Below are 72,089 nucleotides of genomic sequence, written 5' to 3'. Positions count from 1 at the left end.
TACAGAAACTCTAATGGAAAGGAAATATCCTCAGTGTAAAAATTAGTGTGGCTTAAGAAGTGATGATATGGAAACCAAACCACTCATATGGAAAAGAAATTCATTTATCTATCTAGATCAATGAAGGGAATACTACATTATACACAGAGCATACGAATGTAAATATATGTATTAATATGGTTGCTAAATATCTTAAATGTAGTGTATCCTTAGGCACCTATGCACATTTACTACCCCTGAAACAACAACGTAACTAGTTAATGCCAAAAAGATGCAGAATATAATGCAATAGATTCATAGCAAATTCACACTCATTGATTATACATACATCTCATAGGCCACCTCACTGTTCACTTATCTAACCAATATATACCTCATCAGTTCGTCAAAGAGGATATTATGAGAGACTGTGTCAAAAGTTTTACTAGAATCAACATAAATAACATATACTGCTCTCTCTTCATCCACCAAGCTACTCAGCTTTCTACAATGAAATATCAGGATTATCAGACGTCATTTACCCCTTGTAAATACATTCTGACTACCCCAAATCACATCTTGTCCTTAATATATTTGGAAATGGCTTCCAGGAAGACTTGCTCCAAAATCTTTTGAGGGATCAAGGTGAGGCTGACTACTCTGTAGTTCCCTGGATCATCCTTCTTGTCCTCTTGAAGATGGGAGTGATATTTGCTTTCTTCCAGTCCTCAGGAACTTCTCCTGATTGCCACAAGCTTTCAAAGACAATCAAGAGCAGCCTTGTAGTGACATCAGCCAGCTCCCTCCACTCTCATGGATGCATCCCATCAGGCCCCATGGATTTATATGTGCCCAGTCTGTTTAAATATTCCCTAACTGGATCCTCCTCTACCAAGAGTAAGTCTTTCTTGTTTCAAACTTTCCCAGTGGTCGCAGGGGCTTGAGATTCCTGAAGGTCAGTCTTACCAGGAAACATCCAAGGCAAAGAAGGCAATGAGTATCTCAGCCTTTTCCATATGCTTTTCATATCCACCAGATCTTCTGCCCCACCTAGCAGTGGGCCCACTTTTTCCTTAGTCTTCCTTCTGCTGACGTACTTGTAGAAGTCCTTGTTTTTCTTCACGTCCCCATCAGATTCAACTCCAGATGGGTTCTGGCTTTCCTAACCTTGCCCCTGCATAATGAGGCAATGCCTGTACATTCCTCCTGGTAGCCCAGTGATGCTTCCAATTTTTGTACACTTCCATTTCATGTTTGAGTTCTGTCAAGATCTTCTTGTCCATCCATGCAGGCCTCCTGCTGCCATTGCTTGATTTCCTGCATGTCAGGGATGAATTGATCTTGAGCTTGGAGGTGGTCATCCTTGAAAATCAACCAACCCTCCTGGATTCCTCTTCTCTCCAGGACCATTTTCCATGAGATTCTTCCAAGCAGATCTCTGAACAGGCCAAAGTCTTCTCTCTTGAAGTCCAGGGCTGTGATCCTGCTTTTTGCCCTTTTCCATCTTCTCAGGATCCTGAACTTCATCATCTCATGATCACGCAGCCAAGGCTTCCCCCAACTTTCACATTGCAACAGGTCCTTTGTGCAGCAGTGTGCACTCCCTCATTGGCAACCCAACTACCTGTTAGGAAGTTACCACTGATGCACTGCAGAAACTTCCTGGATTGCTTGTGCCCTGCTGTGTTGTCTTTCCAGCAGATATAGTGGTTCAAGTTCCCTATGAGGACCAGAGTCCATGACTGCGAGGTTTCTTCCAGTCGTCTAAAGGCAGTCACATTTACTACTTCTTTTTGATCAGGCAGACACCCGCAACAGTGGCACCTACATTGGTCTACCCTCTAATTCTGACCTATAAACTCTCACCTGGCTCATCACCCATCCTTCAGCAGAGCTCCACATTCCTACTGCTGTCACATAAAGAGCAGCTCCATCTCCACGATGTCTCAGTCTGTCCTTGCTAAAAAGCCTGTATCCATTCATGGCAGCACTCCAGCTGTGTGATCTGTCTCACAATGTCTCTGTGATCCCAATGAGATTATACCCCTGCAATCTTCTATAATTTAGTAGATAGAGTAAGTTTTCCCTGCTTATTAAAATATCCTGTACAACTGAGTAGACTCTCTCCACCAATTAATTTTACAGAGGCAGTTACAAGTAAAACCTCCAAAATATGTATTCCGTGTTACTAAATGCCGCTGTTTTTGAACTTCTGCTCAACTACATATTTCTTATTCTTGTTAAGATCTACAGGATTTTTTCTTAAACATGTATTATTCATGGTACAAGAATCCTATATGGTGTATAGGCCATAAACATCTACTAAGGGGGAGACAAGAGACAGAGATCAACAGACAGGCTCATGGACAAATACAGAAGAATAACAACACAATTTTGACCAGTAGGAAGCCCAACACATTAACAGTCTATGGGTGACCAGGATTTTTGGAAGCACCAAAGAAACTAAAATCTAGAAGGCAGTTCTTAAAAGGAAATTATAAGATAACTCTACAAAGAAGCTTACTGTTACTTTCCCCAGGAGCAAATGGCAGTAGAAAATACAAAGGCCTAGATCCACAATGGTACATAGGACTCAATGAAGTGTGTAAATACTCCTGAGGATCTGGGCTACAATCACTTACTTGATCATTTAACAAGTAGGAGTGATGCCTGATATGGAGAGGGGGATACGTATAAACGTATCACAGGCACAGGCACTTAAGATATTTACTTTTGGGTAAAGGCATATCTTTCATAGCCCTCTGCCCATTACAGCACCTGCTGCTGAGAACATACTTTGTACACCCTGCTGTGAAAACGTTGGACAGATTAAAGCACAGATTAAATTAGATAACAAAGCAACAACTTAACTCGAGTTTTTGCAGGTGTAGAAAAAGTGATGAAACTGGGCATTTGTAGGTATGTGAGAGAAATTAAAACCCAAAGTTGACAAATAGTAATAACAACCACAGTAATTATAAAAAATACTGCTTCTTATGTAAAGGGTCTTAAGAAGTCAGAATCATCGCCTTCATTTTACAATTAGACATGCTAATATACAGACAGGCAAAAACAATTCATCTGAGTTCATCAAAAGGTCAGTGGCAGAGCAAGGGACAGACCTCACACAAGTTGAGCCAGTCTCCTACTCAGAAGACCATTTGATAAAGGCAGATCCCCTACTAAGAGCTAATGAAAATGGAAGATATAGGCAGGAAATTCTTTCCAGCTAACTGCGTGGAGACAACAAGGAGAGAAATATTTTCTACTGCAAAGTCAAGTGACAACTTATGTTCATGTATTTAGACTTTGGAAAGATCTCTCATCATGCATCCTTGGAAAATCATCACTCAAAATACTAAAGAAAGAGTAGAATGATACAGACAGGGATGCAACAAGCACTGATTAATGCTTCATGCTTCAGTGACTAAATACAAAGATTTCCTGTCCAGCTCTAATACATCTTAGTCTGAATATCCTTTCACTCTACCAAATATACCCTTGGACTTAAACATCAAGATTTAAAGCCTTCATTTATTTTTTGTTATTGGCATTCACCATCAGCTATAAAATTTTTCAGCTTCTTTGTACCTCCAAATATTGTCGCTTTTATACATACTGTGCCTCAGATTTGCAGAAATGCCTTTCTCTCCCACATCCACCAGTTACAGAGCTGGTAAGTCAATGACATTCCCAACCTCAGAAACTTTCCACTCACTATTGTGCCCCTCTTCCCAGGAGCCACAGAGTTGCCTCATTTTTCTGTTATAAGTGTGAAGGAAAGCAGCAATGCCCACCTAAGAGGCTGGAATGGGTGAGAGGCTGAACTGACCAAAAATCTAAACCATGGGCTGGGAAGCAAAAGGTAACACAAAAGTCAGTATGTATCAGTATTCATCAACTACCATCAAATCCTGATGTTACTACATAGGGATTGACTGAGCAAGCACCTGGCAAAACTGCCATTTTTGGAAAAGGCAAGTTGAGGTTGTTGGATTTTTTATTTATTTATTTTTATTTTTCTAAGTATGGTTGTGAAAACCTTTGCCTCAATGGCTGAAGGAAGACGTGTTTTAGTACCTTGCTGAAAAGTGACCTGGATTTCTTAGAGGGAAAGATCAGGTTATATTTTTCAACACAGGCTCTTCTATGGGGATTCTCTGCAAGCTTTCAAACTCATTTTAACTCTCCTCTGTACCATACTGTATGATTGTATGATCAGAGGGAATCTAATCCATCCTTCCGAAACACAGGAAATCACTCCATGAAACCTGCCTCAAGTGCAGCGCAGTGGTTAAAGCAGAGCGTAGCACCTAGGAAGCTATCGAATCTTGGTATAAAGAATATCCAAGATAACAAAAATGTGCCATATTCATCAAAACATAAGTTCATCCTCATCCAACAGAAATTGGTTGGCTGGTGGTTTGCTCCCACAGTACACTGAGCACTCTGTCAACAGCCCACTGTAAGATGCACCATGTGCTTTGCTTTAAATATAACATGTTCATGTGGCCTGCTGGCTCAAGTATTGACTTCTCAGGATGCACCAGTGCATAACCACCTGGAAAAGGGCAAACAGCCCCACACTAGCTCCTGCTGAACTATAGTTCAGCACCACAAGTAGCAGAAACAAGACTTGGGGTACAGAAGCAGGTGGTCTGTGTGTCTACAATCTGTCTAGGGGCCAGAAGAAATCTAGCCACATCTACACAGCACTGTGGCCCAAAACTTCTACCACCTGCTCCTGCGGACCCAGCCAACCCAATATACATGCTCAGCATTAAATTTCCACCCTTCAAGCAGAGGTGCAAAACACTACTATGCTATAATCATACCATCCTTGCACAGTAGACCTTGTCAAAAGGCCAGTGAGCATGTATTGCTAGATAGTTCCCAATATGGAAAGTGTACACAGCTCTGTTCTGTACTGCTTATGTCTTCAAAGGTTTTGGTGTTTCTGCGTTGTGCATCCTTCCATAATGGAAGCATCTTCCCAATGATCAGCACTAATTCTCATAACAACGCCCTGTCTTGTGTAAGGATGGAGGGAGCACTAACTGCAGATACTACTCAAATACATTGCCATAAAAATAAACACCTACAGTCCACTCTAAGGCTGTCCTTGGTTCCTTCACGGGTCCATTGGAGACTGCAATGTTGAGCGAATGCACAGGAGCCAAGTGCTGAAGGCCTGACCTGGAGATTGCTTTCCTGCAAAATGAAAAGAAAAGACAAACATTAAATGAGTATATATCCATATAATTATCCAATACAATTATCCACCCCATCCTTCACCAGAACTCAGGAGAGCAGCATAGCATCTAATTTCCATTTTGATGAAATGGTGCTTGAGTGCCATCCTCATGCAACCGAAGTTCAGGAAAAGAATAAAATAGTTTGATCACTGAAAATTACTGCTTAATGAAGATCAGTTACTCACCTGGCACTAAGCTGAAATATCAAACCTAGTGCACTACATATGATTTGTTTTGCCGGTTTCAGTGGCAATACCATTCTTTATACTTATTCCTTATAACCTAGAAGGACCCATTGAATCAATTTATGCACAACTTCAAATAGCTTTTATTGGAGCAATGAAGTACGAGTTTCTAAAAAAAAATCTCATTTCCACTTACCAGTGCGGGTAAGATATTGTCATTGAAGGTTTTTTTCAAAGTATTTCACATTTGACTGAAGCCCATTAGAAATGCAAATGAGGCCAAGGGAAAGACCTTCACTAGCTAGCAATGCACCAGGAGAAAACAATTTAGTCAAAAATGCATTTATACTATACGTTAGCACAACCTAATCTATATGTGTTCCCAAAGACCAGATGAAAGTCTTAAAGACAAACCATGAGGAACTACAAAAATGTATTTTTTAAAAAATTGATATTTTCCAGAAGATAGTGTCCAATATTTGACAGTTTCCTTCCATGCTGCTTTTGCTATCAGTTTGGTTATTGGTGCTATCTAAACACCAACATACATTCGTGTGTCTAATTATGTTTATAATATGACAATTGGTTGTGATGGAAATGAAGCTGTACCACATTTTCTGCCATGACAGTGATGAGCCAAATCAGAAGTTGCTTACTCCTGCCCTTATAATAGATGAAGGTGGCTTCCAATTTGTGCAAAGGACGTAAGTAAAGCCAAGAGAATGAAAAAAAAAGTTAGTAATTAATTATTATTATGAAAAATGCTAGTATTTTCAACCAACATTGCTTACTGTTGTCAGATAACATAGCTGATTAAATTGCATACATCTACTAAGCAAATTTAATACAGCAAAGTTTATTATGAATATTGCTAGAAATAAATTTGTTTGACCACTCTGAGGACAAGGCTTCCATCTAGAGGGCAAATTCAGCAGAGACTTAAATGGTAAATATGCCTAATGAATGGCTACAGACATCACAGCATCAAGCCTTGGATATTGTTTCAAGCCAGAATTAGAGATGCGCAAGCCTCCTGGAGCAGAACCTGAGACTCAGCCCATGTTGTCTGAAGAGTGAGCCAAGGCTGATGAGCCTTTCAGGGGAGACTTGGCAGAGTTCTGTGCAAATAGTCGGCCCTTCCTTCGTGTGCCAAGCTGGATTTATGGCTTTGGCTGGAAAGCCCACAAAACACAAGCACAGGAATAATGCTTTTTTCAGGTTTGTTTGGACACAAAAGCCTTAACATGATCTCAGGAATAGCAGGCCCACATTAATCAGCCAGAAGTGACTATTAGGCCCAGGGGCAAACTAAAAATGCTTACTCTTATACAGCTTCTTATCAGAATTTTACCTTGGAACAGAGAGATGAAGTTTCAAAACACACACTGTAAGCTCCGCAGAAGCCTTTTCCACAAAATAAAATTAAAAACAAAAAAAAAGACTAAAGGGCAAACACATGGCCTTCTAATTTAAGTATAAAGCAGCAAAGAGAGAGCAAAATGAGGGAAAGGGAGTGTAGAACAAATCTGATAACTGGGCAGATGCTGAGTAACCAAGTGATTGTATCTCAGATTACTCTAACTAGCAGATTACACTATCTGGCATTTTTCCAATAGAAAGGTACCAACTAGCTTTCTGTTATTTTTCCCAGAAATTTCATCTCTCCTGTGCTGAATGCATGAATGAAAACACAGGCTCTACAGGCAGCAAAGAAGCAAAACTAATCACTATTCACCTGACAAGATACAGCCAGGGAAAGTGAACCTGTGCTGTCACATAATATTCCTTTCTTCAAACAACAAAGTCCACAGCTTTGTTAAAACAGGCACTCCACTCAGCTTGCAAACTCAAAGTGGAAACAGAGGTAGCAACCAGCAACAAGAAAATGTTGCAGGGTAAGTAATAAGCAGTATTTTGCTCATTACTTTTTCAGATCAAATAATCAACAGTTTATAGTAAAGGGTATTATCAGCTCAGCTAATATAGCACCACTGCAGATAACCATGTGCATGCATACATGTGTAGATATCATTAAACATGCTACATACAAAAAATTCTGGTGCTAATTCCATAGTTTATACCAGTAAGAAAATCCTTTAGCAGTGCAGCTGACTGTCTTGGAAATCAAAAGAAATCTGACATTCAAGTTATTCAATTGCTAAAAAACAAAAAGCATTGCACTTCCTTCTCCATTTCACCGAAAAATCAGGCAAGATTCAACCTACTTACTAGATCAAAGGATACATATTTGATTAGAGAGGATTTGAGTTTATATCCTAGGCTTTGGCTTTCCTGAGCCTCTTCCTCCACCTCAGGCATAAAAAAAAAAAAAAAAAAATCCTTCAATGAACTGTTTCGACTGAATAGTTATGCCTGAATCCTCAAGAACTAAAAAAGAAAATTAGTCAATGGTATTAATCTCATTTAGGTGTTAAAAATAGCTATTTAGAAAGAGTAATATATTATGGAACACATTTGATGGACTTGAGAATCATAGTAATTGTCGCTATGATCACTGCCTTATCCAGACTGAGGTTATTACCCTTCTTTGCATAGTGGCATAAGTTATCGTTGGGATAATCTCTCAGTCAGATGGTTGAGAAATTAGAAGAATGCATGGACTAGCTTCCACTGATCCTATAGTTAGAACATCTGCCAGGAGATAGATTTTGGCAGTCTTCTTTCAGTTGGAGTTAAGACATTTACAAAGCAGATGGCAGTTATTTGTATAACAAGGTTTAAGTTACAGTAGCCCTTCTTTCCTTAGCTATCCAATGTACACCCCTTAGGGATACCCTGTGTCTGCAGTCTCCCAGATCTGCCAAGCATGACTGAAAAATTCCTGCACAAGGCCAGAGAGTACCTTCACTCTGTATGAATTTATATGTGCTTGAGTTTGTTTGGAGGTGGTTCTCACTCCTGCAGTTTGGCCCTCATGAAAGTCATGAACAAAATGTACTAGCCAAACTCTTAGCATTGTTTAAGTTTTCCCCACACATCTCCGCTGACAGACTACAGCGCTCCTGCAACCTGCTGTTCTTGGCTTGCCTTCCAGGCATGTAACGTTCTCCTTCACAGCTGACCACAGGGCAGAGTCTAACTCACTGCAATGTTTAAGATTTCTAAAATTTTTGGACTAGATGTAAGAGAAACCATCTTTGGTCAAACCAAAGATCCATCTGGTCCAGTACCCTGTTTCTAACAAAAAGGTTAGTAGAAAGTGTTTACAGAAGCACAGCCACAGATCGGGTGATCCTTCACCTGACATACTCCAGCCCCAGTTTCCAGTAATCAGTAGTTTAAGGACTTCCTGAGCTAGAGGCTGCTTCCAAACCTTCATGCTTAATAGCCTCTAATGGCTCTTTACTCCAGGAATGTGTTAGTCTTTCTCTGAACCCATTTATACTCTTGGTCTCCACAGCAGCCTATGTAATGAGCTCTACAATTTAATTATGGGCACTGTAAAGTACTTCCTTCTGTCTGATTTAAAAATTCTGCTTGATAATTTAATTGTATCATATTGTGAGGAACAATGAGTAATCATTTGCCTCTCTACACCTTCTGTGATTTTATGAGTCTCTATTCTATATCCCTTCATTTGTCTTCCCCCCCCCCCCCCCCAAAGTGGAAGCATCCTAAACTGCTTAGTCTTTTGCTGATGCTGGAGCTGTTCTAGCCCTGTCAAGCTTGATATCCTTTGCTACAAAATTTCTCAATTTTGTATCTGAAGTAGGATTTCGCAAACTGGAAGAACCAGAGGTTTATATGGCAGCACCGCCACACTTTCTATTTTGCTCTCTTTTCCTTGCATTTCAAACCTTCTGCTTACCTTTGTGATCACTGCAAACAGCAAATTAATCTTTCCATAGGAATACTCATAATTATCCACAGATCCCTTTCCTGAGTGCTAATTGCTAATGTGAAGTCCAAACTTCTAAGCTTTCTTTCCCCCACTGTGTACACTATTTTGCCTTCAATCCCACTTTTCAACCGCAATTTGCTGTGGAATCGCTCAGTATCATAAGATTCTTCTGCAAGTTTTCACAGCCAGCCTGTGCCCACCCTGACTAATTTTGCATCAGCTGCAAGCTTCCCCACCTCCCAGTGTGCTCTCTTTCTCAGTCCACTTGCAATGCATTGAAAAGCACTGCTCCCACCACAGATCCCCAGGGGTCCCCCACAGGTAAACTCTCTCCCCAGTGAAAACCACCCACTGATGCTAACCACTCTGTTGGCTGCTATGTTTTAACTGTTGCTTAGCCAGGTGAAGACCATTCCTTCTAGCTTTAGTTTCTGTACCAGCCTTTTGAGAGATCTTGGTGGAAACTTTCTGGAAACCTGCATGCACTCCCTTGGCTAGACAGCCCTCATTCATGGAGCTCATGCCTGTATCAGACATTTCTGTGAGACTCATGAGTCCTGGCTGCCTTGAGAAAAACAAGGCTGACTCTCCTCCAGCATATCACGATCAACTGTTTGTTTACTAACTCTGCATTTTATCTGCAGTTCTACGAGTTCCCCTGACAAGGAGATTAAAACTTGCTGCTGGGTAGCGCCAAGGAGCATTCTGTGGCCCTTACGCGACCACGACCTTCATCAGAGCCTGGGGCTGATTTAAGAGAGAGTTTACACAGCTCTAGTAGCAATTTCTTATTTGAGTTTCTTCAGAACAGTTAGAAAAACCAAATCCTGGAGATTAGCTACTGGCCCTTTTGCCAATGTGGCCACAAGCCTCTTGCATTACCCCTCTCATTTTCCTCAGATTCATCCACACAAAGAGCAGCACAGTCTGGGACACTCCTAGACATCCTCAGTAGCGAATCATTCATTATTCACAATTCATCAAACTCAATTGGCATTGAAGAGAAATTTCTCTCTCAAAACTACTCATGAAACACCTGTTTGTGCACATGCCACTGCCTGCTGCCCAGTAAACCAGGGTACAGGCAAGCAGAGATGTGGGAAAGGACTTCCAGGCCATCAGGCATCCGTGTCTCAGAGACCCCAACAGAGCCTCTCCTGCTGCCTCTCACTCCATCACTGCACAGGCACCAGCCGGACAAATTTGCACAGAAACTGATACACCCGTATGAAATGCTGCAGCTCTGATCAGCTCTCTTCTCAGTCTCAAGCCTGGTCCTCTTCCAGCTGACAGGTAGCTCATGCCCACTAGAGGCAGAGCTGGAGACAATCAAAAAAGTCGACCTAATTAAGCATTTCAAGCAGCAACCCCAAAGGAGTGGGGGAGGTAACTACAGTACATCAGCTCATGAGTGAGCAAGGTCCTTCTGCTAGGATCTTTCAAGTTTCTGTTCTGTGACCATATGCAGCTCATACTGATCAGCTGTCAGACCAAAAAGAGCCATTAGATCTTCTGTCACTATCTTCATGAATAAGTAGTAATTTCAGTATAGTGATAGGAATCCTTTGAGAGAAGATAAGAGGCAAAAAACAAGGAATGTAAGATACCTGCAGAAAGTTTGATCAGGCTGACAAAAGCAAAGAACCTCTAGCAGATGCCCCCCTCCATCCTGATCAACCTGCAGTTCACATCCATTCCCAGGTTCTGTACATGAAGGGATATTTGTTTTTAAGAAAAATGTCTGGTATCCTTGCTCCCCAAACTCCAGGTACAAAAGTGGTAGATTATCTTCCCCATCCCAAAATGACAGAACAGATTTATGAAATCGGTTATGTATTAAACAAGGCATGCACAAATGGCATCCTGATTATGTGTTTGAAGTTTCTTAAATAGAGATATGGAAATCATCACTGCCCTACGGTTATACTTGAAGCTAAGATTACCGTCAAAACAGCACAAATCAATCAGAGCAGTGCAAATACCAGCCAAGAATCTCTTTAACGTGTAAATTTAATTTTTTGTGTTCTCTGTTCAGCTTCACCAGTAGGCATACATGAAGTGCCAGATTTTAACCTTATGGAAAGTAAATTACAGATTCAATTACATCCAGAACTCTGCTAAGTTCCTCAACTGCTTAAATCTGTCTTACATGAAGAGTTTATCTTCTCATAAATCACCAAAAGCACCTACCTTCTTCTTAATCCCTATCAAGGAGACCAATATTAAGGCCTAGATCTATAAACACTTAGGAGTCTACAATGCATTGAAACCAGCACAGCTTAATTCCTACATGCCTTCATCAGTCAGACACTGGATCCAGCAAATTCCCCTGCAACCGCTGTAACACTCGTCGGCTGCAATGTAAAAACTGAAAATGCCCTAGATGTGGGAGTTAGATTCAGGAATTAGATCCTAACTCACAAAGAAAAAAAAAAAAAAAAAAAGAAAAAGAAAAGAAAGAAAGAAAGAAAGGAAAAAAAAAGCCATGTAAGGTTCTTTGTCCTAACAGAGCTCAGATTTCTAGATATCACTTGATATCAATTTATTTGTTTTTCTTCCCTTCAAGTCTTCAAGTTTGGGGTTTTTTTACCCTTTGCTCTTAGTTTATTCTCTAGTTTTCTTTCTGAATAGGATTATACACCTTATGGCAGAAAGCAACATGATTCTAGGTCCAGCAAGGTCCCTGCCAATCTTTTGTTTCACGTCCTATTTCTGAAAAAAATACGTATTCATGTGATGATTCTTCTTCCCACAGAAAGTGACAGTACTTGGAGGACTCCTTGTAGTAACAGAGTTCAAAATAAGTTCGGGTGCAGAGGAAAGGAAAAAGTGATACTAGCGGTGATCCAAAAAAGATGAAGAGTATCTTTTTTTCTCGGCGTTCAACAAGGAGGAGATTAGCAAAGAAGCCTAGGAAAGTGGAAATGAATACAGATGCTTCCTTGAACTAAATTACTTTGATTTATTTTTGCTGCAATCAAAAACAATATGTTTGGTAAGAAATTTTTTTTAGTCTTCAGCTTTCAAAGCTGTGAATGCTAGGATACAGGTCTGGAGAGGACCATTTTAGTACGAGAACCTAGTCTTATCTGTTGCAGGCAAACTTACCATACTACTGTATTCATCAAGATACATCTCAAATCTAGCCCAGTTGTTCACTCTATCTTATTTCTAATGAGAAATTGTCATATTTCCATTCCTCTGATCATTACAATCTTTTTCTAATTTTCATTGTACATATATTCCCTGCTAAATCTTCCTTAAACTACTATCAGGATTTTCACATTTCATCCAGAGTGAAAACTGGATTGAATCTAGAAGTTATGATTTTTATATGATCTTCTCCAGAACACTAGAAAGCCTTGCTTTAGAAATCTTTAAACTTTGGCCAAAAATCATTAGCTGAGATGATGTTAGGACAGAGGTATGAATATGGAATTTGAAGCTCACATTCTAAAGACAGTCTTTCCAAGCAAGCAATAAGGAATGCTGGGGGACTCTGAGCCCAGCTGACTTCCAGCTGCATCACTGACTGGCTATCAGAATTGATTTGTTTTCATTAGTTCCAAAAGCAAAGAAGACTGATGTGAAATATCTTCATGGCACAACATTTGATTCAGACAGAGTTATGACATATTCAAGAACCTGTGTCCTGTACTTCAAGTGCAGACAGCAAACGATGACAGCAAATTGGATAGAGATGAATATGGTATGCTTATAATATTTTCTTCTTTATTGTATACTAAAGTAATATATGTTGATTTTTGAAAGGAGTACAGATATTCCATGATATTGCTCAGCCAGCCAGGAGAAGACATGAAAGGTTTGTCTTTTTCAGAGTACTCCTTGGTTGAATCAAATATTCTTCTTTTGATTTGTAACACAAAGGGAGGAAAAAATCTTCAGCAGTCTGGGAAAGCAAAGGAGAAAAACAAAAAAAAGTGATTTCTGTTTTTATATTTTAACATCGGCATTGAAAACGTTTTCTTTTCTCTTTCAGATGCTGGCACATTGCTTTCAAAAAATAACCCAATGTAAGGTAATTTCTCCATTAGACCAGGATCCTCAACTGGCATAAACTATTTACGTAAGCTGAAATGTCATTATGACTCAAGAACTATATGGCCTTAAACAAACTATATAATGAAGTTATATAAATCAAATGTGTGCTTTGTTGCTTGCACTGTAAGCAATAGGCGTTCCTACAAATATGAATTTTTTGAATCTATTTCCATGCCTCTAAATCATCAAGTGTCATATATACATATATATCTGTGTTTATATATATATATTTATATATATAATAATATATATACACAATATATTTTTATATATAATATTATAGAGAGATAGATTATATATATTGTATATATTTTCCCTGAGGAAGCAAGCTTAGAAACTCAGATATGACAAAGCATTTGTCACCCATCCTTATTCCTCATTCCTGTAGGGATATAAATGCTGATATATACAAAAATTCACCCTTGGTATTTTAATTCACTCTTCATCCAACAAAGATTATGTAATTCAATGGCAAACACTACTTTGCTTGAAAACTTCTATATTTTAAGCACCTGGAACAACAGGCCCTTAATTCCTGGCAAGGCGTGTGGCCAAGAGTATGGGACAAGCACTACCGAACTGCAGCCACCTGCACCTTTACCCCAGAAGTAACATCTTTGCCCTCTTCCTACTTCCTCTGAGTTGATGGGTATGCTTCAGATTAGCTCCAAGGAGCGGGCTCCTGCCCACCGCTCAATTTTGTTTGTGTTTGAAATCAACTGAAAGAGTGTAGCAGAAGGAAGAGAAAAAGGATATACCACAGCAAGGAAAAAAGCAAAATTAGAAGCCAAAAGAAGGTTCCTCAGCAAGTCTCTGTGTTGCAGTCTGTTCCTGAGGGCCCCATCCAAAACTTGTCCAGTTCAATGAACAGGTTTTGATTACTTTTAACAAGTTTCAGGATCAAACAGCAGAGACTTAAGGACAGATCTTTGGATCTTCACACAAAGCAAAAATTTCCTTCTGGTTCATGATTCTTCAACCTAAACAAGGAATGAGGGATCTAGGTAGCAGAAATAATTAATGATAGATCATTACCTTCACCCCATGGCTACTGACTGGCAATTCAGAAATGAGCAAAAAATAAGTACACCTGATGGCCACACCTGAGATGACAATGTTCCCTCCTTCACTTCATGGAAAGTTGAAGAATTATGAAAGAGCTTAAAATAAACTTCTAGAAACTGGAGAAGAAACAGAGAGGAATTAACCTCAGAATACTCAGCATGTTTATAAAATATAAATTCATGCTCATTTAGCCCTGAATAAAATATGAGTTATCTACCCCAAGTACTTACATTCTAAGCACTTTTTTGATAGATTGATTTTTGAATGGTTACACTTAACACTGCAGTTGACTCTGTACTGAACCTTTACATTTCTGCCTGTAGGAACATTTCACATCAAATTAAGAAACCAAAATATTCTGTGTCATCACTGTGTCATATCTCACTGGAATTATATTGAGGGCCTGCTGCCTTCAGCATGCAGTAGTATAGTGCCTTCGTGAGGGTATAAGGCACTAGCAGCCAGAAGGGAGCACAATGGCCCCATCCTAACACCCAGGAATAGCAGGTGGGGACATGGTTGCGTCTGTTTTGACTCTGAATAGGAGAGCTTCCAGCACAACATTGAGACAAGAACACTGCAGCTGTTACATTGGCTGGAGCAAGGATCTTCATGGCTGAGAAGAAAGTGGAAATCTTCAGAACTCATTAGCAGCTCTGCTAGATCTAATTAAAGAGATGCTGTAACTAGAGTCCTTCTTTTTGTTTGTAACTAATTTCAAAAATAGTAATTTTTCTCATGATCTGCCCTTTAAACAGTGTTTTTTTTTCCTTCAGTTAAATTCCTTTAAAATACACATATGGGGGTTTTCTGCTTCCCTGTTGACTCACTAGTTCCATATAAGCAAGCTAAAAAAGGAAATACAAAGTACTGAAAAATGCACATAACAAGCAAACAGCAGGGAGGAGAAGATTTATTTTTCTCTAATCTCTTTTGGCTACAGTAATTCTGGGTGCTGCTTGCATAGTGCCTATACTGTTTCAGGAAAAGATAAAGTAACTTGATGGCATTCCTCCAGCGTCAGATAAATCCTCACATGCTAGGACCCGACAGAGGCCCTCTGCCTTCATTGCACTAGACCAAGGGAAGATCTAGATGTTAATCTCAGAAGGCAAAACAGCAAGTGGTCTTGATGCTAAAAGGCATGTCACACTACTTTGACCTTTTTTTTTAATCTGAAGAAGAGATTTTGAGAGTATGTAAGAGACTTCTAATGACAGGCCCTTAGCTCCTGCATTACTGTATTATTTATTTGCTGAAATCATTTGGAGAGAAATACTAATTTGAAATACAATCACTGAACATGAAGACCATTGGATGAAAGCAAAATATCATCTTCTTTTCATTATGAAAGAGCAACAGCAGTTTCTGAGGCTTATTTTTATCAGTGAACATTAAGTTGTGAAGATAAGTGACAGCACAGGAGATTAAAATGCTCTATCACAAAATTAACAGAACAACAGATATCCACAGTACAAACATTCTGCCCACTTTCACTTTGAAGTGCCTCACGTTCAGTGCTGAAGTAATACCTGTAGCAGTGAGAAAGCAGGTTAGTCTCCAAACCCAATCCATCTTTTATCTTGTCTTCTCCTGGGGTTTTCAACAAGAGTCAAATGCCTTTTTCCTCCTGCATACAATAAAAATATCTATTCCCTAAGATATTTCCCCATTTGGCTGGTGTGGAATGTTGCTTCATTTTACAGCGACATACAACTGGACAGTCATTAAAGGATAGCATTTTCAGCTAGGATTAACTCTTGTTGGATTAAAATCAGTGAGAGAGTGGACTGCTCATCAAATCTTAAGCTGTCACTCTCTCCTCATAAAATATTATTAGAAGAAAATATATATATATATACACACTCCTCTGACTTAACACTAAGTAGCTTTTTTTCTTGAAAAGTAGTTTAATTACACTTGCCACTCAAAGCAGAATAAGGTTCAGAAATAAATATACTGGATCCCACACACAAGTATTTTAATGTTGTATCACCTATTCTTAAAAACACAGAGTCAATTTCTCTAGATAGTAACCATTTGATGAATGAAATCACATCCTGACAACAAAATGACCATTGCTATAAGAGCAATAGGAGCCAAAATGTCCCAAATGCTAGTTGTAGATGACAGATATGGAAGTTGCCAGACCAGACTATCATCCAACAGCTCCATTTCACGTGTATAAATAGTGATTAAATCTGACCTTTTCTTAGTGTGGAAATCCAAATGACTTTAGAACATCTGATTCAGCGAGATTGTAGTATGTGCATAAAATACATTCAACTGCCTGATGACTGTATTAGTTATGGTTAAGTCTTCTTATTTTATTTTCCTAGTACTCAAAAATGCACCGATCTGCAAGGTATTACATCAGTCTTGGAATTAAATATACTTCCAAAAAATAAAAAAGAAATTCTTCCCATCCTGTCAGTCCATTGAATAAATAAAGCTTTCACAAAACAATAATGGACAGTGAAGATGGATGGGGTGTGCAGGGAGAAAATATTTTGAATACGTGACTACTGAGATAGCATTGTTACTCCTGCTAGTGATATTCTGCAACAGATGTAGCATGGCACAGTTCTAACAAACCAGCCTGCAGTGCCTGAAAATCGGACCCATGGCGTATGAGTCACAGGACAGGAAAACGTAAACCAGGCTATGTGCACATACCCCCCAGCACGTTAATGCATCAAGCCATTCCAGCTTCATTCTCATAGCTACCTTTATCATAAAAGAGAATGTGTACGGTGAAGAAGAGGAGACAATATGAACAAATGCTACAGAGCAAAAGATAGATAAATCATGAAAAGTTAAAAGGAGCATGCTTAATTTCTGCTTTAGCTAGGATTAAAGCATCCTTTCTCTTTGTATGGATTTTTGCTGCTTTTGTAGTGAACATAATTAGTCAGTTACTGCTGCTGCTGATAGGAAAGATTCCCACTGAAAAACTTGATGGTTAATACAGGCTGATGAACTATAGACCAGAGCTGTTAAATGGAGAACAGAAGGAAAAGTGTAGTGCTGTGTGTATGGCTGACAAAAATTGAGCATATGCAAGCAGCTACATCAGCAATTGGGAAAGAGACAGGTATTTAAGTTCTTCCCAAAAAATTTTTTTTTATAAAGTATCTAACAAGGAAAGTTAATAAAACTACAAGAACCCTCCTTATTCACTCCCCCTCACAGCAGGTTGTCATGATAGCTCTGCAGGCACTGCTACTTTGCAACAGCAGTGTTCAGGCTTTCAAGCTATGAAATGCTATTGAAAGGTTAAGAAAAGTTCCTACAGAGAAAAGTCCACCAGGGAGGCAATTACAACTACCTGTTAGGATCTTTGCAATTACAAGCAGGTAGCTTCTGTAAAGTAAATACCATGTTAAAGTGCTTGCATGGGTAAAGTACTAGGCAGCAAGAAAGGAAGTCTCCTATGTGGGAAAGAAAAACAACACAATAAAAAAGTAAATAAAGTGAAATACTCTTGCCAGCATTTCACCCCAGATTTTCTTCAATTACCTTCTCCCCTCTTGTTCCACATTCCTCAAGGTGAGTTGAGATGTCCACTTCTCAGTAATATTAGGAGATCAGCAATAACTTGGTCAGAAACAAGGGCCTCAGGTGGCAAATCTGGTATAACCAAGGACTTCCGTGAAGCAATACCACTTTGAGACATCAGCCACAAAGTAGTTGTTCTTAACTGACCAACAATAAATACTAAATCAACTATTTTAAAAGTAACCTCAAGCAAGAACTGAGTAGAATATATTTTAAGTACTATCAGAGATAATTACAACACAAGCAAATCTGTCCATTTCTTATTGCTGTTGGAAAGCACATAAATACACAACAGGAGCTACCAAAACACTGTAAACCGACCAGGAAAAAAAAAAAAAAAAAAAAAAAAAAAAGAACACGGAGAAAGACAAATACTTTGTTTATCTGAGAAAATCTGAGAAAATTGCACTCCTTCAACTTAAATGTGTTTAACTGCTTTAGTTACATTAGTCCAAATCAAAATGTGGAAATTACTTCCTAATAATGCCTTATTGTAATTGTGCTTAAACCTGTGCCCCATGGAGTTAACATAACCTAAAAAAGCTTGTCAGAGAGTATATGTACAGAGAAAGTTGTAGGTGTTCTGAAGTCATTCAATTTACATTGATACATAAGTGCAAACTTTTTGCTTAGGAAAGCTCTTTAAAAATGATACACCAATTTATGTATGATAATAAAAATTGTACAGTTTATCATGCAATGAACACTAAGTCAGAGATTCTCCAGAATGCTCAGCATATTTTGTTATTCTGATTGCTTTCTTTTTTTTTAAAGCATCTAGTTGCAAAGAGAAATGTTGAAAACACAGCCCATCTATAATGCAGAAATGCCTGCCTGAATCTGCAGAGAAACTGATGCAGTAATCTTAGTTATAAAAGGGTCACGATTTAAATGCCAATGACATTACTTCAACACTGTTGACAATGCACTGCTAATCAAAGCATACAAGAAAGATGAGGATGAATACCTACGCAGTCTATTTGAGTGACTACTCATTTTGGGTAGGCTTTTAAAACAACATTGTTGGTAGAGGCAGTACTGTAAGCTTCATTTTCTTGACAGGTCAGGATTCAACTTGGAAAAGTTGAGAAATGCTGCATTAACTGATGAAGACTGTAATTCCATCTGGGGGAATGTGATAAATTTGAGTTTTGTTCCTGTGGTCTATCGAGTCACCAGGAACCTTTCCCAGAGTTACAGATGTACTACATGCAGAAGAGAGTGCATTACTACATTGATAAAATGTTTCATGAGCTTTTCCGGAAGCAACAGAAGAAAAACAAAGAATAATTGAACTTTGAGAGAAACTATTTATTCTGATTTATGAGTTAATTTGTAATGCCAAAACACACTTTTAACTAAAGTAACAGCTTATTTGTAACTTCATTTTAAGTTCATCAGTAACAAAAATATCTTTACAGTACTATAATTTGTGAAATTTCATTTCTGTAACGCCATTTATATTGGTAGATTTCATAATGCATTATAAAGCCATGAGCATTATAAGCCAGTATGATCCAGACGTGAACCAATACAGGTACCATGCCTCAGCAACAATTTGTTCCCAGCTCAGGTGCTAATCAGGTGCTAAGTGTGTGTGTATGTATGTATGTATGTATATATATACATATATATTTATATATATATGTGGAGGTTTTTTAACAGAAATTAAAGGAATTTGCCTTCATATCCTATGTGACGGGCTTCACCCTAGTTTTAGAGCAACACCTTGACCTTCTAATTTATATATGACCTTTTTCTGGGACAACTTTCACTTCAGTGTTTTCACATTTGCTGGCTTCAAATCAAGATGAGAAGGAAAAGCACTAACAATCATTTTCTGAGAAATGTTTTTATGCACTTCTGTGGGGAGAAGAAATTTTTGTTTGATACTCTCACATACATCTACTGTCTCACTAACATTACCTTCTTCCCAAAACACGAAAAATGGACTTCTATTGAGCTAATAATCCCAATCATGCTGCTCACCAACCTCATATCTTCCCACAAATTGGCCTGAAAGAGAGATACTGATAAAAAAAGTGAGGCCAGAGGCTACACAGAAGGAACTAGACTAACTAGAAACTTACAGAGGAAGTAGGTTATGCTGAAGTAAGAGGTCTGTTACAGGTGCTCTGAGCCTCTCCCCGCTTTCCCCACATTTAAGAATTTCCCGGAGTTCCACTGAGGATCTAGTGCTAAGTCTGGTGCTAGTCCCCCCAGATGGAATACTTTTTCCCTGACACCTACACAGCCCTGTCTTTTCATAGTTTAAAAAAAAATGCCTAACACTGAAGTAAATGCAAATGTGCCCACCACCTTTGGTTCAGCTCCATATGTGATGTCCTACATACAGGGAGCTCAAAGTGAAATTACATAACGTCACTTCACAGATAAGGTTCAGAGAGGCAAAACATGACTTTGTCAAGGTTGCACTGTACAATGGGGAATGAGACCAAAATCAAATTAAAACCATTGCTGAATCCAAAGCCACCTCTATGTTCTCATTCTACTATTTATAGGTGATACATCACCTCTCTTGTCACGTTTTTGGTTTAATTATCTATACTGCTCCTTTGGTACACTGACAAGAGAGCAAAGAGACATTATAGACTTAGTTCTCAGTATTCCAGACTGGTTTTAATATTTGCAGTTTTTTCTAAAGGTTGTAATAGAAACAAAGTTCAGATGCAGGATAAGCAGGAACTGTTTCTGTTCAAGTGGAAAGAGAATGAGAAGAGATTTTTAAAATATCAGACCAGAGCTTTGTCTCAGATGTAGAAATGATTTGGTGGTTTTAAAGAGGAAAGAAGGAGAAGTGGGGTGTGAAAAATCTTTGGTTGCACCAGGCTTCATCTAATGCAATAGGAACATCACCATCAGCATTGATTAGATCAGCAGTTTACCCCACAACGAAAAAAAACTGTGTTAAGAACATAGAATTAAGACTTTTCTACTTCATCCTTTAATTTGCATCTGTGTGTTCCATCTTTTCATGCATCGTACATGCTAGCAGGTATTCTGTAAGGTGTTTTGTGTCTTTAGTAGTAAATCTATTGCAAATACCTGAAACAGAAAATATATATAAAGCCTGAGCATTGGCAGTATTATACTTATTATGCATTTAAATATTAAATTCCATAATGTCACCATATATCTTTCAATAAATAGCTACCAATATTGACAAACAACAACAAAAACCCTTGTTTGTCTTCAGGCTACCTTTTACACTAAACAATGCAAAAAATTAAGTCATTTAGACATAAATAAAACCTGCACCAGCAAATACATGAGCATAATGAACTAAAAGAGGAGTTACATAACCTTGTTCGTCCACCAGCTAAAACAGAACTAATATTTTCAGTATTTCAGGGATTTATCTTGTCTAGTTTTAACTTTCTCAAGTGATAAGAGTCCCATCATTTCCCTTGGGAATCTAATCCACAGGCTAAAAACTCTCTAGGACAAATTCTAGTTGTTGTAAACTGGCCTAGTTCCATGGACTTCAGTGTAGCTAGCCTGATTTTCACTAACTGATATATTTGTTAAAGAATTAGAGAGTGAAGAAAGGTTAAATGTTGTCCATTTTTAAAACTGTCCACCTTCTCTAACACAGTATCTCTTAAAACATTTCAGAAGTTTGGGTTCCTTTGTTTTAAACACTTAAACAAGAGACAAAATGATACTCAGTAAAGGACTTTCTAGCTTCCAAAGCCATTTCCCCGTGTTTCCATGGAAATGGGGACCTAGCTCCATAACAAAAATGACATTAATGATCAGGTGCCTGGAGTCACACAAAAGAGAGAAAAGGGGCAGAAATTACCAGCTATTCAGTGCTGTGTCAGTCTGGAGCACAACCTCCCCAGTTAGGATCTGATACACCATTTTGCACCCATGAAGCTTCGCAGAACCAGATCTCACAGTGTCAGAACAGAGGAGGGTTATTGCTTTATTTTAAATCTGGCTTGCTAACTAAGTTTGCTAACTTTAGAATTAAAACAAATAAAACAATGTCATCATCATCTGAGGGAGGGAGAGGAGGTGGAGGAGAAAGAAAGGGCAGCTTTAATAAAAGCAACACTATAAATGTGTTGCCATGAACCAGCCCCCTCGCAACATGTCTATACCTCGGTTTCATCTACCCTGCCACCCATCGCTGAATGTTGGGGGCTGAAACAGATCACCCTAGATTGCTCTGCTTGAAATTTTCACCATTATGTTATAAACTGAAAGAGAGACCAAAGTTTTACTAAGCTAAGCAAGGATATTATAACTGATGGTCCCCGCAGTTGAGAGCTATTGGCCTAAACAGAGAACAGAAAGGGAGCAGAGGGCTGAAATGACTTGCCTAGGTTCATGGTCAGTCAGTGCCACGAGCAAGGGGAAAAAAGTCTGGTTTCCTGAGTCCCCTGTCACATCCCCTGGCCACTGGACAGCCCTGCCTTTGGGGTGCACTCATAATCCTTGCACATCCTGGCACATCTGCACTGCAGATGACTTAAGTTGTACCCTTTTGTTTGTTCATTTGCTTTAAAATGTGCTGAGCCTGCATTTGTCCTTAACACAATATCCTCATTTTTCATTCAGCAGAAGTAGGGGTTTTGAAAGGATTCAGGAAGAGTATGTTACACAGTGTCTGTCCAAAGTGGAGGATCTGGAAGAAGAAAAGCCACCCACTACATAGGTGCTAAAATACCAAGGCAACAATCCTCCAACTTACAGTAGAAGGATCTTTCTATGTGCCTTGAAATACTGGTAAGGGGGAAAAGCACTCCATAGGGCAAATAAAACCTGTGTGCAACAGATGCATATACACATCACTCCAAGGAAATATCTAAAATATCTACCAGGTTACTATATTTTTAAGACATCAGAAAGGGTCACCAAAAAGTAGTACTTTCTCATTATCACTACATCAGTTCTACTATATTAGATGTTCATGTTCCATGCTGCTCAAAACATGGATCCTTGATGTACCACAGTGACCAATCTCTTGGTGTTTGCTGTTTAATTTAGTGATTTCTAGTACAGAATTAATACCAATATATAGTAAAACCAAGACAGAGTCCATCAGCATGCTTGCCAAACAGAAGTCACATTGTGGAAATAAAAGTCAGACCTAATTTATTAGTATGCTCATCTAAGGCATGCAAAGCCTTAGATAGAACTGCATGAAGAAAAATAACCATTCCTTTTAATTCTCTTGAAATCCCTAGGATTTCACAAACAATTCCCAAACTCCCAAATTTAGATCCATAAAGGAGAGTGACTCTAGGTTAGTCTGCAAAGCAGACCAGGCTGGGATCCTTCACACCACAGCAACCCCTGAAGTCAACTGCTGAAGACCTCAGACAAAAAATCTAGAAATCTTGGACTTTCCTTACCAACTCCGTACATAAAGGGTAGGCCTCCCCTCAGATAAGCTCAAGTCACCACAGTGCAGAAGGAATGCCAAAGGCAACTGTTTCACATAGATTAGAATCAAAGCCTAGCAAACATTCAGGAGTTTTGTGGGTTGCTTGAACATGAAATTCACAGTAAATTTAACTGTGAGCCAAAACAGAGAAAAAATATCCAAGAAAAAACTCCTATATACAGAATTTCCCAAATGCTACAATGGTTCTACACATTAATCTGGAACCAATGACCATTTTCAAAACACTTAAATATTAACGGATGTTGCATGAAGAGCTGGAATTCAGAAAACAAGACTAATTTTTAGAGTAACATGAATTAAATTTGGATGCAGTCCTACCTGCAACAGAAGTGGTCTGGTGGGAAAGTAAATTTAAGTGACTCATTTTACATTTTACAGTTGGGTATTGTTTTCTTTCTTTTTATTTAAGATATGTTCAAATAAAAAACCTCCAAGAAGGTCCACCAACCAAGCTGATTCTAGATCCGCCATCATGTAAGTGACCAGCTTTAAGCCCCACCACAATGACACTAAACTAAATGTATCACATTGAAATAACAGACTCTCAAGTTAGGACTTAATATAGAGGAAAAATGCAGCTGTTTTTAGACTATATTAATCAAAATTATCAGGGCTTTGCCAACTCAGACTCCAAAACTCAGCTTTACAAAGAGACCATGACTAGAAATAGCTTCATGTTTTAGGTAAACATAGTGAAGATGCAAAATATAAACATTAAACACAATCTGCAATATTGATTACAATAAATATATGAATCATGGTGTAGTATCTACATGTCAATATATTTTATGCTTGGAATGTCTTTAAAGTTAATACACCTATAAATCAATTAAAATGTAACCAGCTTAATATTACAATCAACTTACTTGACTTTTACCACATTTAGTACTTCTCATCCTCCAATATTTATTGATTTTTCTAATAAGCTATCATAAGATAAAGTAACAATAGTATTCCAACACTTAGAAATGAAGCACCGAAAACACTGAAGGAAATCAAAGCCAGAATATCTGACCATTACCTGAAGCCATAAGACCCACCCATTTTTTTCCCCAGTTCTAATATGGCTTACTGTTAACTTACCAGTGTGCTAACATAACAACTTAGAGAAAGCTGATGGGAGGTGTTTGCATCTTCTCAAAACTATATTTACAGGGAACAAATGGGTACACTTCACTGAAGTAGGCAAGGCCAAGCACAATGTGAAAAGAGATGGAAGGTGGGTGGAACAACAACTTTGTCTTTCCTTTTCTTTAATTTTCTCTCCCTTCTGGCTCTTTAAGCATTAATTTTAGTAGAGGGTTGGGATTCTATTCTAGTATAGGTATCTCCACAGAGGCTTTTGAAACTACATCTAGGTAACTAAATAAATAAGAATTTACCATCTCAATTTACTTTAAAGAAACAAGAAAAAAAAAAAGAAAAAAAAAGGAGTATCAGTCTAGAATAGCATACATTCCTTGTGATAAAAATTAGAAACACAAAGTCCATTATGATAATCAGATAGCAGAACTATGGACATTGAGGTGTAAGTAATAAAAAAGACTAAGCTGTTCTGATATTCTTGTGAATTACATTTAGAAGATAGGATTTGAGCTACCAGAGCAAGAATCAAAACTGCAAAGCAGTAAACATATTTTTCAAAAATAAGTTACATTTCTTTGCATCTAAATTTAACTTGGCTTAACATCTTTGAAAGACACTGAACTACCCCCCTTTGAGAATTTAGGGCAAGCCTACACTGCACCATTTTGCTCCATACGAGGTGCCAGATCTTGCACTGGTGCTGGAAGATGTACAGACATGTTAAGGCAACTCTCTGCCCAGCACAACCCATCTTGTCACAAAGCCCAGCAGTCCTCGGTGGTAACACAAACCTGCTGTGGCTTGTACCAAGTGAGGCTGCTGGTGTCTTCACTTCGCACTGCACTGCACAGCATACACACACCTCTCATCTCCCATCTAATTACTGAATACTCTCATCACAGCCAACAGAGGTAAAGACTTCTGTTTTAGTAGAAGTAAAGACTTTTTCACATCTCTCAAGGAGAGGCATCCTCACTGTGAAAATGTCTCCCTCAAAAGGGTGCAGAAAGCACTTGCATCCTCTTCCCAAGCCCACGTAAGTGGAACTAGTGGGAGAAGAGGGTTAGGTAATGAGGACGAGACGTAGGATGTTGGGTGAGCCACAAAGTGACCTCTTTGGGTTGTCTGTTGCTGCTGCCTCAACTGCTGCAAACTCAATTGTTCATAAGGCCAGACAAAGCTTTCTAGTCCAAGGTCCTGCTTTCAGTTGCACGTGAACTACAGTACCCTTTAAACACATAGCCTGAAGTTTTCCATGACAAGTTGCTGCCTCTGGGTGATGGATTTCTTTCAATTTTACCTAAAATAGTTTAGCTCTAATCCAGAACAAAGCTGGAAGAAAAGACATTGTCTACTCAATGTTTAAAACATTCAAGCATCTCTAGTCTTTGGAGTGGTAACTTAAACTTGGCAGAGGAGAGGGGACTTTATGACAGACGAGCACCTTTTGTTGTCCTTATGAAAATCCATTTGAACCTGCCCAACCGATAAGCCTTGGAAACTTCATACATTTTTTCACATGCCCCTTAGATTTTGCTCTGAGTCCAGCAGCGGAATTGACCAGCAATTTAATTTGCACTAGTGCTGAACAGGTCTTTCCGTGCAGTTGCAGTCTGGGCAGTTAAATCTAGATCTAGATGAAATGAAATTAAGGAGCCTGTCTCTGCTCTGTTGCCCCTAATCCCAGTGACATCTAGACAGCATGAAAGAAGAAGCCATTTTAAGCAAACATAAAGAGAAGAGACCAAATTGCAAGGGAAAAAACAGCCTGGGGATACCAAAGCTGGCAGGAGAGGAGGCCAAAACCTGGGACTGGAATCTAAAGTGGGACACTGGGAACCAGGATTATAGCTGACGGGGAAAAGGAAATCAGAGACACTAAGTAAGGCTGATTGTCCACAAATATGCAGAAAGACACCCAACATCCTTGTAAACGCAGTACTCAGATCCCCATTCGTAACGGGGAGAGTATGACACCCAGGGTCAGACAGGGCCCCTGCAAAGAGAGTTTGTGAAACACTCATCACCAGTGCTGTGATGAAGACCAACAAGGTGAAATCCATGAGGCCACCAGTAAACCTGCCTTCACTGCATGGTCTGAACAACGTCCAGTAAATACTGCATAAGAAACAATAAGGAAAAAAACAAAATAGTGAATAGCTGCTCATTCAAATAGCAGTGGACGTCCTATGCACAGAGGGAAGCAGGAACCCTGTGGAAAAAACGGTGTGCAACTGTGTAATTAAAGACTGAATCATAATGCATATGTGCAAGCGGGTGGGCAAAATTATCGTCCTGGCATTTCCCAACTTTTGCGTGTTTGATTTTGCAGTCCTAACAGCCCTCTCTTCCCATAGGGTATGACTCCATGTCCAGCATACAAATAAGCACTCAGTAAGGCTGTAATTCAGCACTGTGCTCCTTAAATCAAACTGTTGCACCCTGCTAAACCACTGTGTTGCAGCTGCAGCCCTCAGTCGGTGCATATGCATCACAGTACAGGATGGCAGTCACCTGTAATACCGCTACTGGGTAAAGTGCCCAAACCAACACAGTGTCCTCCTCACACTACACAAATACCCTGAAATGAAGCAATAACAGTGTATCCATCTCTATTAAAGAAAAAAAAAAAAGAGAGAGAGAGAGAGAAACTGGAAAGGCAATAAATAGTGGGTGAGCAGCAGGTATTGCAAAAATACTCTTTAAATTAATACTTTAGCTAGTGCAGAAAGACTGGCACTCACAAGCAACTTACATAAATTAAGAGAAGGGAACTCAAAGAAATAGAAGTCAGTCACTTAGGGAATAGGTTCCAGCATCAAGCCATCAAAGGATTGTTGCAGCATCATTGAGAGGGTAGGAAGGAAAAAGAAAAAGAAGAAAAATATCTCAAAAGTGTCTCCTTTAAGGTACTTAAATTGGCTACAGTCATCTAACCCAGCTCACAGACCACATTCTGGTGGCAAATTCTCCCCCCTTCCTCCCGTAACTCCTGCCTGCCAATAAAACATGTGACAGTGAATAATTGGATTCTTATAGTCTATTTTTTGCCACTTGAAGCACTACGTGGGCAGTTCAGAGGCTGTTGATATGCATTGTTTCCTCCTCTTGCAGAGATATGCTTTTGGTTTAAATTATTCCACCTCAAAGCCAGCGCAATGACTTGAGGACTCCAGGGGCTGACTGTACTGCATTCACTTCCAGAAGAAAGAAAGAAAAGGAGGAAGGTCAGATTTTACACTTGGATTACATATTGAAAAGCTGGCAATTCTTCCAGTCATTTGATATTAAGTGTTATTTAATATCAAGTGAACAATGATTTTATTATACAGCAAATTTAGTAATATTTTTCACCTCCTCTGGCTGTGATGTGAATGTGTGTGGAGGAGCAGTGGCAGAGAAGACTGTAGGGAATGGAGTATAAATATCAAGAAATAGAACACCCTCATATCCTAGGAGCAGCTGCATCTCTCCCCTGCTCCCCCTCTACTCATCTCTCTGACCATTCTTTCTTAGGTAACAAGTCCCACACCTCCACCTCTTTCATGGCACCCATCCTCAAACCACGTCCTGGGCTACCACACATTGCTCAGCAACCGTTCCTGTCTTGCTAATTCAGCTCGGTTTAGCTTTAAGATCAGTCCTGACAAGAAAGTAAAGAAGAACAGAAAGGATCTGGCAGAGAGTGGTATGACAAAATGCCTTGCTAGCATGATTTCTTTACACAGCCATAGGTAGGTGTGCTTTAGCATACAGAAAATATGGACATCTGCCTGTTCTCCCTCATCTCTGTGCTTCAAAGTCTGACTTAAAATCACCTATAATGCTGCCAAAACTCCCAGGGAAATTCAGCAGAGGGTCAAACTAGACCATCAAACTAGATACATCCTTAGGGCTTTAGGTGTAGTATGGATCCATTTCATACTTCTAACATGTATTTTGTGACAATTTTCTTACTACCTTAATGCATGCTCACAGTAATGTGTGCAATAAACCAGCCAAGACTCCACTGTAATATATCCTTACAGGCTGTTCTAAATCAATTGTATAGTTTCCTTAGAACATTCCCTACTAACTTTTATCAATATCTCACATATGTAGTTATGAAGCTTACAGTTTGACAAATTAGGACAGCTTTGTTCCCCAAATTAAGCAACTCTCCATATTGTGGTAACAAATACAATAAGAGAAAAACCGAGGAATGACAAAATATGTTCAACAAGCAAAGGAATGCATCTATGCTGCAAGTCAAATTTTTCTGAGATTATCCTAAGAAAAATGGTTTTGTTTTGTTTTGTTTTTTTGCCTCAGGAGCTGTCAATTCAGATTGGGGTGTCAATTTTGACATAGCAGTTTGGCTCAGTCTCCCCAGAAACATGCCTCCCTCAGCTGGTCCTCGTAGACTGCTTCCGAGGAAAAACAGAATAGCAGCAATAGTGAATCTGATTCTTTGGGACAGCTCTGTCATGGGTAAAAAATTCCCATCCAGTTTCATCCACTAACCAATTTATGTTCTCATTGCTGAGATTTCCTTTCCTTCAGCATTAATTCAGTCTGCTGCAGTTAACTGTCTTTGAGACAGAGCCCTAAGTTAAATTTATTTATTCATCCACTGCCCACCAGTAACAATTCACACTAACAGTTCAACTCAATGTAAAAGTGATCTGGCAGTCATAAATGCTGCAAAATACTTTCCAGCAATATTGAATCTAATACCAGCTGGTTTCAGTGAGTGAACTGTGGCTCTATTACAGTAGAACCCTGGTGAATGATCTGGTTCCCTTTCAAATAATGGGCACTATTTTGAAAGAGGTGGTCAGTACAGTTTTCAAAAATGCTTAGTGACTTGCAAACTTAAAAATAGCCATAAGAATTTAATGCAACTATCCTGATTTGGCAGTTGAACCTGGAGTTAGACCTCAGATTGGGCACGGGGACAAGAGAAAGAGTGTACAAGCTAAAGTCAAAACAAAGAGAGTAGATAGAGATGTGTAGAAGCTCGGAGAGGAGGACAGAAGTTGCTGCAGGCATCAGGTCGGAGGCCAGGAATACCAGCAATCTGTATGGGGAGCAAATGCTTGGGAGCAGGGCTGGGACAGGGGCTGGTCCTGCTGCAGGATGTGCCACAGGCTCAGACAACAGCCTCACCTACAGTCCCTATATGCCCATGTCCCAGAGACCTCACTCTGGGAGATAAGCGAAGACAGGGCCTACTGAGTCACTTAGGTTTTTTTTTTTAAAAAAAAAAAAAAAAAAAAAAAAAAACTCTTATCTTGTGTCCGCCTGGGAAAATGTTATTCATCTGAAGTGACAAGAAGACGGACATTCTGCGTTTTGGGTTTTAAAATGTTTCATTTGAACCTGATCCTCATCAACTAAATTTACACTAAGATACATAATGTCAGTAGAAATATTAGCGTCCAGAGTAATACTGTGAGTTTAAATTTACAGAGGTTAAAGTGTTACAGCTTCCCCTCTCAATATGACCTTACTTTACCAATTTATCCTTAATCAACCTCCTTAATCATCTCTATTTCTTCCTTTATATGGATCTTCCAACAAAAATTTTAAAAACCTTTCTAATCTAAAGTGTCTGCTACTGAATTTAGAACAGCAGAAGAGCAAAGCTTTTTGCAATGGTAATGCAAATGATAATGTGAAGGAGAAAAAAAAAAAAAGAGCTTCTTTGGCATGTAGGATCCGTAATAGGTTGGAGTCGCAGCTGGCTCTCTTCAGCTACTTCAGACAGACAAATGAAGTTAATTCCATACAGGTTTGGAAGGAGCAGAGGGAGGAGATTCTCACTGTAGAGACTCAAGGAAAAAAAGAAAAGTTTTGATTTTCCACTTGGGCAGCAGAAGCTCTAATGTATTTTTCACACACAGAAGAGTATAGAATACAAATACCTTGTACGAGATGTTAAGTGCCCAGTTTCCTGAGAAGGAGGTTTCTCATCACTGGCACATATGAAATATTAAGCCTGCCTAGCTGATCTAAATTGAAAATAAATACATTAATGACAAATAAGATCTTTCTTGCATGTAATATTTTTTTCTATATCAAGAGTGCTTTATAAAGCGTTATTTAGTTTCCTTATAGGCCTCTTTCCTAGCATTCCTTCCAAAAATCTGATAAGCAACTTGAATATTCCTCTTTTTTTTTTTATTGCCTCACTCTCCTTGTGATCTACCACTCAGATTGGATTCTGTGTCCCGTTCTGTATTCTGAGCAAATTTAAATCAACATCCTATTGCCTTTTAAATTCCCTCTGAAGACTTACTTCTGTGTTACTTATAAAAACAAGCTACGTGTGGTCTTTATTCTGCTTACCTAATCATCATATGGGCCAAGAGTCAAAGCAAATGGAACAAAGAGAACTGAAGTATAAAGAATTCTGGAAAAAGGGGAACTGAGTGCTTTTTTTTTTTAAAAAAAAAAAAAAAAAAAAAAAAGAAGAAGAAGAAGAAAGGAAAGAAAGAAAAGAAAAGAAAAAGGACTCAAACCAGGCAATAGCTACTCAATCACATGCCTATCATCTGCAGCCCTTGCTAACATACCATACTGGCTGCACCACCTTTCATCCCTCTCAGACCTTTCATATCTCAATCAATGATTACATTTCCCCTGGGTCTGGACAGTGGTTAGTATATACTGAATGCTATCACAGCCTAGATATAAATAAAGACCTTTCTCATAGCCCATAAATAGGTAAGTCAAGTAAATTGAAATGCAAAATCAACACAGATTAATCAAGAAACTTCTCAAGTTCACGAAGGGAATGAAACCAAATTGGCTACTTTCCATCCCTATCTCCTATTACACCTTCCCGTGTTTCATTTTTATTTTATTTCAATGTACATTACAATATAAAGGCGATCAGTATTTATCAAAACCAACTTATTGCATGGGTCAGACTTATAAGAACCAAAATGCAGAATGTGTTTAAGGTATTAGAATGAATTTTTTTTTATCTTCCTTTCTCTTCAGAAAAGAGGCAAGAAAAATGTCCTTCATCCGTATTGTTCCTCTTCCCTACTATACACTAATATGCAATTCAATTTGTTTTCAAAGTTCTCATCTTCTCAAATGCTCCCAGAATAGAAATAAACAAGACTTTCACTTTGGAACTGTGTTGGTACTGCATGTTCTGTAGTATAGAGCTAGCACTTTAATTTCTTTTGTGGGAAAACAGTTTTTAAAAGTATCTAACCACAAGGACTGGAAACAAAGCGTTTTTTTTCTTTTTCTTTTTTTTTTTTTTTTTTTAAGTGCATAACTTTCTATCAAAGTGTTTAACATCTTACCTTATGATGCATTATGTGCTGCAAATGTTCTGGCACAATAAGCATCCAGGAGGGCAGACCTTTTGTGAACTTGAGAGGGAACCCTGTGTAATGAATCTTTCACGTGAATTTTCCAAGTCATTCATTTCAGACAAACCAGAATATCCTTATTATTTATATTACACTAATGACTAACAAATGCCACTCGACTTGTACTTCCATTGTGAAGAAAAGAATGCAGACACACACAAACACAGCTTTATCTTAAATGAGATACCTATTTAACAAGATCTATAGCTCTTCTAGTTCTAGGCTGAGGCGGCTGGGAGCAAATCTCTCTCCAGGCAGTTAAAGCAATAAGCCAGTCTTTCCCCGGGTCCTTGTGCTGAAGTGGAGAGGTGAGAGATGCCAAGGCGATGTATGAGACACTGAGAGCAGGCAAAGGACACCGAGTGCTCATTTGGCTAACAGTTACATCCAAAAATGTGTTTAAAACCTCTTATACCAGGTGGATTCCACCCACACTGCTCCCCAGCTGCTTTCAAGAATAAGACTGAGGCAAGTCTTGTAGTGCCAGCCTCCCCTAATCTAACACTCCTATTTCCATTTCACATGTTTCCTGCACTTCTTAAGAGTCCATACCGGGAGGGAGTTACCAACTTAAGGAAGGACATTGCACACCTGACCAAAACCCCACAACAACTAGCACAAGGGTACAGAAGACCAGACCCCCTTGAGATGACCCGTCAGAGACAACAGAATCTTATCTCTTGCATCCTTTGTACTGTTTATCACCCAGAGTTCACATATGCCTAAAAACAAATTCTATTCTTCATGTATCTTGTTTTCTTCTCTTCCTCCACCCCTCCCATTTGTTAGACCCATTTTCCCAATTTTCAGTTTTGGGATTCCTCTCTCCTCCCCGCAAAATTTCCCTGCTCATACCAAACAAAACAAATTTTCCTTTTAGTTTACAAGGCAAATCAGAGATACTTGAGAACAAAAGTAGCTAAACTAAGCTACTTGATTATCACTTGACCCCTTCAAAACTCCTCTTTCCCTGACAGGAGCTTTTTGCATCTGTAGTGAGACTGTGGGGACCACCTTGACTTCTTCAAACCCAACTACAATCAATCAGAGAAGTAGTTCAGAAAAAAGTTTTTTAAAAAGGAAGAAAAAACAGAAGACTTCTGAACTGGGAACTTCAGTGCTGAGATGAGGTTTACAACAAGCTAGCGTTTTCTTTCTTTAAACCAAATTACTCTTCCTTAATGTAACAGCCAAACTGCAGAGGATATGCATTGTGTATACACATATACAGGAACTAGAAAATACTTTACATACATTTTTCCCAGAAATCATATGCCAACTTTTGCAGAGAAACTCTGTTTGGCAGCTTTGAAGTCTGCTGGATGCCACACTTGAAGAACAAGTGGATATACACTGACCTCAATGCCTTTGGTGATACTGCCTTCCTAAAACCCTGCACTGCAACCTTGACCAAAAAGCAACTACCGAATGCCCCACAAATCATGAAAAGCATTCACAATGGCAAAACAGAGCAATGTTACTGTGCCGATGCCCACATCATCTTGTAAAGCTCTGCAATGAAGATTAGGACATCAGAAAAGGGGAAAGGAGGGGAAACAGCTTCTGTTTCTGTTCTCTTGCTCTGCAAATACAACCGATATCTGACAGTGGGAACCATCAATAAAAAAACAGACCCTAGAACAAAAGCTTGAGACACAAGAGGATTCATGTGAATTGATGAAGAGTTTTGTAACACATTTTAGATAACCAATCCCATATTAAGACATACGGGCTCCTTATATATTCTTTTATGAAGAGCAGAGGAATTAGGGTCCTCCAGGTAACGCTTTGACCAAGCTAGCTGATAGGCAAATGCTTGGAGAATGGGTCAAGGGAGGCATGTGTCTCAGCTCAGAATTCAGTCCTGATTATCCATGACTGCAAGCACCCCAGTGCCTGTATCACCTTTTCTGAACAGACGTCAGTCCAGTCAATGCCATAAGTCAACAGTGTCCAGCAATCCTTCAAGTAGGGCCTTATAGATAAATCTCAGCAACATGCCCACATGGGTGAGCCTATTTCGGGGTGCTGAGCTCACAGGGGGTGCTATCTCAGGACAAGAGCACAAGTTCACCTCTGTCTACTAGAATTTCTTGGGGTGAAAAAAAAATAAGACTATAAGAACAGCATTACCGGGTCAGAGCAAATGTTCTTCTAATCCAGCACCTTTTGTCTGAGGCTGGCTGATAATGAGTGCCTACTGAAAGAGTACAAGAACATGGTGAGGACATAGGTATATTGCCTTGCACTTCTCCCTCTTGCCTTCAGCAAAGCAGAGCTTAGGACTCCTTGAGAAAGGCTGTATCAAATCTTCATCCTTCATGCTTACTGATGGATTTTTACCGTGTTCACTTGTCTAGTCTTCTAATACAGTAACAGTTTTTGTCTCCATCACATTGTATGGCAATAAATATAATATAATTATAAAGCTTAAAAGAAAAAAAAACCCAAGGAACTATTTTTCCTCACAATTCATAAGTCTTTTATAAGTTTATATGATGGTCTATGGCTCGTACATCATAGAAAGGAATGAATTAATGTTCCCTATCTGGCTTCTACTTGCTGTTCATGCCACTCAAGCTGATAAAACTTTGTCTATGGAGCCTTTTCTCATCCATAAATTGTTACATTTCATTGATTAAATTATTATTGCTCTATTTGCTTTCTCTGACCATCTCTGAGCAGTAAGTAGAAATATTTGTAAAGTTATCTATAGTAACTACTAGATCTCTTTCCAAAGAGGTAAGAACTAATGCACAGTTCATCCTTGCATGAGCATATAGTGAAATTCAAAGTAATGCCATTGGAGAAAAGCAGCCCTATCAACACAGAATTGCATCCCCTATTTTATAGTCCACTCATTCACTATAGAGAGATCCTTTTACAGCTCGGCTGTTAATCCATTTTGAATAGCCTACATACAAGCTTTATCACTCCTTTTTCCTTTTTCCAAATGATTTCCAGAATGTATTTAAGAACAATGTTCTAACTTTATTCCCTTGATAACATCTCTCTAGACCAAAACCTGATCATTTTGCTTTTAGTCTTACTCTTTAATTAGTTATTAGCCCAAGAATTTTCACTCAGAGACCAATAACACTTTAACTTTCCTTTCAATGACTTTTTAACTTTTAAATTTCTTAGAGGTTACAATGAGGGAATCTGTTTAAAAAAATATGCAGGTATATTATGTCAATCAGATCATAAAGAAACAGCTTTGGCAGAGGACCAGAAGCAGTGTAACTAAATACTGTCGCTTCAGCTCATCTTGAGCCTTGAACAGTTTTACAGTCAAGCTTAGGGATTTGCTTGCATATGAATAGTAAATCCAAATCCCTATGGGATTTGCAGTATCCCAAAGCTCACGTGTACTGGAAATAAAGCACTAGCCACTCACTCCTAAAAACGCAACATACCATACCTCTGCTCTTGAGTTTGTTGTCAGTGGTCCAAAGAAGACAGTAGTAAAGGAGAAATACTTATTAAAATTCCTGGAGCTTTTCTGGAGTTTGAGGTAAGAAGGAATTACATTCTTTAGTTACACGAAAAAAATAAGTATCTCGCATTAGAACAGATAGCTACAACTCAAATACTACATAGAAACACAAGCAGCAGGCATTGCTTGAAGTCTTCTGTTTCTACTGCATCATGAGTTATCTAGATTGACCTTTAATTCAACATAGAAGGAATGTGGGCAGATTTCCCCATCTAAAATTTGCCAACTTTGTTTTCAGGATAGCTGAAGTGGGCTGCTCCTCTCTGCTTCTTCTCAATAGTTTTGGACCCCAATAGGCAAAAATCTCAAAGATACATTTAGATTAAAATGCAATTAAAGCCTGCCTCAATAGCTGCTTACCCGGCTGCCAGACTGCTCAGAGACTTCTGTTGTCTTTCAGCTGCCAGTTAACTGTGACACAGTAACCGCCTTGCACTACTTCACCAGCAAAGCCAGTACATCCCAGGTGCCTCCAGGAGACGAGAAATGGCCAGAGAACCAGAGAAGTAGTGAAGCAGTTCACAGCCTCAATGGCACGGAGTTGTGTTTTTAAGGTGGATCCACTGGAGATAAATTATTTTAGCCTACTGGTTAGACAGTGTTCACAATAAAAAAAGAAGTCTGGGAGTTCTGCTGCATATATTTTCTTATTCTTGCAATTCCCCTCTGTTCACTGGGCTATGTAGACAATCGTTTTCTATATAGCCCAGTAGCTTCATTTGTTGCCTCAGACTTTTTCCAATTTCAAGCCTTGTAGACTTCAGTTCTGTGCTGTTCTGCTTTAGGAGATGCACTGTATATCTATTCAAATTCACCCATATCTTTAAATAATGTGCCCTTCTGCAGCCTTTCTCATCCTCCCAACCTGAGAGAAAGTGCAGCTACAGTTCTTGCGAATCAGTAACTTTGATCCTAGAAAGGACAGTAGAGACTGAAATCTGTTTTCTATGGAAATACTCGTAAACTACAAGGGAAAATATTTATAAAAACAAAAGGAAGAGATCCCCTTCCTACGGAAGAAATGCTAAAATTGTTGATAGGACAGTTCCCCTAAATCAGGTAGAAGAGGCATGAAACTTTTTCTGGAAACTAATATAGGCTGTAACTGCAATAAAAAAAGATCACTATAGTAAATAAAATAACTATAACCTGAGTACATCTTGTGGCTCAGAAAGTACCTTGGCTAATTTTGTTTTAATCCAACCCCTCAGCAGAGGACTAGGTCCAAATACAAGCCAAATCATTTAGGAGAGAACTGAACCTCACACTATCCAGCTCCAAGAACTGCCAGGCTATGACTGAATCTGCCAACATTTGGATTTGTTGTGTACTTTGGAACAAAAAAAGATAACAGCATTGTTTTCAGAAAATCATCTTCTCCTCAATAGGCAGCGTCAAAGGAGGATGTAATTTGGAAAATGTCAGCACAGATCAGTTCAAGGTTTATTGACTCTACAGTGACAAGAGTTTTAGATTGTCCAGTAGAAAGTAATCCTAAATTACCAAGGTCCAACTTCAATTGAATAAGACTCTTTCTGCGGTGTACAGAAATGATCAGAAACTTATGAGTTCATCAAAATACAAAGGGAATCTTTAATGTTGATGGACTTTTAAGAATTAAATAGTGGAAGCCAATCTTTTTCCTATAATCAACTTTATGTGCATTTCCATGTAAGTCACATATCATGCAAGGTCTGTGTTGGAATTGGATTATATTAAGACACAAAGGAAAGAAAATCTTAAATAATAACACTACACCAACCATTTTTCAATGCTAATTTTTCAACTCTACTGAAAAGTCTTGCAGAGTGTACAGTCCACATAGGGAAAGGTCATATGCCTTTACTGCTCTGAAGTAGATGAAATGCACCTGAAAGTGAACATGCACACGTATAAGAAAGTAAACTGATATTTGTCAGGAAGCATATATATAATGTGCCGAGATGGGCTCCTTGCTTATCAAGAGGAGAGAAGCTCCAGAGGCTGCAATTATATGCTTAGACCCAACAGCTTTGTTTAGACAAACTAGTGACTTGCCCATCCTAAGGGTTCTGTCAGTGAGAAACCTCCTAGAAGCCACTCCGACAAAACCTAGCAATTTAAGCAATAAGAGCTTACACAGCAAGGAGCCCAAATTAACCGTTTCTGACCTTATTCACTTCTGTGCCTTAAATCACCTCAGCTCACAGGATTTTTCTGCTCCTAGCCTTGTCTCTCAAGAGGTGAGGAGGGCATGGTTCCTATATAACATTTTTCCCTTTGGGCAGAGATTTTGTTATCAAGAGCTGCAGAGTGCTTTGAGTACCAATTTGTACTAGTCACGCTCATTTTGACAACACCTGCTAAATACAGCAATGTGAGATACGCTCCTGTTGTAAGCAAAACTCAGAGCTGCTCAGCTTACTCATTTCACCCTCATATGCATAGGACGTGCACAGTCCAGTCTGTCTCAAAATTACATTCCTTCCAAAACATCCAGATGCCTGGCTGTTTCTTCCCGAGAAGAAAATGTGATGAGGTCTAAGTCCTAACCTGGAAGTCAGTAAAGGGTTAAAATACACCAGTCCCTGCTACTTTCTCCATGCCACCACCCCAGCGCTTTTGCTAAAGGTGCAGTCTTCAGTTTTAAAATAATCCTTTCAAAACTGATTTAAAGTAGCAATTTCCCACTCAAATACAGGGCCATGAGGGCTGAGTTCTTCACAATTGCATAGATATTCACCAGAAAACAGAGCAGGAATATGACAAAACAAAACATTTCAGATGCTTTCTTCAAATGTAAATCAAAAATAAAGACCTTGGGCAGTGTAGCACTGCATTCCTCACAGAAACTCCTTTCCAGCCAAAGGACTCCTGTGATTCATTCACAATTCAGAACGATTAGACCAATATTTTCTGCCCTGAAGCTGAGGAAAACGTTAAGTTAAAGGAATTTCAGTAAATACGGAAGCACCTGGTGTGTTTCATTCAAGATTTGTGAAGGCTAAGCAAGAGTAGGAGTTAGGCAAAGGTTTCCTACCTCTGTACTACTTTTGATTAATTGCAGTGAAATTGCATTCTTTCATCCACTATTGTAAAGCAGAATAAGATTATTACAGGAGTGACTGATCCTGAGAAATCACAGAAGATACGGATGAACACAGATACACACTTATGCTCAAATTTCTACTTCACCTCCTTTGTGTTACACAGAATTTCCCTGCTCTTTCCCCCTTATTTTTCTTAAACTGTAATAACAGTCTGTGTAGACATCCTCACAGATACCCACAATGACTTTTATTCTTGGGAGAATCCCACAGCTTCAGAGCACATCACTGTACGTGAGGAGTTTAGACCATTTTTACCAGTGCACATTACTTGACATTTAGAGAAATTACATTTCAAACATCACTGTGATACATAGTCCCTTGTGCAATGAAATCTATCTGGAGTCCTAGTCCTTCATAGTCTATACCAAATACTTTCCTCTCTCCCCTTTTTCATATACGAATTTACCACCAGCTGCCTTGCTGACAGGCCTATGAAATGTTCTGCTTCTCCAAAGAGTGCATAGGTTGGCAAATGCGTGGAAATTTCAACATTCAGCCTTTATCAGTATGTTGACACTAACTTGCAAAGGGACTTGCAAGTTCTTGCAAGGACTTGCATCTTCCTTCCTCCCGAAGGAAGATGGTATTCAGGGTATAAAGCCCACTACATTCTTCATCTCACCTGTTCAAATGCCCGCTGAATTGGCACTTAACGTTGGTGATGAGCGCAGGTGGTTTTGCACAGGGATCCAACAGTTGCAAACGACAAAGTTGCTTCCAGACTCTTTTACAAGAAGCTACAGCCACTCCGCATACACTTTCATAAGCTTGGAGTGTTCTGCGTATCCACAAATACTCATCTGGACTCTTAAAAGACTGTGTCCTGATTGCATTGTTTTTGAAAATATGATTGCATTGGTTTCTGAGAATATTCTAGTGTTAGGAACATTTGATGAAACAGACCACTGCACACAGATCTCACAGAAATTAAAGATTAACAACACAACTAAGAGCTATGTTCATCCACCTCAAGGGTGAGATATAAAACATGTTGTTTTGGATCGAAATAAGAACGTAAGCACCTACTATTTAAAACGAGTATTTCACTAAAAGGACTGAGACAAGAGCTGGTAGAAACATTCTAGCTGTTTTTGTCACCATTTCATGGTACATACTCTGCAGCTAGCCATTTAAGTTACTTAATCTGGAGAAGTTTTTGAAACAGCCTAGTAACTTGGGTCTACTACATGGTCTTATTCCACATTTATGTATGCCTAATTTGGTTCTTACAAAATCTAGCAGGTGTAAGATTCCTTCTTTCAAATGCTATAGTAATTTGACTCTAGATGCATGCCCAGCCAAACTGCGCACTACGCTATCCTGAGACTCTCATTCAGTTCGCTGTAACCATAGGGAAGCTTCCCTGTCATACAATTTCCGGGATCTTGTGTGCCCTTTTGGAGGGAGATGCCACACTAGTGCTTTGTCAATTGTCAAGAACAGCTGCTGATTTTTCAGGATGTATATCACATGCACAATACCAGTACTTCTGCTATTTCACACTCTATTCCCTGGAGTAACTCGAGATGAGGATCATCCGGTCTAGGTGATTTGCTACCCCGAGGGTTCTCAAGTTGCTTTATACGAAACAAGCACATGCAGATTGAAAACTTGGAGTAATAAAAGTAAGTAATTTGCAATAAGGTTTTGTTCCTAATGTAAATTTGTTCCTATCTCAAATTTGTTTGAAAAATTATCTCTTTATGAGGTTAGCATCTTAATTTTATATTTAATCAGAACTATTGGAAAACTAAAATTTGCCTCCAGATTGCCACAAACACACCCAAATCAGAGTATGCCATCCTGAATCTGACTTCAAATTACTGCTGTCTGAAAACTCTGGAATTCTGAAAATAAGATTAAACTATACTTTTCATAGATTAAAGAATCTCATCACATTTCCAGCTTCCTCATTGGTATTTCTGATTGGTCCTTTCAATTCAATTCCTCCCCTTTCAAAGAGCATTAGTGTGAATCTATGTTTTGGGAAACTAAGAGCTAATACAGTTAATTACATTGGAAACAGAAAGAGTTTCCTGTCTAGAGCAATTATTACTGCCACCTTTGAGGAGCTAGGGCAAATTAGACTCTCAGTTACAGGCCAAGAGAACAGTAGGCTTCCAACAGCCTAGTACAGCTGTAGTCAGTAATTTGATCTGTTATTGTGCATCTGATCCGAGCAGACTGAAGTATTTAGAAATATTCAGCCTAAAAGCAATTTATGAATTGTTGATAATAATTAACATACATATGCATTTTATAGATGAGGAAACAAGCAAACATATACTACATCCACTGCTTCCAAAATGGAACGTGACATCTACATTATCCCTGTTGGTTACATTTTCAAAGCTGATTTGAAATACACGGATTCAGCAGATGGACACACTCAAAAGGGACATCATTTTCAAAAATGACTGCACTCAGGCTCAGAAAATTAGGCTTAATGGTCTCATCATGGGCATCCAAAATGGCTGTTCATTTTTTAAAACAATATACCCAATTTTAGACTTTACACAGATTCAAAAATTACTGAAATTATTTTCAATAATGAAGTCAATAGAGGCTGTGCAGTGTTTATGTCCATAGTCATTCCAGCTGTGTAGCTTTCAATAGAGGTGATGTAGACAGAAGTATTCTGAACTGGCAGACCAAGGAGCATCCTCAGCATTCCTTGTTTCCTCTTTTCTCTGACAATTTCTCCCAGTGCTACAACGAGGGGGGAGTCTGGGCTCTCTAGGTTTTTGGTTTGCTTGGGCTGCTTTTTTTGTTTGCTTTTTTAGGGTTTTTGGTTTAATCAACAGACACAGATACCTCCGGCTGTAAACAGTTAATTCCCAAACATTTTGAAAGCATGCATTTGAGCAATGATGCATTGTGTTTCTAGGAATCCACCCTCAAAGCATCTCAGTTTGGTTCAGACAAACATAGATGCTTTTCCAGGATCCTATCTGAATTATGCAACCTTGTACACCTGTAAGATTGGCCGGCATCTCCCATGGGAACAGGCTTTCCTCCCAGGCTGCTTGCTGCTTGGCTGGCAGTAGAAAGAGAACACCAAGAGAACATCTGTGCCCAAGTGAGGGGTTCACATCTCTCCCTGTGTAAGTCTGTTAAAAACCTCAATGAAAGGTTGGGAAAAGTCTATTTCTATGACATGCAGTCCCCTGGCTGAGATAGAACAGTAGAGAGGAGGAGGAGGGAAAAAAAAAAGGAAAATAGCAGATTGCTAAACTTTCTAGTGCTGGAGAGAGCTCTCTCTAATTCCCTCAAGATGTTTTGGCAGTGAAAGGAGGTTTGCTTAATCTTAGATGACCTATATATCAGTACTAATTAGTACTCATTTGAAAGATATTCCCCACTGGAAACCAAATGAACTTGAAATGGGACGACTTTTTAAATGTTATGAGCTCAAAGTGAGGCATGATTCTCACACACAACTGTTACAACTTTTTTTTTCCATTGCAATATGGACTGTATTTCACTGAAAAAATGACTAAATGCTCAAAAATGTGGGCTATAGAAGTCCAGTTCCTCCACGCACACACTGCTATTTTCCCTACACAGACAAGTGCAAAATATGAAGGACACAACAACCTCTAAATGAAACTGCAGCATCCCAGTTTTGCTAGTTCAACTATTATTTTGTTCTGAATAACCTGTTTTTAAAAATACCCTGAGGTATGGAAGTGTCTTGTTGGGAACAGGATGAGATACTACACAATACGTGAAACTAGGCCTGGAAGACAAATTCTTTAATCGATTATTGTCCGAAATGTTCTATCTTCATCATCAGATCAATCTTAAATCACTAGCTGAGGCTGGAGAATTATTCCCCAGCCTCCTTTAGAAGTGATAAATGAAAGCAATTTTCTGCTCTGAAAAAGGAAGAGAGTTTTCAGGTCTCATCAATATATTTCAATATGGTATTAATATAAACCCCTCTTTGAATACCTCCTCAAGCAATCTCAAAGAGTCAAAAAGTCATTTTTCTCTTACAAGAAAAATAAAATGCATTTAACCAAGATTGCTGAATAACTAGTTTTGTATACAGAAATCTATTTCCAATTAATATGATGAAGTTCCTTTGCCTTCCTAATTAATGAGCATTATTCAGTATAAAGGCTTAATTTTTATTTTATTTTAAGTGCAACTGATGAAATCAAGTGCAGCTGAATAGCAGGACTCCTCTGGTCCATGCTCAGCATGATGCAGAAACTGTTGTGAGGGTCACATCTGCAAGTAATTTCCTGCCATTAGCGTATGCCTAGGAAACAAGTGAGATGGTCTGCAAAGGCAGCCAGAGGAAAATAGATAAATAAAATCTAACCACAAGGCAAAGCACCAGTTTACAGAAACCTGTGAGAGCTCTGATAAAGCCTGACCAAAAACCCATTGCAGATGATGGCTGTCTTTCTAGATCCTTCAGGAAGCCCTGGATCAAACCCTCAGAAAGGTAATAAAAATTAGAGCCTGCAGTAAGCAGGCAAGCTGAATTCTTGGTCGCTCTTTTGGCAGAAACAGGAATGCCTTTCCATCGACTATATTATCTTTTGAGGAAGTCTTACTCTTTCCTCCTCAGCCAGGAAAGACTCCAATTTTGTAACACAGGGCCTTTAGACTGGGAGGAAAAGATTACGGGTTGGCATCCAGGAGGAAGACATCACAACACTCAGGGAGATGTGAGAGCGCCCAGTAGGAGAAAGAGCTACTGTTTTCCAAAATACAATTCAAGCCGTTCGTTACCATGCCCCAGAAAAATGGCATATCTGCTGACTGCTGAGGACTACAAGCAAAACAAGTGGTATTTCTGGAGGCATACTGTTCCCTTCCTGCATCCTTCCCAAAGCTCCTCTTCTCTCCCCTTCTGAATCCTGAAACTATTTTCCACAGCATTGTTTGTGCACACAGTAATGCCATGAGCAAACATGATCTAGTACAATTAACCGCATAAAATAAGGTGCATCTAAAAATGTCCATCAGCTCATACAACATAGCCTCACGCATGACAATTATAACTGTCATTCTTCATGGATCCTATGGATTATTAGAGGAAGAAGATAAAGAAAGTTTGAAACACATTCTGCACTTGCAGACTGCAGGCAGACAAAACTGGCCATTATGTCACCAAAAAAACTAAAAACCCACAGTTCCTGAGGAAAAGGGAAAAAAAAAACAGAACAAAAACAAAAAACCCACACACCACTTACCAGCTATCCAAGGAGCCTGGCACAGACAATTTACACCTGTTCTGTTTCCTGCTGATTTTACAAAAGAAATCCATGCATCCCACACTCATAACTTCCAGGAAACGTCAAAAACTGAAAATCCCACACCTCAGAAAGCCAGGCTAGATAGAAAAACAGGGATGCATTCAGTTTTCAAGGAAATCTTCTCCAGTTTCAAACCATAAGCCTCCTTCCTTACCTCCCACCTCAATACATTAAACAGAACCAGAAAAATCAAAACCGGGAGCAAGAAAACAAGTATCAAAGGCTGATTCTTGTGAAAGAAACGGTTCTTGTAAGCTGATCAGTATGATTCTGCTGAAATGATGTATGGCTACATGGTGAGCGTATATGTACATACACATGCACACACACGTCAGACTCTTCCTTGGAAGTGGATTAAGTGGCAGATGGTGTCAGAACCTGAGCTGGTGTCGGGAGCAGAGTTCACGCTGTCCTGCTCCCCTGCCGCTTGGAAAAGAAAGTGGCAAAGACAAGCCATTGGAAAAAAGGCTGATAAATACACGACAGTCAGTTTTGTCCTTTGGCAAGGGGTGGAGTAACACCCCTTTACTTGCTCCCTTCTACATTCTGAGTCCTTACGTGCAAAATCCTCTCTTAAGCAGAAACAAAATGGGAAACAAAACGTAGATGTGCAACTTCCAAGCGTCTAGAGGCTCAATTTTACACAGCGCAATTAGATCCTGCTATTTCCAACCCAAATAGCAAAACCTGGGACAGAGCAGGGGAAGGGAGAACACCCAACTTAAGGTCTGTTAGAGCCCTAGAGCAGGAGGGGAAAAAAAAAAAGAAAGGGGAGCGGGGGCAGGAAGTGCTGCCTTTTATTGCCCACACAATGAAAATAAATGAGGGAAATAACATTCGGGAGGAATGTACCAGCCACCAGTCGAAAGCAGTCACAATGACTTTGTGCAGGCACCCATGTTATTTATAATTATTATCAATAATAAGGGTTTTCAAGCTGAGCAAAAGGGTCTTTTTCAGTTCCTAAGACCTCATCTCTCCTTGTCCTGTTACCTACCTCCCCTTTCTCTCTCCTCTGAGCACCTGCTTTACATAGCTTTCCTTGTATTATCATCAGCTTCATGGATAATTGATAGCTAAGCTCGTCCAGCTGATGCTAAGAAAAGAACGACAAGGTAGTTAGACACACGCTTGCTATAAATAGAAACACAACATGGCCAGCATTTGCCAACATCTGATGACGCCTTCCCTCCTGGGTCCTAAAGTTAGCCAGTTTCTGAAAGTCAGGGAAGCAAATGAGAGCAAGGTAAAATGCTTTCCACTAGTTTTGCAGTGACTGAAGGAATAAAAATAAAATTGGGGTTTTATATTTTTATGACATACTAAAAATACTCGCACCATGAAACCTTAGGGATAGTTTGCAAAACATGGTTTAAAACCTTTTACATTTTTTAGCAGCTACAGCAAAGCTCAAAACATTTAGCTACTGCTGCGGTCTTTGGCAGCAAGGCTGAGAAGTCCATCAGGGTCACAAGAAGATCTTATTGCTAAGCACAGTATGCTGTAACTAGGCAGAGAATAAAGCAAAACTTTCACAACTGTGTTAAGCCCCAAGGTATTTCTAAAAAGTGTGAAGTCTCATGCTCAGGAGCGCAGAGGCCAGAGGTGAAAGCTGTCAGTCACTGAGCGCAAGAAAACTGCAAGCTGCCTCTGCATGGCTTGCACTAGGCTGATGAGGGCACTGAGTTGACAGAAAGACCTCCAGCCTCATCGCTGGTTCAGTTCTGGACACCTTAGGGACAACCTCCCGACATGACCCTGCTAGGATATACCAAAGTTTTGCTTCTCACAGGAAAATCTTACTTGTCTTACTTGTGTCACACACCAAGGAGTCAGGCAAAGGCTGGGAAAAGCGTGTTGTTCTACCACGCAGTTGGTTTTCACTTACATACCTTCTTACTGATGGCATTTTCCCACCTCTCTTCCAGTCCTGCAACACAGAAATTACCTTTGCCAGCTTCAGTCACACTCCCTGGCACACTCACCCCATCACACAGCTCACCTCCTGCCTCAGCACAAGCCATTTGGTCAATATACTTCATGCCCACAGAGCGGCCATAAACAACAACCTGCCTTTCAGAGCAACCAGCCTTTCACGAGCCAGGTGGTATTTTCTGCCTTTGATCCAGTGAGAAATGCTGTTAGAAAGGTTCCCTTGAGTGTTTCTACCTCTGGCTGTGGAAGGCGAGCACAAGCACGTGCTGCTCTCAGGGCATTTTACATTTCTTTAACAAACAGCTAACTCAACATGGCATAGGCACCAAAATTACTTGCTCCTCGATTGGGGCAACTGTTTTTCCTTATTTCATCTTAGTCATTGTGCACAGTTGTACTTTGCAGATCTATTGATTCTTTTTTCCTCTCCCTAAAGTAAAAGGCCTATTTCTGGAAAATCTTAATGTCTTCCCTCTGAAAAGACTAATGTAGACTGTTTCTATTTGCCAGGTCTCAGCCACCAGCAGCTAGCTACCAGAAAAGCATCATCAGTGCAAATAAGGCACGATGCAGTTTAAAACTCGTCCTTCCTAAGGAAATGAGCTGCCGCTGAGTATTTGACCCAGCATGTGCCAAGGTATCATAGCTGGTTTTGTTCTCACAGTAGCTACCTCCCTTTTCAAAACTGATCAACTCACACACACTCTCAGGTCTTTCTAATTTTTCTTTATTCGTGGTAATCTCAGTCTGAAAGCCATTTGAGACAGCAGGAGTAGAGCTCTGTGAAAATAACAGTTTGTCCTAATTCCCAATCGAATATTCAGATGTAGGAAATCTGACATTTCCAACAGGAGGAAATATTTGTCTCTCACAATTTACCATGGCAGAGTAGTCATTACACCCAGACAGTGCATAGTCACAGCCCAGGAACAGTATTGCAGACTACTGGAATGGAAAAAAGAAACTAACCTAAACCAAAGCTCAGTGTGGCTCTGTAACAGGCAGCAGGCACGCAGTGGGAATGGCCATAGAAAGCCACACAACTTTGGGGAGTGAGAGAAGGAGTGCTTTTTCCCTTAAACCAGCTCCAGAGATCTGCATAAGGGGGAGGTTTCATTCTGAGAAGCATTGCCCAAAGCTACTAGGAAAAGCTGCATCGGGAGCAAAAGAAAAAGACTCCCTTTCTAGAAAACTGCTTACCCAGGCAGCACTGGAGGACAAGCACACTACAGGAGGAACAGAGAGAAGAAGCATTAAAACAGGTTTTCCTCTCATCAGCCAAAACATACAATCACCAAAATGGAAGCTTTAAATATTTGATGTCTAAAACAAACAGATTTCCCCAAAACAGGACTGCTCATTCAACACAAACCAGCAACACCAGCAGTTAAGATGATACAGGTTTACATGCAGCTATACTAGCACCAGTCAGGGACAGGCAAAGATGGAGGTTTGCTTTACAGCAGCAGAGAGCCAGGAATCAGGCAGAGAACTACTGACCCTCCTCGTCTCTGTTACACTTGCACAAAGTCTCAATAGATTACGCTATTATTTTGAGATTGCATAGGAGAACAAATTAACCTTCTTCATAACTCTTGGCTTAATTTAATATATTTAATGGATGCCATAGGCTGGAAATACCATCTTACATTCCTTTAATTTACATACCAATTGTTCGCCATATAATGAAAACCCACTATGTGAGAGCTCAGCTGGGAAGTGCTGGTGTTGTTAACCACGGAGCCAAACTCTCAGCTGCTTGACTGGTGCCTTGCTCATACACCCATGACTGACCACCCCAGGGTCAGGAATGCCTTTCCCATCAGCTCAGACCAGCAGAAGCCACTGAGATTTTTCCTGCCTTCCTTTGCAACAGAGACCATTGCATCAAGACCTTGGAGAAGCAAAAAAATACAAATGGGTATTTTCACCTACAGACTGTCACTACTCAGGGATCCAGGAGGTTGGGAATGTCCAAAATATCTGTTGATCACTCCCTGTAGCACACAAGAGTTTACCTTCATGCTGAAGGGCTTAGTTTTACTACAGGGAAATAAAGGTTCCTTATAACATGGTACACAGAAATTAATAATATTTTTTTTCCTGCTTCTCCAGACTACGTCACATGGTTATCTGTGATTGCAAGGCAAGACCCAATGACTGACATGACCCCTTCCAAGCCTCCTTTGTTCCCCATCTCCTCTTTCATTTATTTTAATCTTTGTTTTACTCACCATCCTTTCAAAAAAGAGGCATTTTGATGGGCACATAAGCTTACACACTTCAAACAGACAAAAAGTCAACATTTCTGCAGGTTAGCCACGGAGATGATTAAGTGATTTTCATTCACATTCAATACACCACTGAAATTCTGCATTTCAGATGCAGCTTTAGTATATTAAAACCCCTTGATTTATTTCACATGGGGCTGTAAACACAAAAGCTACTATTAATACAGAATCCCAGTGCAGAGTACACTGAGGAAACAGGAGTGAAAGGTTTCCAGGTGAAGAGAAAAGATCCTTCCCAATGAGAGAATAAGTCACAGGAGTGATGCACTAAAACCTGTTCCTGGTGATGAGAACTGCGAAAGGAAATCATCTGACTGGAAATCAGAAAGGCATAAGGCAAGAGATCAGATAGGCTGAATGTAAGTTTGGAAAGGGGAAACTTTCCTTAGAAGCATAGTAATGCTGGTGTTAGACTCCACACAGCAAACATCTCAGCAGAGTTGGCCACATTCTCCATCCGGCTAAAGACCCTCTGAGGCCACCACCTCATCCATTGTTGGCTCAATCTGCAACTTTAGGTGCAGGAAACTTATAAAAGGTCTTGTACACAGAAGTGCAAAATGGCTGCAGCTCCCTTTAGAAGAATTCCTTCATACTTATTTATTACCATTTACACAGAAGGCACCTTCTCTCTGACAGAATTTAGCCACAAGTCAATGCCTTATGCCTCAATGTAGATATCCTTAGTACACTGTTTTGCAGACAAAACAGAACAAGGGAGACATACGCCACAGGCTATGCTCATGAGTTCACTCAAAGTGCAAGATGTCATAAGGTCTGGCACAAAAATGGTGGCATTTCTAGGCACTTCACTGCCACTGCAGGAACTCTCATGGATTTGAAAGAAAATCCTACACACACTCATTTTTTGGCCATTACCAGCTACAGCTCTTTCTGCCACAACTTCTCATGGTTGCCCCTGAGCAAAGACAAGCAAATGAGAATGATGATAGGCTTCCTCCCAAGACGGTATGGGAATTGATCACAGGACAAATTCTGAATTTTATAGGGCCATGCTAGGATAAATCTGTAAACTACTCAAGATACAAAGATCGCATCTGCTTCTTTAGGATGGCATTAGCTTATACCACCAAATTTTAATTTTTGAAGCCAGGCCTCTATGCAAATTGCTCCAAAACATACTGCCCAGTCCTATGCACACTAAAGTTAGCCTCTGAATGGCAAGAAGGCATCAGAAATAGGAATTAAGTGTGCCCTGACCCTAAACTTATATAGCAAATGCTCAGATAGAGGCAGCTTAGAGGAGATTTTACTTAGCTTGTCAGAACAGCTGTATCCTGTAGCTATAAAGTTTTTATTTCCATTGGGGAAGGCATTTGTGTCCTGCCTGCGTTCTTAGGTGGAGATGGTGTTTTTAATACATTCAAGGGAGAAAAAAAATATGCTACAGAGATGTGAGCTCACAGGAACACGTCTGTCTGAGGAGTCCTGATGGCATGGTGTCTGTGAAGTAACATGTTATATCTCCCTTGGCTTTTGTTTTTTTTTTTCTTTTTTTCTTTAGCCTTCTTGTTTCCCCCCTCTTTTCTAGCTCTATTTTTTTCTGAAGTTTTTGATGTCCAAGGATCTCTCCAATTAACCTTATCTTTTTCCCCCCACCTTCTTTCTTTTAAATTAGTACTTCATCCTTCTAAAACCTGTGTCTTCCCTATGTAACAAGGCACATTTTCTCCTCTTCTTCCTCCTCCCACCTTTTGGTATACTCCCCCACACACTCCCAGTATTCTGTATCCAGTATTCTCATTACACATTTTCTTTCTCTGCTTTCCCTCTTCCACATTCTTCATCAACCCTCCTCCCTCCAGTTGTTCTCAATACCTCCCTCTCACATCTAATTCCTTTTCTCCACTAACCGTTCCTTCCTTCCCCTTTTAGCCTGCTTTGTTTTTACTGCCCGGAGGCAAATATCCATTTCATTCCCACCCACATGGCATGCGTTTTGCCTGTTCTTCCCCTACACCAGTTTCAAGCCTGCTCATTACGTTTCATCTTCCTATATTTTATCTGGATTCTTATCATCTGCCTTCTCTAAGTTCAAGTGCACCCCTCTCTTCATGCTACCATGTATTTCCTGTCTCCTACCCTTTTCTTGTCCCCAAATGTTCTTCATCCACCCTCTCCCCTCTTAGCTATCCTAGAATAGATCCAGTTATTAATAACCATGACCTATCAAAGGTTTGGACAAAATTTTTTTGATCAAAAATAAAGCTCCTGATTTTGGGAGCTCTCTCAACACTCCAATCCAGTTCTGTGTAGGCACCCATACATTCCACATACGCTTCAGTCCTGTCACATGCAATCTTCTCCTGTCATTCATCCTCCATATGCTTTCCTAAACTGGGATAAAGCCATTTTCTTTAACCCTGGCTAGCCAAGGCTGATGAAGCCAGGCATGTATTCTATCATGCAAATCAAACAACAGCACATTCCAGCTGGACAACTGCACAACTTGCTACTTACTTCACCAATACCAAAATTGGCCTGATTTCAGCTTTTGCCAGCAGGAGATTGATTGGCAGGTTTTCTCATATGTCCTTGCCAAACTGGACTGGTACATGTGTACCAGGATGAGCAGGGAATGCTGCCCTGTGTCCACTGCTCAGCAGTACTGTGAGCTCTAATGGAAGCTATGCCAACTACCAGATGCCAAAGGGAAAATACAATTCTTTCTCAGTATAAGATTTTTTTTCAGTAGACAGAAGAGGATGATTATAATGAGTTATTAAAAAAAAGACTGTATGTGCAAGAAAGTGAGATCAACAAAATCCAATTAAGGAAATCACTCAATCAACCTCCCAGGCCTTGGGTTGCTCAGAGAGCTATTCAGGAGGACCTCCAATACAGAACCTCGAGGTTGTACAGAGATGATTATTTTCCACACTGTGCTGATCTAAACAATAGTTATACTTAACCTCCCAGAATCAAATGACTACCTACTTTGGGATTTTAATTCCAAGCGAGAAAACTATGATAGAGATATAGTCCTCAACTGCGGCATGGCATTTGAGCAGAGAACATGAACACCAAGCACCGAGGTTGTTGGGGCTACTGCAGTAACATAACGCGCACACACACATGCACAGAAAGAACATCAGACAAAATTAAAGTTGTCAGTTTTATGCTGAAAGACTCAACTTTTATATATATACATTCCCCCTGATTTGGGGATGGGATGGCCACAAGGCTAGAGAAGATAACTACTCCCAAAATTTTCATCAGATCTAGGAAAAGGAATCACAGCTCTCAGTGCTATTGCATGGAAGCACTCTGTCCCCAAGGAGACCTACAAAGCGGAGATGATCACTAGACAGCATGTCCACAAAGTTTAACTAATGCCCTGTCTGCACTTGCCACTTGGCTTCTCAGGTCCTTCAGTCTCCCTCGTCTCCTATTATTTCCCACTCTTTTCATTTAAACCACACAGAGAAGGAACATCAGTTTTTATAAAACACTTTTTGCCTCATGACTTTAAAGACCTGCTCAGCCAAAATGGCCTTTGGTGCAGATTACACAGAACTATCTCCTTCAGCAAAGGAGCTATTGCTGCAGCTAGGAAGAGGTCAATTTAATCCAACTCTTTGGGGCCTCTACTAAACCAATTCATCATCTTCCCCCCCACACCCTCCAAATCCTTGAGGTGCTTCTACTGGTAGCCAGTTGCCATAGGAACCCTAATCTTTATCTGCTTTGCTTGTTAAATAGGCTGGCATCAGTACTCTCCTTTATGGGCTGCCCAGTCCTCCTCCTCCCGTCTTTAACCCTCCCTACCCCAAAGAAAAGGGATCAAAAGAAAGAGAATATATCTGAAAAACCTGGTTTATTCCCCCCACACACACACCCTCCTCCACACCTCCTATCAGACTTGAGGTTTTTAAGTCTCAAAGTGCTGAACTTGACAGAAGCAGCCACAATAATGCAGAGAAGTGCATTAGGCCTGTGTTTCCCAGATTTGGCAGATAGGAAAGGAAGCAGAACCAAAACAGATAGCTACAGGTAAGATAACAGCTTGAAAGCCAAACACCACCACAACAAGGCCAACTAATCTCATTTATTTGAGGTGAAAGCTTTCCAACACTTCCCATCATACCTCCCACCTCCAGCAGTCTTCAACATCAGCATTGTCCCACCTCATTATATTTAAGCAGTGCAATTCTAGTGCCATTTGTGAAGCGATAGCCCTGGAAAGATATTTCAGGCCTGTAAGCTGAAAAGGGGAAGCAAAAAAAGCAAACATACAAGAAAAACAAACAAGACGTTCAACAGCAAGACATCTGCTATTGCCTAGAGGTTTTGTTAGGATGAACAGTTTTTCCCTCCTATGGACCAAAGATCCAAGCAGACCTATGTAGATCACAAGCAAACCTTCTTTCAGCTGGTCTAAAGCCAATCCTTAGAAGGTGATAGCTTCCATTCAAAGACAGCTTTTCTCAAATATTTGGTTGAAAGAAAGGCAGAGAACTGAAATCGCAGAGGATGCTGGGTGAAGCAATCGAGCTGTCTGGCTTTCTGTGCACGTGCCATAGTCTAACCATGCTTTCCACCTCAGCAGGTGCCTGTGCTAAAGGCACAGATTCTGAAGCTGCACTTCCCCTCATAACGCTTTCTGGCACAATAAGCATTATCCAGATGAACAGTGATCCTATCTCACTCATTCATATGCAAGAAATGACTTAGAAAATTAATTATATGAAGATGGAAAAGAACAGAAATAAGAAAAATCTCAAGAGATTGAATTCATGCCATATGAAACAGAGGTGGGTTAGAAAGCCAGAATCCTGATTTCCCCAAAACTGAAATAACCAGGCAAATGCTTCATTCTCCCCACTTGCAGAGGCATCAGTTTCAGAATCGTTTGGGCACATCCCAGGCACCTTCAGCAGCTGTTCAGGGCCATATGAATCATGGTTCTCTCAAAAGTCTTCATAAGGCTCAGCCTGCCCCTAGAAGATAAAGGCACAACTCTGAAAGCAATGAGACTTCTGATTTCCATCCAACATGGGACTTGGGCTGGCTTGTCTTTAGATAAAAGCTTCAGCAGCTCCGGAAGTCAGGACCAGAGAAGCAGCCACTGATCCAGAGTGTTTTATGGTTAGTTATCCCATTGCTGACCTTTACAATTACTGCATGTAAGATGCCCTAGTGGTCAAGCACACATAGGTGCTCTTACATCATTGTTAGCAAGACTCCACTAGAATTTTTTTTTCCCTTCTCCTCTGTGTTAGAAATATAACTGCTTGACTGTCAGCCCTTAAATTTAAGAGGTACAGTTCAGAGTGCAGGTACAGTTCATGCAAGCCTTCAAACACAGAGCTCCGTTATGCTAGCTTTATTTACACTAGCTCAAACTCTGCCAAACTGTAATTTCTTAGGATCTGGATCTCTTGACATTCCTGGTACTTCTCACTCCCAGGAGGGTTGGAAACATCACCCAAGAAGCCTTCTCTACCTGTACTCAAGTACGTGTGGTCAGGCCCACAAATAGAAAGAAGAAATGTATGAAACTGAGAACACTTTTTTTCAGACTCATTCTCACAAGCACAAGTCAATTAAAAAAAAAAAAAAAAAAAAAAAAAAAAAGTTCTCCTAAGGTTCATTTGTATGCTGGATGAAGCAAATTCCTACTTCAAATGAATTTGTCCTCTGACAAAAGTCAAAAGTCTCCTTTTCCCTGATAAACATGCCCTTGGTCTTTAGAGAGGAAATTTAAGTTCAGCCTAAACCTCCTCTCTCTGTCTACTTTCGCTTTTCCTTTTCTCCATGAGGGCTGCTTTTTGAAGTGATGAACACAGAAATCCTAAGTGGCTTTTCTAGCCCCTTTCCAGCCTGAAAGAGTGCACAGATCAGCAGTAAAACACTGTGGGGGTTATTTCTTCTGCTTCAATCCCCATGAGCCTCCCACCTCCAGTTTTGCTCAGAGATTCATGGCTGAACAACTCTAAAAAGCAATTCAGTTAAAACAATTGAATTTCCCCTGAGTTTATATCTGAAATAGAAAGAGGTGGTCAGTGACAGGGGGAAAACTGTGCAAGATTTAGCCAGGAAGCATTAATCATTAGCTATTTATTTGAAATTAGACTTCCAGAACCCTCAGAAGGTTTGCATGCTGTATTTTCACAAACTTCATGAGGTAGGCACTAGTAGTGAAATAAGTTGGTTTCGCAGAGAGCTTGAGGGCTTCATTGCAAGAGCTTTGCACAGCAGTGTTCAGCGCTTCCCTTCCCAGTTCATCCCATTAAGAACTTGCACAGGGTCCTTCTCAGTTTATGAATTCCTGCTGCGCTAAGACTCTGCTACCACCCCCACTCTCTCAGTGACTCAGACTTATTAAGACAACTTCTCTTTTTCTAGTTCCTCACCTCCAACACACTCTCAATGCATTAAACCACACAGTCCTGTACATATGTAAAATCCTCCCCCAACCACCCTCCCTCATCCAGCTTTCCTCCTACTGTTCTTGTACTCCTCCATTCTGGGAACCAGTCAAAATCCACCCAAACGTCCTCAACTTTCACTCCCGTGCATCGTGCCTCACTTCTTCAGCCATCTCCCTTCAACCTGTGCTTGTAGACATCACAATAAACAGGTTGAGGGTTGGAGCATGCTTCTCCTCTTCCCCCAGCATAGGCAAAGTTAAGGCTTGCCACAAACAAAAGTATACCCATGACCGGGCCTGTGGCAGACAGGTCGCAGCACTGTGCTGCAGCTAGGGGGATGTGCTTTCACAAAATCACAGACTGGTGGAGGTTGGAAGGGACCTCTGGAGATCACTTAGTCCAATCCCCCTGATCAAGCAGGGTCACCTAGAGCATGTCAGACAGGATCGTGTCCAGGTAAGTTTTGAATATCTTCTCTGAATATCTTTAAGGAAGGTCCAGGTCTGACCTACAGGCCATACGCAGACCACAGTTTGTAACTTCATGGACTGTTTTGGGGATCTACAGACTTATTAGTAGGACAGAGCTTTGTCACAAACAAGAAGAGGGATTTGTATACCACAATTTGCCTCTCCTTTAAGAGGTTCCAGGGAATAAAATCTTATTCCACAAATAAGGTTTAGGACCAGCAAGTATCCCAATTTCCCACCATACTATGAAGTGCAGTGCATGAGTGATCACAGTATGTGTAACAAGAACCTGAGGAAAGCCTAGAGAAGAGCAGCTCCTGCCCCTAGACCCTATAGACTATACTGGAAGTAGAAGGACAACAAGCAGCAAAGAAAACTGGCACTGAAGGGGAAAACAGGCCTTTTCAGAAGCTGAGGATTTACTCAGATTAGTGTCATTGTGGCGGTATAGGGCTCTGTGCACACATTTACTCTTGCTTTTGTTCCTGCTTTTCCATGACCGGCACAGGTGGAGACAAGTGGGATGTGTGTGTGTGTGGAAGGAGGACAGGGTGGGAGCGAGAGAACATGTTCCTGACATTCAGGGATGTGTGTAAGGAGAGTTGTCTGTCTGGATCAGAAAGGGCCTTGAGATTGAGGAGACAAGGGCTTGCTGAGCTGTGGGTAGCTTAGGTAGGAATGGGGACAGATTTCTAATTCTGGCAGTGTCAGGTGGGAATAGGGAATAAGGCTAAGGATTGCTGAGGATAAAGTTTAAGGAGTGCACAAACCAGATTTAAAGAGCTGTTTTCCTTCATGTATATCCTTGGTGCCAAATGTAGTTGTTCTTAAATTCATTGTCCATGATACTTTTGTACTGATTAAGAAAAAATGTTTACTTTTGAAGCACACTTCTGTGCACCTTCATTTCATAACCTGCTGACAGATTGCTAGGAACACCCAGCGTAAGGCAAAAGGCTTCACTTTCTGTGCAAATGGTTTTGCTGTTTCCCTGACCAATACAGCTGTATTTGACATGCACCACTTCTTCCCACTCTAATATTAAAGTCTTTCTTGAGCAATGACTTTCAGGTCGAACTGATTTGTGATGTACATAAGACAGTGACCCTGCTGGAGACCTGGGAGAGGATTTTAACTGTGGTGATCTCAGCTGAAAGACCCTTTCATTTAAATGCACTACAGCCCTTTCAACCATCTTCTCCAGTTGAACAGTTTTCTAATTTGCCCTGCACTATTCTGCTTTCTGGAAAACAGGAGTTAAATTCACTTTGCTCTTCACTCAAAGGCAACAGACACACAGCATATATCATCTTCTCAGTATCCAAATGTGCAATGTAAACCTTGCACATAAAACTCAAGAGGAAACAGAATTGAGAAAAGAAATAAAGGAAAAAAAAGCTTGTCCTCTTCACTTCTTTTTTTTTGGGGGGGGGGGGGGGGATTGCATATTTCACACTCTGGAAAGCTGCTGGATGGCTTGGCTCAGAAAGGATGCTTAAAGAGTATAATTATGGGTCCTGATAACTGAATAGACAAATTACAAGTCCGCTATTGAGAGAACAGATTAGACATAAGCAATAACAAAGTAGCAGCAGCTAAACTACCCAGCCAAGACACCTCATCTCTGAACTTGACAATATCAGTGTTGTGAAAGAAGGATATTGATTTCTGGACACACACTATGCTAGGCCTCTCTGCAATGAGCTGCCAGTAAGCATTTCGGCTCCTGTTAATTATAGTGGTGTTTTTACAATGATGAGACTACTTCTCTGCAGAAAAGAGCGCTCATCAGAAAATTGGTTCTATTGCAATTAACATCTTTGAATATCCAAATTTAACATCCTCCTTGAGCCTTCTCCTTTATTTCAGGAAGTTTGTGATCAATCAAGTCCTGAAATAGAGCTGAAGATCTGGGTTTCAGAGTGTGTTTGGGATAGGGGGTGGCGGTGGTGGAGTTGTTTGCTTTTGAGATTTTTTTTTTTTAGAATTATTTTTATACACAACAGTTTCAAATCAGCCAGTTAATGTCTCTAAAAGCAATTCAGCCTCCCATCCTATTGATGATGGTAGTTTTCTCAGAAATAATACAGCAACATCACTATTTAAATTCAGAACATGACACATCCATTCCCTTGCCTCCATCCTTTCTTCAGGTTCGACTGTAGAGTAGGAGCTGAGACAGACAGCCAAAGAAACACAGATGACATTGTCTTCACCTCCTAGAGCAATCCATGCAACATGCCACACAATGAACCTTTGCTCTTCTGCCCCCACAAATTCACAGACAGTTCACTTCCTAGGGTTCTCTGTTGCTCCATCAATCCCTACCTTCTCATGGAGCTGAGGGGAACATGAGTAGACCCCAAAGGAGAAAACAAAACCAGCAACACAAGCTGATGGTCTTAGATCACACTGCATCTGAAACATCCAGTACTTCCTAGCATTACCTAACCCACAGGAAGAGCCCAAATATTTATTTCCATTATACACAGTTTCTGGGATGAAGGAAAACAGCTTCTCTGTAACAGGCATGCTTGAAGAGAAGTAAAAAGACCTATACACATTTTTTTTTCTCTTCTTGTACCACCACAAGAAATTAGAACAGTAAACACACCTACTTTATATCACTATCAATGACTTGGGGTGGGGGGGGAAGGGGGAATGCGAAGCCATATAGAGAAAAGAACCAATCTAGCAGAAACCTCACTTCCAGCTAGCTATTCAATTTAAAAAATAAAATTCACAACCAGTGTCATCAGAAGGCTAAATTTCATGGCTGTTAGGTCATAACTATGAAATAGAATACTTTTTTATAGTATGAAAAAGACTCAAAACAGTTTTTGCTTTATTATATCCAGTTATATAAAATTTGATTTCCTAGTAGATGGCATTAGACCTTTCCAACTTTAAAAATTCAATAAATGCTGAGTGTTTATATCCTTAGCTAGGCAAATCACTTTAACTTAGAGAAATGCCACATACAGTGAAAAGAAAATCAAATGTAGAACTATTTTAGGTTTCACATTGCCACCACTTGTCCTGAAAAACATGGACAATGTGCAAAGTCTTGGACCATAGTTACAGCTCCTCACACAACCATCTTCATTCATTCAAAATCATCAAAATATGCTCCCAAATCACAATTGGTCAGTAGGGCCCAAAGCAGTGACAACTGGAACCACCAAGAGCCTGTTGGGCCAATGGATCCCAAGTCAGACACTACATGAGCACACAGAGAAAATTAATCGTCATTTTTTCATACTGTTCTCTTGTGTTCTGTGGGATGCTTCTCAAATTACCTTTATTTAAGTCTTCACATCTGCAGAGTGAGAATATTATTAGGTGGTCTACACTGTTCAGCAAAATGAAGGTCCTGGAAAGCCAGTGTAGAAATCTATCCCAAGGGAAAAGCAGTTTGATGCCAGAGACTGAGATAGGAAAAGACTTGATTATAGGCCTATTCAAAGGGGACTAAGAGCCACAGTAAAAGAGGCAGGATATAGGGAGCTAAAAGGGGAAGGAAAAATAAAACAACAACAAAGGTGCACAGTGTGAGGGCTTAATAGCTGAAAACACATGATGAAGAGGGCTTATGGTATTACACCTCTGGGTGGATTCAGTGAAGAGAGGTCCTGAGGCAACACAGCTAGGGCATCAAACCTTGCTCAGGCTCCAACTTGTAGGTGAGAAAAGAGAAGATGATGAAATCATCAACTAAAAAGCATTCATGAAGAGCTACACAACATTAGGACTAGTCAGTGAAAAATAGAAACTAAAATTGTGTTTCCCTTGTCACAATTTATTCTGTATTTATATCCTCTATGCTGTAGTTTATGGGAAGCTTCCCTTCTACAAACTCAACTCCCTGTCCTCCCTGTCCCTGTATTCCACAATGAAAAACAGCTTGACTACAAAGAGTTTATGGCATAAAATTTCTATGGGTTCTGAAATTAAGTTTGTAAGTATTTGTGTAAGTTTAGCACTCTCAAAACAGGGTTCATTTTAACAACTGAGAGAGGAAAAACTGAAATCCAGCTCTTAGGTAGCCACACACTGTTCATATAAGGGGGGAAAAAAATCATTGTATAAAAGTGCTGGATCCGTCCATTCAAGCAGCCACAGGACAGGCATAGAGGAAAGATTGCTTCAGTGTGCCAGTAGTCACAAGGTAACACAACTTTCTGTGCTTGCTGCCAGTGAGTCAACAGCAGAGTATCTATCTGTCATGTTCAGAACATCATAGTCCTAACCGTAGAGCAAATGAGAACTGCAGGATAAGAAGCATTAGAACAAACTTCATTCTCAGGGCAGGTCAAATTTGGGTCCTCTCACCCTTGACAAAACCGCTCTAAAATTTTTGCACTTCAAGGCATAAATTCACAAGAGGTTATTGAAAGTGTAATGTTATTCAGAGTCTGTTAAGTCTTTCGTCACACCCCAGCACTTGTAGTGTTCCATACCATCCATCTAAAGCAGTTTCAGTCCTTAGTGACATTTAGAAAGAAAATTTCCCCTTAGCTCCTCACTCAAATTGTCATGACAGAAACTAACAGGGTGAAACCTTTAACCTTAAACAATACCTTTGTTTCTCTACCAGATAAACTCTATTATTGCAGAATTATAGAATGAGCGTATACAGTAATACACTCATTACAACAACTTGGATGACATACATACACACTCGCACACACAAGCATATATACAAGTTTCCAACCTCTGTGTATTCCAAGGATGCTTTTCTTTCCATCGGTCCCACATTCCTGAGGAGTTGTGCCAGTTCCTGCACCTCCTGCCCCTGGCACACTGTGCCTGTCTCTCTTCCCAACCGCATGAGCTGCCCAACACAACAGCCAGAAAGCAGCCAACTCGGGGAGGCTTGAGGAACGTCAGCAGCCGCCCTGGTGTACTTCAGCAGGAGAACGACAGAGGCAGGGAGGAAGTGGCTCCAAGATGCCACTGGAACTACTGTCATATCAATAGACTTCCCTTCACATTTTTTATATTTAGGTCAAAACATGAGTAGTGACTACTTCTAAAAGGAAAAAAAACAAACAAAAAAAAAACTCCTTGGCTTAGTTTTTCCATGGAGCATCTGACAGGACAGGAAGAAAAACAGAGCAAGCAAAACCCACACAATTTCTAGATCCTCCTAAAATCTCATTTTAAATAAGTCCAGGGACTGAGAGCACCAAGAGCTACAGTGGGAGACCAAGTATCCCTCACTTTTGCTTCAGAAAAGAAGACAACCACTGTGGCTCTGTTAAAAGCATTAAGTTTCATAGACTTTCGTAATACATAACAAGGACAGGCAAAGCACATAATAATACTTACCTTTATAATACAGTACAATAATACACTACCACACATTGCTGGTACCTCTTTTGCACAAGTAGCAAGAAGGTATTATATTCATCTGAGAAACATTGGGAGCTTTGCCTACAGTCACTTAGAAAGTCAAAGTGGCTTCAGGAATAAATTTACTTAAGTCACAGGGCACAGCAATACTGCATCCCATGGTAATGGCAACTCTTCTGATTTTTGTCAATGTGCTCTTTTTACTGGGAATTTGGATGGCTGTTTAGTTGGATCATATGTTATTTTGTTTCACACATCCTCAGTTCTTCACTGCAAGTCGTGTTTTCCAGCTCTACAGAATTGAGGATTATCCCTGTGAGCTGATCCTCTCTTTCCCTAAAAGGTAATGCGATGAAATATGGGAAGCAGGTATAACAGAAATCTGGAGGGGAAAGAGTTTTCATAGATGGCTGTCGGCTCTTTAATCTTTCCATTCCCTAAATGCACACTTCCTGTAACACCTACTAACCTCCTACGAAAACAGCTGAATTTCAGTGCATGCAAAAAAGAAATCTTCCCACTGCCAGCTGGTCAGAGCACTACTTTCTGCAGCTTACCAAGGCTTTGGTGGCCAAGGGGCAATAATAAGCCTCTTCAGTCACTCTAAAGCTCAGCTCCAAAGGCCTGAGCCAGCCTGCCAGGCAGCAATTCAGTCTTTCTCCTTCCTGGGGTGGCCCATCAACCACATTTTCAGACATCTCTGCCAAATAAATCGAGGGACCCACTGACCTCCACTTGCATTGCTGACCTTGATCTGTTCCTTCACTTTGAATATCTGCTGCTTCTGCTATAAATGATCAACCCAATATGCCGGGCATGATGAAACAAGCACCTGCAATTTAGAGCGATATCATCATTACTACTACTTTTAAACACTTGCTATCATTTCTGCATGGAGATAAATAAATCTCCATCTTCTCTCAGAGACTAAGAGACTCTTCTGAAATGTTTCCATTCAGCATTTTTTCCAAACTGCTTCTTTAAAATGTCTTTTTTTTTTAACCAAAGCTGACTCACTCTCTAATGCGAGATAGTCTCTGACTCACATTTTAACACTTTGATCTCCTTAGCTCATTTTGGTCAGCGGCTGGCTTAGCCATCCCTTGCACTGCATGCAAGGGGAACGAAAGGAGAAAGCAAAATGTAATTTAAACATTGATTCAGTTCCAGACCATTGAGAAATGCTAAGGATAAATCTGCAGAGAAAGGAAAATTGTTATAGCACCCAGAGACCTATTACAAATTAGAACAGAAATGAAAATTTTTCAGCAAGAGACAGATTTGCACTTTCATGCTGCTAGATTCAGATGGAAAGGGGAGCTCAGTGAGAGATACTTGGCTAGAGGGATTTCTTTTTCTCATTTAGCTTCATCAAAATTTTTGTGATAAAATCAAGTAGCACCATTTCAGAAATTAAATAACAATCCTAAAAATAATTTTCCATTTACATATAACTTAGGGTAGAATTAGTACTAAATATTGGTAAGGTATCCAAAAAGGAGAGCCCCAAAAGTGAGGCCCAAATTTGGGTATAATATAATTTGCCACCACTTTACCCTTAGGAAGTCCCCAGTCCGTACAGAAGGGACAGTACAGGCCGGGACACTGTGAGCATTCTTATTACAGTCACACAACCTGACCCAGGAAAGCTCCTCTGAGGTGAATTTGATAAATCAAATTTCAACAGATTTCCACAGAAATCTGAAAAAGCTGGAATGTGGTGGCAGAGGGAGGGAGCAGATCTCATTGAAATCAACGGGATCTGGGAGACTGTTTCCCTTCAGTCCTCTTAGAAAGGTCTCTGGTTTACTTACAAGTGGTAGCAGACTTCAGTCCCAACTAATGCAAAACAAATACAAATTTGTGCCCTATAACTTAAAAAGCTCTTTAGTAAGTTTGGGGTGTTTTTTTTCAATCCTCTTCTAATTAAACAGAAAGAAGAGTAAAAGACTGGAGGGGAAGAGTTTGACGGAGTAATTGGAAGTCGACTTGAAGGGACAGAAGCAGAGAGGCAGCCTTGACTTGGGGCCTTATTTTGAAAAACAGGGTGTGGGGACTGCAAGATGCCCATGTAAGGGCACATAGTAAAACCATTCTTGCTCGTGGTTCTCACCTATACATCAGGACAGAAGAATTCCTCTTGATTAATCTACTTCCTCTCTGCTCTGGCAGCAATCAGCACCCAGACCTGCAGCACCCAGCACCCGCGTGTTTTGAGTTCAGGCTCTGTGTAACCTCTTGTTTCCAGGTGATCATGCAGACTCGCACTTTCAGTGGACAAATTTGCTGGCCAAACAGGCAGAAATATTCTCTGGAAAAACTTTTACTCAGTGGCAGAAAACACTTGAAGCATCCAGTACCGATCCCTACAGTGTTGTCCACAGACAAGGTGACTTTGAGAAAAGTTGTGCTAACCTGGAAATTTATTTCATGCCTGGTTTGAAAGGTGCGATGACCCTCATTCAGTTCCCCACGTACAATGGAGGCATGTGATAAGTTCTGCAGCCAGGAGGGGCGCTTCCATCGCCAACCCCAGTATGGGAGCAAGCACTCAGTGGAGAGCCAGGCTCGGTTTTTCTCTGTGATGAGGTAGTCAAAGCTCCAATTTATCATATGCTTTGACAGTTTGTCAGCTCTGTGTGATCACTTGTGAATAATGCTCTCCTGCCCAGCTCAGACGCATGTATACAGGCCCTCTCCCTGACCGTATGTCAGGTATAGACGGGCACATGCCTCCAATTCCGAACTAAGATGTGCTTACTCAGTGCTCTACACATGTAGCAATCATAGTTAATATATACAAAGGATACATATCAGACAAATCAATCCTCTTTATCTCAGCATACTCTCTCCTTAACTCACAACATTTGGAAGAGTCCATGTAACACATCTGTCAGACAAAATCAAGAAGCAAACACTGACAAAAGTCCTGCCACCAGAATAATGCACCATCCATCCCCTTCTGCTCAAACCAGGGCACTTTTCCGTCAAGCTGCACACCTTGGCTTTGTCATTCATGAGAAGGGAGGAACATGGAAAACACAGGCAAATAAAGTCCCTCTAACTTAACAGGGACAAGCTTTTTACACCATTTAGGATTTTGAATGGAAAAACTGCACCTGAGAAAAAGCCAGGGCAGAGCTCAGATCCTAGGGCAGAGCCTAGATGCCCCTAAGCTTGCAGCAGCTGTCCATGGGCTGAAGTCCCTGCACAGCTTGCACCCAGTCAATGGCACAAACCTCCAGCAAGTCAAGCACTAAGCTGAGGGGTTCCCAGGCCAGGCCACAATCCCACACCTGCATATATGTAGGAAGAAGCTTGTGGGTTTCCAGACAAGCACAGGTGGAAAAAATATATATATATGTTGATAATTACTTGGGCATCACATTCTGCAGTTACTGGAGATTAAACAAAACCTCTAATTATCTAAAATTACATTCCCAATGGTGGGCACACCTCCTCCATCTGGAGAAGCTCATGTGCCCTCCTAGCTATTCCCTACCCAATTACTATTTTGATTCAGTAGAAAACTCAACTAGATCACCTATTTCTGAAGAGAATGACCCAGGTCTAAGCAGTAGGGAGTTTTAGCACTGGAGCCCAGCTTGCAGCAGTCTGTGCTGGCCTCAGCCATCTGCTCTGCTCTGGGCTTTTCACGCTGCCCTGCCCTCCATTTATTGCTCTGGGACATAAAAGCACAGAGTTCTCCAAAAAAGCCATATAATACGAAGACACTATGTTTCTACTTTCTGAAACACCTATATATCCCTTAGAAGAATTCCTACACATATTTCACTCAGGAAACTGCATTTCGGGGGAACATGGAGTGCTGTGAAGCCTATGGTCCCTTATTTTGGGCACAATTAGATTTTGGAAAAGCACTAGTCCCATCCATTCAAAGAGAGGTAGGTTGTTCAAAAAAGCCTAGAAACATATCAGTGGCCTGGAGACACAGAGGTGTTCTGTGTCAAGGCTATTGCTTGGAATAGTCTTTGCATGGTAGCTTTCTCTCTGCTCTGGCACAAACACCAACTGCTCGGCTGAAATGGGACAGCTGCAACAACTTCCCTCCTGCCATGCTACAACAAATATGTTTTTGCTTCCAAAAGAGAGATTTTGTAGAACACTATTTTCCATCCAAGAAAGGGCTGCAAGTATATGATACCCAGTGACACCAAAGCTTAGGGGAGTGAGACTTGCTCAGCTGCAGGGAGCAGAGGAGGAGAAAGGATTCCTTCTGCAGAGGAGAGGACTAGCTCTAGCACTACTCACGACATTAAGTCTCCCTTACCAAAGTGCTGGATAATATTACCAGAGTAGGAGCTTTGGCAAGCAGTTCCTGTGGCTGGGAATGCAAGGGGAATGCAGACCGAGGAGAAAGCTGTACACTGGGCTGCCTCCACTGAATGGAACAAAGGTCAAGGGCTTCAGGAGAGAAGATAGCAGGGAAGCCATACCAGGAAGGCAGCAGAAAGCAAAAGAGCATCCAAACTTTTGCCTCTACAGTTTACCTGTGGCGAAACAAAGATTTATGGTTCAGGAACAGTGACTGAGTACCTTACAATGTTGCTGAGATTATCCAGATTACTTGACACCCTCGCTGTACTACACCCACTACAATCCTTGATAACACTGGGAAGCTCGTCAGCCTGGCTAAAAAACAGCAGAAAAAAATCTCTTAGGTGCCCATGCATGTCTGTGTCCTCAAACAGGTATCCAAAAGAGCTATTTACCCCTTTGGCAAACTTTCAGAAATTCATACTCTAGCCTGTTATCTCAGGAGATGAAATTTAGGAATAAAAGGTAACAGCTTGCCCCCTGCCACCCTAGTGATGCTGCAGGGATTAATTTATTTCTGTAGAGAGTTTTGAAAACATTTTAGCAGTTCCCAGCATTTGTCATTCTTCCCAGAAGTGACTCTGGAGAGTTGTGCTTTGTATGCCAGTGCCAAGAGCAGGGCTTTGCCCATGTAGAGAGCCAGCCTTGGCCCCCAGGTATGTGCTAAGGCAGAGGGTGACCCTGGCATACAAATCACTCCTTTTGCAAACCATTGCACTTCAGCAGTGATTTCCACACATGGTGACAGTGGATGCAAGAGTAGCTATCCTTGAACACTCAGTGACAATAACCAGATACTGCTATTCCCACTCCTCTTAGAAAGTCACAGCAAGGGCCAATATCGCGGCTATGAGCAAGACAGTTGGATCCCTGGAAAACCTTCAGGAGTGCACATTTCAGTTCCCATGTAGACAGAAATACACCCTCATCTCCTGCTCATAAAAGGACCAAGCAGAGAGAGAAAGAGGAAGACCAAAGATTTAAGGGAGCATCACAAAAGCAGGAGACGAAACAAAAGCACCAACTTACACCCACACACAAACCCTCAGGCAGCTTCTTGCCAGGAGTTTTGTCCTCAGTGTACCACCAGCTATTCATACTACTTTCAATCCTCTGTTATGTATTAATAATTCTCTTCAGTGGCCCTTCTGCTAATACATTACAGCCTGAGTGGTTCGGGTCAGAACAGCAAAGAGCAGCAGAAGAGTCAAGCTGAGCAGTCCTTGGCTCGCTCTGAGGGAGCAGGCAAGAACGCCTGAGAGGGAAAAGCAGCCGGCACAGATAGTAATGCTGCAGAAGTAACTCAACATTTTGCACAGTTTTCTACACTTAAAAATGCAGCAACAACAAAGATTCATAAGTAAAAAAAAAAAAAAAAAGAAGAAGAAGAAGAAGAAAAAGTGTGGATTCACACCTGGAAAAGTCCGTGCCAGAAAGGAGATCTGTTGGGCATCCTAGCCGCTCTGTAAATGAGATTTCTGTTACAATGAAGCCTCCCGATAGCTCCGAGAAACTTAGAGCAATATCCGTTTGGATCCGCTTCTGCTCAGTGTGTATTTACTGAATGCACACAGTTTACTCACTGTGTATTTACTTCAGCGAGTATTTACTGAGTTTCTTCTTAGCCATCATTCTATTTGCAACAATACGTTTAATGGCTAAAAACAGTCGCTTTCTGTGGAAACTCCCGTTACTTTTTAAAGATCATCTGTTCCAGCTGCTCATTCCTCGCTTAAACTCATCATTAATCCTCTTCTTACGACACCGTAATTGCCTCTGCGGCAACCAGTCATGATGTCACGAACAAGCCCGGAATCTGCGAATTGGAGCAGAACTGGCTGCTCCTTCGTTCGCATACGTCCGTCGCAGCTGTCGGACCCGACCAAGTCACCGGCCCGGGAAGTCAAGTCCTCCCTTTCCAGGGCTGCCCCCACCGCCGATACGTTAAAGGGCGGCGAGCGGCCGTGCGCCCGGTGAAGGACGGCGAGCTGTGCGCTGCGTGGGGATGGCTCTCCCCGGCCCTCGGCCCTCGCAGGGGATTCGAAGCAAGGGCGCGTTGGCAACTCTGGTGACATCGCGGGTGCACGCAGTAGTTGGACGCGCTGCGAACTTGATGTGTTTGTATAAAAGCCTAATCTCTCTTTGGATACCACTAAATATTTGCCTTCAGTGATGTCCCGCAGCAGTGAATCCCTTATTAAATGCACACAGAACCAACAATTGTGCATCACACAAAGGGAAAGCCCCCAAGCTCACTTATTTTATCATCTTTTCTTCTATTCTTAAACTAAATAACCACAGTCTATCATCTTTCCTCCTGCAGAATAATCACAAATACACCCAAATGCCTTAACTGATTTACATCACCCTTCTCTAGTCTTTTTCCACTACTGCTGTATTTTTTAAGCTCCCAGTAAATGGAAAAAAAAAAAGAAAAAGGAAAAAGAACAAAGAGGTCAAATATCAACCACCAAGGTACTATTCAGTACATCATCATCATTTTGAGATGTAACATATTCAAGACAAACATGCATTATTTCCATTCCTTCCTCCTCCCCCCCTCTCCCCGCAGGTTTGGTTTGCGTCATTCAGACGAGGTAAAGCAGTTAGCTACCAGCGAGAGTTAAGCTAATAGCAAGGCTCATCAAAAAAATAAGGCTGGTCCAAAGGAGGAGCACCAGGAACTGCACAGGGATATGAGTACCCCCTCTCCAATACATGCCTCTTTCAGCAGGCTGTGCTATAGCCAGGTCTGACTCTGGATCATTAAGGAGAGGATCCTCAGAGATCAGGGCAATCCTGGGCAATTACTTTCTTGGTAGTTTACTGCGGTTTAAGGAAAACATGAAAAATTACCCAGATTCCATAGAAGAGGGAGGGAGAGCACAGAACTTTACTTTGGTGTTCTGCATGGGGACCGAAACACAAAATGCCAACCGTTTCCCAGCTGCCCTTGCAGCTGGCAAAAGATTTCCTTTTAAAGATGCAGGTCACAGCACGCAGAACGGCAACATCTCCATTTGGCTGTAGAACTACTGCAGCACTTTTAAAAAATTGACATACTTGCCAGCATCCACTGAAAGAAGTCACCACCTCCACTTCAAGCTAGACTTCTCTATTTAAAAAAAAATGCATAAAAAAACATGTTTTTTACAAATAGATCTCCCAAGTTTTGCATTTTTTCTTTGGAAATATTTGTCAAACATTAAAAAGCATATATGCATATATGTCTACTCATCTTCTTTGTAGTAGGGGTCCACACAAAAGCTAATTTTAGCTTGCTCTTTGCAGACTCTCTCTGCAGTCAGTAGAGATGGGCTCTTCCAGAGGACAGTCTGAAGCCAGAACCTGAATTAGGCAGGCAAAGTTGTCCTCTGGAGAAGACACTCTTGCTAATGACCATCGGAAACACCAAGGGATGGTAGTTTCCCTGGACTAAAATTATCCCTCAAAAATGATTCCTCCCCTCCTTATGTTGACTTCTTCACACATATCAATATTCACAGTTTTTTCGAGAGCTAGTAATAAGTGACACCACCATCAATGCTTACACGCGGGGACTGATTCATCACAGCAGAGCCATTAGAAGGAAATGCATTAGTCTTAATAGCGAGAGCTGCACACTCACATGGTCTCTTCCCAAGAAAGTTCTTAAATCCTGTGAGAGTCAGATGTCGGGAACAGTGCAACTAGCACATGCAGACACTGTTCTTTGACAGACAAGTCAGCAATCCATTGCCCAGATGTAATTTATTACAATAAATACTATCTTGCTGTCTTGCATATCATATACATGCCTTTTCACACTGCAGTCATCAACACCCTTCAGTCCTGAACAGAGGATGACCACTGACCCTTCACATGCCGCCGTTACGAATATGCTGGCTGCCTCCCTCTCCCCTGCCAGGATCAGTTGGACAGGAGCTCTTCGGTCCTAAGAGCCATATCTCACAGAAATTTGACTTCTGTTAAACCATCAGCCCCACAGACTTGAGCAGGCCATGGCAAAAGCCCAATGACCAGAACATGCTGGGAGAGACCACCATGTACCTCTGGTGCCCCTCATTCAGGGTGCAAATGCTGATCTGACTGTTTCATGGCCAGAAGGAGAAAGTAGTAATAGAAACAGCAGAAAAACAGATAAACATTTCCCGAGGGCAGAAGCTTTTCCAGCCCTAAAATCAGAAATCAGCTTCCTCCTATGTGTAAGGTAAGTTAATATCCAGTAAGTGGCGACCTCATTTTTCAGCACTAACAAGGTGGAATCTACCAGTAGCTCCAGAGGCAGACTTCCAGGCACAGAATATTCTTAGAAAGAGAAAAGGAAAAAAAGAAAGAAAAGCTAAACATACATCTTGTGTGTACATTCAACCTTCAGAAATCCTCTGGAGAACGTCGTGTTTATTCATTGTAGATGTCAGTCCACTGCCCAGTATTATCCTATTAATACACTTTAACCTTGACATCAAGAGACTCCTGCTAACAACAGTCAGAGGGCAATTCCGCTTGCATGTTCATTCAGTCCTTGGTCCTTCAGAAAAAGTTCATAATCATGGTGTTGATTAAAACTCAGTGTTGTTATTACAATTTGTGCCATGGAAAATTAATTACAACCAAGATACTTTCACAGAGGCTACCAGATAACAACTTTAGCTGATCTACAAACTCAGTATTTCTGTTCTTTAGGAAATTCTGATATTTCAAGTCAAAGAAAATTAACTTTTCTCCTCAGAATGAGAGTAAAAACAAAAAATAATTCAGCATAAATACATTCCAAAGAATACTATCAGCTATTCATTATTTCAGTTAATAACATTATGAGTTAAGATGACTATCTGAATGTGTTTTTCATCTATTTTTTGAAAACAAAATTAGCATCCCCCAGAAGATTTCAGTTGGAAAATACCATTATGTCAAATTTTTAAAAATGTTACACTGGATGTTTTGCAGGCAAACCTTCCTTATTATATAAAGTTTGAATTACAAAAGAATGCATCTGTTATAGTACCTTCACAGGTATTGCCTCACACCTAGTTTTCTCTTTTAATTTAGAATGAGATATCAATTCATTTTAAGGAATAATCATGTGTTTTCCTATTGTGCTGCTCTGTTTGAACAGATCCTTTACAGAACATCTTTGAAACCTCCCTCATGTTTTGGCAAACACCCACAACTCAGCCTCTTTAGAAATAAGCCCTTTAGACATACCTGTTTGTTTTCATCATTGATTTGTGTGTATACCTCTGTCATCAGAGTTACGTGCGGATGTGTATTACTGTGCCTGCAAATGTGTAATGCTACCCTGAAGAGATTCTTTAAGATGATCTCACTGTTTTGCATTTATCCTCCTATTATTTATGTTTTCATACATAATAGAAGTTGCTTTGTCTGCATGCGCAGTAAATTCGCTTCATTGTCTTTCAACCTTGCTGTGAAAAGCTGTTAGAATTGATTCACAATAGGGCCAACATTTCCATCAAGCAAATATCACTCTCAGCACCTGACAAATTGTGACACTGTTTTCAAAACGACTGAATCAGAAACAAAGCTCCAGCTTGACACTTGGGGCGGAGGAGGCAGGGAGAACTGGGAAGGGGATGGGGAAGGGGCTCCCTGGCCCAGCTGCTGCACAGAGAGCGAGGATAACGGCCCACGCACAGCGAGACCAGGGGAAGCATCTTCTGCCCATGACTCCCATATTGCCCATGCAAGAGGACAGGAGAGCTGACTTGCCAGGGAACAGCCTTTTCAGACAAAAGCCTGCTTCTGAAAGGTGAATTAATGTCTTTCCCTTTTCCAGCCCTTGGATTGAATCAGGGAAAGTTGGGCTGTGACTTCCCAACCTCCCTTCCTTTCCTCACCTCATCTACTAATTGTTTGTGACCCATGCACAGGTCACATGGAAATGTCTGTTCCTGGTCAGCTGGAAGGCTGAATGATCAAAACTACTTTCTGTGACCTACAGAGCCATCAAATTTAAGCAGATGGGAGAAGTAGGTATATGCCTGAGCTTCCAGGCCCAACTGTGGGCCCACATCTACATCCTCCAGGAGATGCTCAGCTGCAGCTTTCGTTTAGTAAGATGCACAGCTGCAAAGAATAGCTAAACAAGATCTCTGGTGGCAGAAAGGCAAGGCCCTCTGATATCTGGCAACTCATGTATGATAGAAGATGATCTCCAGTTTTTAGGAGGCAGAAGACATGAGTAATCCCAGGAGAAAGGCCAAAGAAAGTGAATTACTGACTTTCTGCTAAGTCAGGACAGGCGCATAATCAGTATGTGATGAAAGCTTTCACAGCTGCTGCCTGTGCTGCCACTCTCTCCGAATAAACAAAGGCCTTTAACAATTAGGAAGCCAGGAGGTACGAACCCAGCATTTTCATAAACACAGGTCAGCTCCCCTCTCTCCTCTTCCTTCCATCTCCCTCCCAAAATTAGTCATCATATTTTCTGTTTCAATAGAGAGACAGCAGGAGCTATGAGGAGAGAGGCACCCCCACCCAGGAGTTCAGCAGCTGTGGCTTACTGGTATACTTATACTTTTCTGTATTCACTTTGTATGGCTGTTTTATATGAATTCAGTACAAGATCTGGTACTAATATGAATGCCAAGCTCAAAGTCTTTCTTAGAAATCAGGGAATTGAAAACACAGACAACTATTATATGAACAGATCGAGGATATTTTCACATTCCTATCAGAGCTGATGATAGAATTAGATTTTGTTACTTTCCTTTCTGTGCTAAGGGGATAGGGATGAGGAAAGAAAACAGTATTACCCAACCCAGGGATTAGGGGAGGCTTTTCTTTAAAATTCCCTGTTACCTGATCTCTGGCATTTTCCTGAGACACTTGAGGTGAAAACTGTGAGGAATGCATCACTTCATCTTGAATAGACTGATTCTGGGTAACTACTATGAGGAAATTAAAAATAGTTGTGAGCTGCACTAGAGATCTCTTGCAGTTACCAGAAATAGTCCAGTGGAGATATCTGAGCTCTGTGACTTTCATTAAAGAGAAGGAAGAAGAGATCAAAATTTGGCTCAATTCAAATAAAAAAAGGAGGGAAAAAAAATCACATATGAGGTTTCTCTGAAACACTGTAATTAGGGAGAGAGCTCACATACAAGCTTTCTGGGTCTGTCTTGCCCTGGGAAGCATTTCAAAGGGAGCTTCTTGCAGCTTGAAACTGTTCCTATGACACTATATCTGGGGAAGCACATGCAGTATGCTTTCCAGAAAACCTTCACTCCAGCCAGCTTTCCCTTTGGAGCACACCAAAGTCTTCCAGACCAGACTGTTACTACTCATCCTAAGGATTAAGGTTTTCCCCTCTTTTTGAAAGCATTCAGGTTTGCTAGGTAAGGAGATACGGGAAAGAACTGCCACTCCTAAATTGCTTGTTTGAATGACATCAAGTTAGCAGTTTCTCAACACTGCATATGAGATTTGTGAGGGGACGTCTGAAGTGCTACATGGGCCTCAGTCCAGCTAACTGCCCCATGATCACAGCCAGCGCTCCCTCCCTCTATCTGCTTAAAGAACAGAAACCAAGAGCTGACAAGACAGAGAGCAAATAACCCAA

The sequence above is a fragment of the Rhea pennata genome, chromosome 1, assembly GCF_028389875.1.
Source record: "Rhea pennata isolate bPtePen1 chromosome 1, bPtePen1.pri, whole genome shotgun sequence".
In the NCBI taxonomy this organism is placed as follows: domain Eukaryota; kingdom Metazoa; phylum Chordata; class Aves; order Rheiformes; family Rheidae; genus Rhea; species Rhea pennata.
This window is presented reverse-complemented; position numbering follows the sequence as displayed.